Raw genomic sequence first — 72089 nt, forward strand, 5'->3', positions numbered from 1 at the left:
ACACGGCCACAAAGGGAGCACAAGGTTTGTTTTTTCTCCACATCTCATGAACACTTACTATCTTTTTCCTTTTTGATAATGGCCATCCTGACAGGTGCGAGGTAATGGCTCATGATAGTTTTAATGTGCTGATGACTGGTGATGTTGAGCACATATTCAAGTTTCCTGTTGCCCATTTGGACGTCTCAGATCCTTTGCCCACTTTTAAAATTGGGTTATTTGTTTTACTTATTGTGTTGAATGAGTTCTTTATATATTTTTTATATTAACCCCTTATCAAATATAAGGCTTGCAAATATTTTTTCCCATGTCATAGGTTGCCTTTTCAATTTATTAATGGCTTCATTTGTTATGCAAATGCTTTTTAGTTCAACATTGGCAAAGACCACAGGAGTCTTTAGTGTCCCAAACATTATTGGGGTCCTTGGTGGTAAAGCCTACTGGCATTCTCCTGCTCTCCGATTTGCCCATGGGGGAAAGCTGTAACTGAGTGGATCCCTCTTGGCACCAGGTCTGGTGGGCTGGCAGTCATGGTGGCCACAGTGTCAGGGTCCTGGGATCAAGTTCACTTGTTATGGTGATGGTGCTGAGGCCTGACATATGAACATGTGCAGCTCTCCCATAGAACTAGGGTTTGGGTTTCTGGGGCTCACAGTGACTCAGGCTCAGAGAGGGAAGGGAAATGTTGCAGTGGCTAGCCCAGGAATAACAAGGGGCAATGGTGGCTTGGGCCTGTGTGGCAACGTGCAGCAGCAGTTTAATCCTGGTGATGCTGGGTGAGAGCTCTAACTCAGGACCTGAGGCACAAGTGCACTAAGTCAAGGTCACAATTCTTTGCAGTGAAAATAAGCAGATATTTGGAGAGCAAGATGGTTATGCTGGAGGCAGCAGCTGGAAGTCAATCTCAGCGCTGTGGACTAAGCTATTGGGGTGGTGAGAGGCTGCTATTACAGAGAGTAGGATGCCTTAGGCTCATCCTGGAGCATAGTCCATAGCATATTAGAAGCAATATTGGTCACAAACAATGGCATAAACAAGTATATTGTTTGGGGGACAGGGGTTAATTGGACAGGGGTGGAAGAGTCAATCACATAGCATAATTGTTGATATCATATACCTTGGAATCAGACAAAGTTTGAACCCCAACTCCTCAAAACCCTTAAGTATACAGCCTTAGGCAAATTACTGAGTCATTCTGAACTTCAGTCATTTATCTCTAAAATGGGAGTAGTAAAGATACCCACTTCACAGAATTGTTGTAAGGGTTGATTGGGGTTTGGTACATATAAATCTTACAGTGTGGGGTCATGTACATGTTATCAATTATTGTCATGTTAATAACATTGGCAGTCTTCTACTAGGAACTCTACATGTGTTATTTCATTTAATCCACCCAATAACCTTTCAAGAGGATATTTCTCTCATTCCACAAATAAGGAAACTGGGGTTCAAAGGGTTTCATAGTTACTAATAGCTGGAAGAGCAGGTGTATCCATCTACAAGGTCCAGGAGGCTTCCCTGGAGAGTATGCTATCACATGGGCTTAGGTGAATTATTAATGAGGAAGACATAAGAGTCCAAGTGTTAGACTATACAACCTTTCTGATTTCCTCTCTCATCATCTCTATCAATAAATTCTTATTTTCTAAGGGCCTGGCCCAGATAATCATGTGGGGACAACTTCCCAGGGGTTCCCCTTGCCCCTCCCAGCCCAACACAGTGTTTCAAACAACTCTCTCAGGATCATTTTGGGACTCCTGAGACACGGTGCCTGTGGCCCTCACTAACAAGGCCCTAGTGGGGAAAGTATTTTATTCCTGGGGCTTCATTAAGAATTTCAAGTTGGGGGGGTGCCTGGGTTGCTCAGTGGGTTGGGCCTCTGCCTTCAGCTCGGGTTGTGATCTCAAGGTCTGAGGTCGAGCCCCGCATCTGGCTCTCTGCTCAGCAGGGAGCCTGCTCCCCCCCCCACCCCCGCCTGCCTCTCTGCCTACTTGTGATCTCTGTCAAATAAATAAATAAAATCTTTAAAAAAAAAAAGAATTTCAAGTTGGAAAGGGCATCTCTAGTTTTTGCCTCTTCTCTTGGGTTTCTTCCTCATCCCCAGATCCAAGGCAGGTTTCCTCCTCATCCCCAGTTTAGGAGTCAGCTTGTTTCTGCCCCCAAATCCAGTTTGGACCAGACATCTGGGAGATCAAGACCTAGGCTGGAGACTCAGATTCAGTGCTGACTCCATGGAATTCCCTGAATGACCTTGGGAAAGCAAAGATCCCCCTTATGTCCCCTTCTGATAAATGGAGTTATTAGGATAATTGCCCCCATTTATCCTTATAGATCAATATGGGGGATGGAGATAAAGATTTGGAGAAATTCTAAATCACCTCGGAGGTATGAGGCACCACTGTTTTACTACTGCTCTATTTATTAAGACTTATATTATTTAGTTAGCTCTCCCCACCTCCTCCTCCCTGCTCTTGGGCAATTTTAAGGACACAAGAGGATTGCCCTGTGGTGAAGTCCCATGACAGAGATGATCTCCACCTCTTTTTTTAAAATCTAATTTCCATATATATACCTCCTCTTGACCCCCTGGAATAGCTGACCAAGCTTGTGCAGATTCTCACCACCCCCTTACATCCTTTCCCACGCAGCCTCACTGGCTTACGTGTGGTTACAGGTGAGTGTTCTCATGGTCATTCCTCTGCTCTTGTGTAAAATGGAAGGGAATTTACTTGTTACTGAGCAAGTCAAACCTCCTGGTTTTACAGGTGCAGCAACCAAAGTCTCAAAAACAAAAATAAGAGACATGCTCAGGATGACATATCAGGTGAGTTGAAGAGGTGGGACTATCACCAGAGATTGAGGGTGGCTCAGTGGGTTAAGCCTCTGCCTTTGGCTCAGGTCATGGTCTCAGGGTCCTGGGATCAAGCCCCGCATTGGGCTTTTTGCTCGGCAGGGAGCCTGCTTCCGCCTCTCTCTGCCTGCCTCTCTGCCTGCTTGTGATCTGAGTTAAAATCCTGCCTCTACCACTTTGTGTGACTCATGTTCTTTCTATGAAAATTGGATTATAAAAGATATCCATCTCACAGTGAGGGTTGGGAGGAATAAAGGACTATAGAAATAGAAATACAACAGAAAGCACTTAGAACTGTGCATGGTGCCTCACCCAGGGAAGTTCCCCTAACAGCTGTTAGCTGCAATTGTTGTCAGGGACTGCCTTGAGGAAATTTTGTCAGTATCAAAGATATTGGGACAATCTGGACTGTACACATCACAGGGAAAGGGATTTCTGTTTGTCTTCTGTGCAGTTAGTTCATGGTGATGGGGACGTTGTAAGAATTTCACGAGCATTCCCAGGAGATGATATGTCATCAAATATTATAAAAATAATCTGTATTCATTGTAGACAAACCAGAAGGTAGAGACAAGTAGAAGAAAGATGATAAAAACCATTTTATTACTCGAATCACTAATAAAGTTTGGTATTTCTTTCCAGTCTTGTTTCTGTGTGTGAGAGTGCGAGAGTATGAGTGTGTGTATTTGTGTTGATATTGAAATAATACCATATTGTGCAGTTTTGCATCCTGTTTGAGTCACTTAACATATCATAAGAATTTCATTTTTTAATTAGTTTTTTTGCATTATGTTTCCCATCAATATATATTGATGATATATAAGGAATGCATAGATTTTTGTATATCTGATTTTTATTTTGCTACTTTTTTCTAATAATTCTTCATTTTTTTAATGGACAATCAAAAAACTTGCTTTGTCTTCCTTTTCAATATATGAACTTGATTTTTCTATTTCTTGATGTTAATTTCATAGGGCAATGATAAAAACAGACGTAACGGTGGGGATCCCTCTCTTACTCCTGTTTGTTTGGAAATGATCCTGCAATATCCCTCTATTCCTAGATGGCTACACATGGATGTTTTTTCTTTTCAATCAAGAATGGATTACAACCTGTAAAAAGTACTTTTTAGGCACTTGATATGATATATTATATACATGCATTTACTTATATTAAATCTTCTACAATTTTTTATGAGGTCTCTCAATCATGATAGATTTTTAAAAATATTCTGATATTTAAAATTCCCTACAGTTATATTTGGCATTTTGCATCTATAGTCACAACCAAAGTTACCCTCTAGTGATATTTCATATATTTCTTCCAAAAATGTGATATTTTTAGTATCAAATATATGCTAACTTCATAAAAAGTCTATAGGACCTAGAGAGTATGATGTTAAATAAAACAAGTTAGACAAATACCATATGATTTTACTTACATGTAGTATCTAAAAATCAAGACAAAACAAAGAGCCCATAAATACAGAGAACAAATTGGTGGTTGCCAGAGAAAACGGGGGTTGGGAGAATGGACAAAATGGTAAAGGGGAGTGGGATGTACAGGCTTCCAATTATGGAATGAGTAAGTCACAGGGATGAAAGGTACAGAAAATATAGTCAATGGTATTGTATAGCATTGTGTGGTGACAGATGGGAGCTACACTTCCGGTGAGCAGAGCATAATATATAGACTTATCCAATCACTATGCTGTACATCTGAAACTTATGCAACATTGTCAACTACAATTGTTTTACAAAGACACCGGGAAGCTTAAATTTCTTTCTGGTGCTGCAGGAAGTTTACATAGCATGAGAATATTCTATTTATTGAAGTTAAATTAAACTTCTTCAATAGTTTTATGAGGCTAGAGACTGCTACTAGGGTAATTATTTCTTTGACAATTTTCTTGACTTTGTTCTCTGTTTCTGGTTTACTTGGGTATTGAGACTGTTCTAGAATGTATTTTATATTTTCCTACAATTATATCTATTTTATTGAAAATTTCCATTTAAATAATACAAGGAGTATTCTCTTAAAATTTAATTTTTTCTTTGTGTGCCTCTGGCGACCATTCTTTCTAATTCTTTTTTTAAGATTTATTTATTTATTTATTTGAGAGAGTGAGAGCTTGCAAGGGGGAGAAGCAGAGGGAAAGGGAAAGAGAAACTTAAGCAGGTTGCACTGAGCACAAAGTCCAAAGCAGGGATCGATCTCATGACCCCAAGATTATGACCTGAGCAAAAACCAACAGTTGGATGCTTAAACAACTGCACTACCCAAGCACCCCAATATCCATTCCTAATTCTTAATTGTTTGTATTCATCCTTCCTCTTGCTTGTTCTTGCCCAGATGACCGTCTATCTGATTATTTAAATAGACTTACATTTTCTTACTATTTTTTAATTTGAGTATAGTTGATACACAATGTTAAATTAGTTTCAGGTGTACAACTTAGGGACTTAACAAGTTTATACATTATGCTATGTTTAGCAGAAGTGTAGCTACAGGGAGGCCTGGGTGGCTCAGTTGGTTAAGTGTCTGCCTTTGGCTTAGGTCATGATCCCAGGATTCTGGGATCAAGTTCCGCATTGCAATCCTTGCTCAGTGGGGAGCCTGCTTCTCCCTCTGCCTGCCACTCCACTTGGGCTGTCTCTCTCTCTCTCAAATAAATAAATAAAATCTTGGGTGCCTGGGTGACTCAGTTGGTTGAGTGACTACCTTCGGCTCAGGTCATGATCCCGGACTTCCAGGATCAAGTCCCGCATCGGGCTCCCAGCTCCTTGGGGAGTCTGCTTCTTCCTCTGACCTTCTCCTCTCTCATGCTCTCTCTCATTCATTCTCTCTCAAATAAATGAATAAAATCTTAAAAAAAAATTTTTTTCTTGGAAAAAAAAAAGTAAAAAAAAATAAATAAAATCTTTAAAAAAAAAATGTGAAGCTACCATCTGTCCCATTGCATTGCTACTACGGTATCCCTGACTATATTCCTTATACTGTGTCTTTTATTCTCATGACCTAGTCATTCCATAACTAGGAGATTTATATCATATGTGTGTGCAACTGTATGTGTGCTCTTTCCCTTCTTTTTAAAGCAAACCAAAGAATACTATATTCCTTCTACCAGTTGTGATTTATATTTAATAATATGGCTTTGATATCTTTTGAGTCAGCACAGACAGAACTGTTCCCTACAGTTGCATAGTATTCCTTTGTAAGGCTATACCAAATTAATTTACTCAGCCCTTTTGTGGTGAACACAGGTTATTAGCAATCATTTGCTCTTACAAACCACGCTTCAACAAATGACCTCATGCATATTTCACCTTTTATATGTGACCGTATATCTGTTGGATAAATTCTCAGAAGTGGATTTCCAAGTAAAAAGAAAACACATTTGTCCTTTTGAAATACAATGTCAAACTGCCTTTTTTTAACTTTTCATTTCTGTCTTACAACTATCCTACAAATTTCTCTTATAGCCAAACCTAACCTGCAGAGAATGAGATTTGGGGAAATGCAGGTCCAGCATAGCTAATTTGCCAGAATTTTTGAATTTTAACAGAATCATTGATTTTGGTTATTTTAAATTTTTTTTCTCTATTTCGAATCATCGTTGCACTATTAAAGTTCTTCCATTTCCTCCTAAAACTTCCCAGTTTAATTTTTACATTTAAATTTTTGATCTGTTTAGAATTTATTTTTGCAAAATATATAAGGTATTTGTACAACTTAAATTTTTCCCAGATAGCTATACTACTGCCCTTATAGCACTTATCTAATAGTATATTTTCCCATTCATGTCATTTATATCATATGCTAAGTACCTGTATTACATTAGTAATGGATTTCATTTCTCTTCTTTTAAAAGTTCATAACATTTTGGGATGCCTGCGTTGCTCAGTCAGCTAAGTGTCTACCTTCGGCTCAGGTTATGATCCTGGGATTGAGCCCCTCATCGGGCTCCTTGCTTGGCAGGGATCCTTCTTATCCCTCTGCCTCTGCCTGCCACTCTGCCTGCCTGTGCGCTCGCGCTCGCTCGCTCTCGCTCTCTCTCTCTCTGACAAATAAATAAATAAGTTATCTTAAAAAAAATTTATTTTATATTTTTTCAGACTTAGTGAGTTATAACTGACAAATAAGATTATATTTGAAGTACACAACATGATGGTTTTATATATGTTCACATTGTGAAAGGACTCCCACAATCAAGTGAACACATTCATCACCTCACATATTTACCTTTTCTTTTGTGTGTAAAACATGGAAGTTCTACTCTCTTAGAAAATTTCAGTTATCCAGTACAGTGTACAGTCAACTATAGTCACTGCATTATACCTTAGATCCTCACATTCTTACTGCTTTTATGGCTGAAATTTTGTACCTCATAACCAGCCTCTCCCCATTTCTTATAGTTCTTTTTCTAATGTCTTGGTCTGATTATTTAATCACTTTCTTTATTTTTTATTTTTATTATATTTTCTTAGGGCTATAATTTTGCTTATGAACACTGATTTAGAGATAGCCCACATGTTCTAGTGTGTGCTGGTTTCACTATCCCCTTTTCACCTCTCTCTGACATTTTTTAGTTTTAGTTTTGATTCCTTCTGACCCAACTGTTTCTTACAGATTATTTAAAACATTGGGATTTATTTTTAAAAAATCTTTTTTCCTTAAATTGGATTGTAATTAAGTATTATTACCTGTATTCTTTTGGAATTTTCTGAATTTCAGGTTTATACATGCTCTTTTTAAAAATTGTATTTATTTATTTGAGAGATAGAGAGCACAAAAAGGGGAAGGAGCAAAGGGAAAGGGAGAGAGAGTCTCCAGCAGACTCCTTGCTGAATGCAGAGCCCAACAAGGGATTCAATCTCACGACCGTGAAATCATGACCTGAGTTGAAATCAAGAATCAGATCCTTAACTCATTGAGCCACCCTGGTGTCCAAACATGCTCTTTGTTTGGGGGATGAATGTTTCATGGGCATTTGGGAAAGGCATATATACCAATTAGCTTTACCTCCTGAATAATTATATTGAGAGCTTTTACAGCCTTACTTTATTTGTGAAATTAATCCTATGGTGGACTGAAAGCCACTATAATGCTCCCTATCTACCATACATAGTGATACTGTATCAATGGTGATAGCTCCCTTATTGAAGCAAGTCCTCTATCTAAATTCTTTAAGTTATATGTGGGGAAGGCAAAGGTTCTTCCTGACACTTCTGTTTTTTAAAAGTAATCAACCTAAAATAATCTACATGCCATTTGGGATGGCAAATTTTGCTGCCCTACAGAGTCTTTTTTTTGTTGTTGTTTGTTTGTTTTTCATTTGTTTGTTTGTTTTGAATCAATATATTGAGAGGAATGATTCTTCTTCTCCTTGGATGTTTCCTTACAGGAACCGATGCAGTCAAAATTTAGGGTCAATAGAACAGCCATTACTGAGTTCATCCTGCTGGGTTTGGTGGAGACACAAGTGCTACAACCAGTTGTCTTTGTAGTCTTCTTCTTTGCCTACCTGGTCACAGTCGGAGGCAACATCAGCATCCTGGCTGCCATCTTCATAGAGCCTAAACTCCACACCCCCATGTACTTCTTCCTAGGCAACCTATCAGTGCTGGATGTTGGGTGCATCACCGTCACTGTTCCCTCAATGTTGGCTCGTCTCCTGTCCAACAAGCGTACAATTCCCTATGGAGCCTGCCTCACACAACTTTTCTTCTTTCATCTCTTGGTTGGGGTAGACTGCTTCCTGCTGACAGCCATGGCCTATGACCGATTCCTGGCCATCTGCCAGCCCCTTACCTATAGCACCCGAATGAGCCAGACAGTCCAGAGGATATTGGTAGCTGTGTCCTGGGCTTTAGCTTTCACCAATGCACTGACCCACACAGTAGCCATAGCCACACTCAACTTCTGTGGTCCCAATGTGATCAATCACTTCTATTGTGACCTCCCACAGCTCTTTGAGCTCTCCTGCTCCAGCACCCAACTCAACGAGCTGCTGCTCTTTGCTGTGGGTTTCATAATGGCAGGTACCCCATTGGCTCTCATCATCACCTCCTATGCCCATGTGGCAGCTGCAGTCCTACGCATCCGCTCTACTGAGGGCAGGAAGAAAGGCTTCTCCACATGTGGCTCTCATCTCACTGTGGTTGCCATATTCTACGGTTCAGGTATATTTAATTACATGCGACTGGGTTCAGCCAAGCTTTCAGGAAAGGATAAAGGAGTTGGGGTCTTCAACACTGTTATCAACCCTATGCTGAATCCAATCATCTACAGCCTCAGGAATCCTGATGTACAGGGTGCCCTCTGGCGGGTGCTCAAGGGGATGCCATCACTAGCTTGACAAGGTCTTGAGTTCTGGAATGTCACTCCCTTATTTTCTCTTTCTGAACTGAAAGAGAAATACTCTAAAGCCAGTAACTAAGACATATGGTCCTTAATTGCCTCTGCCTTCCAGCAAAACATGAGATTTTTTTTGTTAGGGATAATAGTTAACTGAGGCCATGCCCCAGTTATAGACAGTAGGTGTGTTAAGCTCTGATAAGGGCAGCCCCTCTGACAAATTACAACTTCAGTTGCCACATGCTACATTTTCTGTGTAGAAGTGGAAACTCAGAGCTTTGACTATTACAGGTTCATATCCCACAGGAAGGTTATAGTCTGGGCTCCCAAAAATATCCAATAAAAGTCTTCCCCACCCCTCCCACTAGTAGGTCATATGATTCCCTCAAGTTCAGGTAGGGGTGGTCTGGTTATAAATGGGCCTTGGGGCACCTGGGTGGCTCAGTGGGTTAAGCCTCTGCCTTCAGCTCAGGTCATGATCTCAGGGTTCTGGGATCGAGTCCTGCATCCGGCTCTCTGCTCAGTGGGGAGCCTGCTTCCTCCTCTCTCTCTCTCTCTCTGCTTGCGTCTCTGCCTGCTTGTGATCTCTCTCTGTCAAATAAATAAAATCTTTTAAAAAAATGGGCCTAGAGGTCAGAATCATTTTATTTTTCCCATCAGGTTCCTACAAAGCAAAACAACAACACCACCCATCTCTATCTTTTCCAATCACACAAAGGTAATATGGGATATAGAGGGAACAGAGGAGAAGTCATATTGGTTGTTATGTGTTGTCCAGTAACTCCGAAGAACATCACCCCTGTGTGCAGTTTTTTTAAAAACTCAGTTAACACATACGATAAATCTTATAAAATGAATGTTCCCCATCTAACTTTCCTGATGTACTTCAAATCTTTTGAAAAGATCATCTTTTATAATGTAAATATTATTTAAACATGAAAAACTGCCAAACTACTCAATATGAACTTCCTCTCTAACTCCTCACTTTCAGTCCTCAAACCTTCCAGCTGAGATAATCCATATCTGTAAATAAAGATATGGTGATATCTCCCCTAAAATTTCCTTTCTCAGTAGGGGAACAGTCTAGAATATTCTCTCATGTTGCATGGTGCTCCCCAGGCTTTTGTCCGTCTGTATTTGGCTGTATTTTCCTTCTAGCCTCTCTTTGAAAAGAATTGCCCATTCTGGGCATCTCTACTGCGCCACTGATGTTTCCTGATTTGTTTCTCTAAAACATCCCTTGAGCTGCCCCCGTGGCATGGCTTCTTCATGAGTTTTCATGCATTGAAAGGATTGAGAGGATCAGGTAAGATGAAAATGGAAAAGGACATGAGGGAGGGAAGCAGAACAAGAATGGAGGTGGAGAGTTTGTTAGGAAATGAAGAGGAAAGATGGGAACTGGGGAGAAATAGGAGAGAATTGCAAACAAACGGGCTGAGAAGAAAGGATCGAGGCACTGGAGAGGACCCAGTAGGGTACAGAGAGTGGATATGAGAAAGAGAGAAATAGGATAAATAAGATGTCTTGAGACAGTTAAAAAGTGAGAGGAAGGAAGAGGACAATAAAATCAGTGAGTCAGGGGGTGCCTGGGTGGCTCAGTGGGTTAAGCCACAGCCTTCGGCTAGGGTCATGGTCTCGGGGTCCTGGGATCAAGTCCCTCATTGGGCCTTCTGCTCAGCGGGGAGCCTGCTTCCCTCTCTCTCTCTCTCTGACTGCCTGTCTGCCTGCTTATGATCTCTCTCTGTCAAATGAATGGAATCTTTAAAAAAAAATCAGTGAGTCAGAGATGAAAGATGTGGGCTTCTGTACAGGGCAGCTTCTTGTTCTGTATGTCCAGCAATAACCCATTTATACAACCCTGACATCATCATTGTAGCCTATTCTCTCCACGGAGGATAAAAAAAAAAAAAATTGGGGGTGCCTGGGTGGCTCAGTGGGTTAAGCCTCTGCCTTCAGCTCAGGTCATGATTCCAGGGTCCTGGGATCAAGCTCCAAATAGGGCTCTCGGTTCAGCAGGGACCTTGCTTCCCCCCCTTTCTCTGCCTGCCTCTCTGCCTACTTGTGAGCTCTCTCTCTCTGTCAAATAAATAAATAAATCTTTAAAAAAAATGTAAGTTTCACTGAAAGTGCTAAAAATTAATCAGGGACTCACTTTCCATTTTTCTGAACAGAAAGTGCTCCTAGAATATTAAGGAGGCCTACCAGATGGCAAAAGAGTGAAAGGGATGCTCGGTATTTTATCTACTTGCATCTCTAAAATGTCTTCAGAATTTGTTTCTAACCATCCAACTTAACTTACTCTCGGCTTTTTGAGTCATGCTTGCCAAGACTATCAAAAGACATGGGGAAAGGATAGCTCTTTCCTGATTCTTTCTTAGCCACCAAATAAACTTCAGGGACACAAACAATGAGCTTCCTGGAAGGGTCAAGAAAACTGTTGAGGAAGATCTATAACATGGTCTTGACTTCATCACCTCCACTCCTGGGCAACTTTCTTGACCTTGGCTAAGTTCTTTACCTTGTCTGGGACTACTTGACAGAGGCACAAGGTAACCATCAACGTTCTTCCATTTGTAATACCTCTGCTTTTGCTAGCCAGAATGAATAGTCTGTCTCACCCTGTTTACCTGAAGAGTTACCACATCTTTCACCACCACTTTTTCTACCCACGGCATTTTGCACGCTGCAAAAAGGAGGTTATTTGCTTCCAAAAATCCCTGGACCTCTGGCCTTTCTTCAATATGAACACTCATCTCAAGCCTCAAGTGTTGATTTCAAGTCTAATCACTGAATAATAAATAAATAATCACTAATAAAATGGATCAACTGTTTCAACATCATAAATGATGACCCAAGACACTGATTTCTGGCCCTTTGTCTACTCTCCAGGATCATAGGGTTTCTTTAAAAATTTGGGAATTCACCTTCCTTTTGGAATTTGCCTAGTTTTTTTTTATTCCAATCTTTTGCTACCTTAAAAGTTTATCATACATGTAATACATCATGTTGTAAAAGTTCAGACAATACAGAATGTCATTGTCACTCTTCCATACCACTCCTTCAGTAATCCAATTTTTTAAAACAAGAACTAGTGGTAGTAGTTGGTGTTTAGCTTTCCACACAAATGAACACACACCCGTGCAAGTGGAAACGCTGTACTGCTTTACAACATGCTGTTCCCTTCTCTGCATTATATGTTATGATTTTTTATATATCAACCTACAAATCAATTTTATCCATTTAAAGGCTGCATAATATTCCACTTTGACTGTAATCTGTTTAATAAATCCCTATTGATTTTATTTCTTTCCTATCTTTTCACAATTGCTAATAATTCTAGGGTAAACATATATAAATTTATATATGTATTAAGAATAGTTTATTGTAAATAAATATAAATTTGTATATGTTTCCATATAATGAAATTATTTCACTGGTTAAATTCATAAAAGTTGTGTATGTATATGTGTGTATCCATTAACATGAAAGTGCAAAGTTAAAAAGTTAAAACTTGATAAATATTCTGCCTATTTGTCAAAAATCATTTTACATCTTGATTGGCAGTTTGTGAGACTGCTACTTACCTCACTTGCTGTAACTGGTTGTTATTGATAGAATTTTTAATCTTTGATAATTAGATCAAATATTGCATTATATTTAATCATATATTTAAAGATATATTAATTACTTAACTATATATTTAAATTTAAATTCAAATTATATTTGAATTTCTTTGTTTATGAGTATGATTCAATTGATTTTTTTAAGATTTGATGTATTTACTTGAAAGAGAGAGAGCACAAGCAGGGGGAGTGGCAGGCATAGGGAGAAGCAGGCTTCCCACTAAGCAGGGAGCCCAATGTGGGACTCAATCCCAGGACCCTGGATCATGACCCCAGCCAAAGGCAGACACTTAACCAACTGAGCCACCCAGGTGCCCTCAATTGATTTTTATGTATTTATTACTTATTTGTATTTATGCTTTCAAAATTGCCAGTTCATGTTTTTGCACCTTGGAGGTAGTTTATATTAACAATTGGTGGAAACACTTCAGTTTTAGGGTAGTATCTCCTTGCCGTGTATGTTGCAAATACATTCCAAATTTCCCACTTGTCTTCTATGTTGCTTAGGCTTCTCCTGCCCAAATGAAGTCTGTCATTTTTATGAAGTTTATCTTCTTTGCTTTGTCATGCTTAGAAAAAAATGACTTTTCTATCTAAATGTTGTATAAATATTTGTCAGTGATGTTTTTCTAGTATATTTACATTTATATTTAAGTCACATATTTAAAATACAAAGAATTTATTTTTGCATATATTCTAACTTCTCCCCCAGCTGATAAAAGTTACCCCAATCTTATAAAATGTAAACTTGTTTGTACAGTACATAGGATATATATATACATATATACATATATACACACACATGCATACACACAAATACACACACACACATACACACACAAAATAGCAGCAAGCGAAATGCAGAAGAGGAGGTCCCCCACTCACATTCTCTCTACAGTGACAATATTTTGGACAAGAAATGCTGTTGTGGGAGTTTTGGGTTCTAGGTAGGAGACGTGAGACCCTGGTGGAACCCAAGAATGAGGAGGGCTGTTTTGAGAAGGAGGACCTGACCCCAGGTGGCAGTGTGCCAACAGTAGTCTGGTAACAGACCTAGAAGCAACTTTGGCCTTAGTCCTGTCACCAGCAACACCTGCCAAGAGACCCAGAAGAAGTCATGCCCACTTGTGCCCCCAGTTAATAGCTCTGCCAACATTGACCCTGGCTGTGGATAATGAAGGAGCCCATGACCCAGCTCCAGTCCTCTTAACTGCCAGTCCTGCCCCACCAGGGACAAACACCTCATGCTCATCCATACCTCTCAGGCTTTTGACCTCAGTCCAACTGAAGACACTAAAAAGGCCCATAACTTGGCTCCTGAACCTCATAGTCATGGACCAGGAATACTCCTACTTGTTTGGGACCCCACCAGAAGACACATTCTTCTGTGCCCCCAGAGGTTGCCCCACTGACCTCCATCCAACTGTAGATTAAAGTGACCCTATAACCTCGAAGTGATGGGCAGGGAACACTTGTGCCCCCAAGGACCTGGAGGAAGATACACTCCCAAAGGTAGGCCTGCCAACCTATAGATCTTGAAGAAGCCCTATAATCAATATTCAGTTTCAAAAGGACATGTCTCCAGTTTATTAGGACCAGCTCCAGGCATCCTTGCCAGGATGTTAAATCATGAATCATGAAAAGTGTTTCCTTCTCAATTGACTCTCCCTATTCAGCCTTACATTCCACTCACTCCTTTGGTCCCCATGACCCACTCCCACAGTGCTCCTCTATAAACAAGAGGAACTTCCATTTCCTGCCAGGGTAATTTGGCACATGTGTTAGCTTCCTATTGCTGCTGTGACTAACTGCCACACACTTAGTGACTTAAAACAACAGAAATTTATTCTGTCATGGCTCTGGAGGCCAGAGGTCCAAAATGAGCCATACAAGGCTAACTTCAAGTGTCAGCAAGGAAAGTTTGTTCCAGAGGTTCCAGGGGAGAATGCATTCCTTGTCCCCCCCAGCCTCCAGTGGTGGCTGGTCTTCCTTGCCGTGTGGTCCCCTCACTCCTTCTCTGCTTCCATCTTCACATTGCCTTTTCTTCTGTAATCAAATATCCCTCAACTTCTCTCTCGTAAGTATTCTCGGGGTAATGGAGAGGGCCCATTGAGTGATACAGGATCATCTCTGCAGATGAAGACCTCCAGCAATCATATTTATAAGGTCCTAATTTTTCCATATAAAGTTGATTTCAGGGATTAGGATGTGGCTATGGGGTGGGGGGAGGGCATTATTCAATCTCTCACAGCCAAGGATGGGATTCTTTTCAGTGAGCAAATTATTTATTTCTCTTGCATCATGGGTGAGATTGCCTTTCTCAGAATAAGCTGAGACCTAATCCCAGTTATTCTGTAGGCACAGAGGAGACATGGGAAATGTTCTTGAGGAGGACAAGAGTCTTCTTGTAAGGCATCTGTTTCCTAGCAGGTCTTTGTGTGGCCACCACACCAAAGGAGGTTGATTTCCACCAGCAAAGAGAAAGGGATGCTTTTGCCAAGTGGCTACAGGAGAGACTGGGGTTTCACAATTCTCTTGCTCAACCTCTCAAATATCCCCATCCCAAGACTCAGGGTCTCACTCCTTCCATAGCAGGACCCTGGATTTAGCATATGAGGCACCCCTTCCTTTAAGCTGCATATTCGGCTGCTTTGTAGTTCTGAGACTCCTAAATTAGGTACAAGCGCTGATTTTCAGTGCTGCCTGCCTCGTAGGACATTGTCAGGGAAGTTTTCTGGCTTTGACAATAAATCCTAAATTGATCCTTGCCTGACCTGGGCCTATCATTGTTTCTTCAGGTATCTAGGAAAGTTAACAGAAACTACCCTTCTTTTTTTTTAAGGATTTTTAAAAATTTATTTGACAGAGAGAGACACAGCAAAAGAGGAAACAGAAGCAGGGGGAGCAGGAGAGGGAGAAGCAAGCTCCCGGCTGAGCAGGGAGCCCAATGCAGGCTGGATCCCAGGACCCTGGGATCATGATCGGAGCTGAAGGCAAATGCTTAATGACTGAGCCACCCAGGTGCCCCTACCCTTAATTCTTAAAACTTCCACAATTCTTATAATTAATTCTATAATATAATTCTTATAATTAATATGCTAGTGCCATATTAATATGCTAGTGCCAGCACATGACCCAGGGGTTCACCTTTCACCTGTACCTCATCCCAACATACCACAGCTGAGTCTCAGTGATGAAATTATGGTTTTCACCAACCCCACTTCCTTAAACAGTGGTGAATGGTCCAGTTCCAGAATCCCATCTAGAGGCCATGCTTCCTAGTAGCAGCTGTTTTAGTCGGGCTCCCCTGAAAGCAGAGTTTGAGACAAGATGCTTATGTGACCTAACTGGGAAGTCATTTCAGGGAGCAGGGGTCCCTGGGAGGAAGACTGAGGTTAAGAGGAGACAAAGAAGGAAGAAGCAGACATGACTGAGGGGTTCAGCACAAAAGTCTCTGCTATGGACATCCCGCAGAGACTTGACTGAGCATGAGCATATGGGATTCTTCCTGAAATTGTCTGAAGAAGGAGTGTTGGGGTGTTTATTCATTGGCTCCCCTTTCATATCGTCAAGGTGCTCCTTGCACTCTAAGTACACATGCTCACACCTAGTGAGCACCCCACCCCCACCACCATTATTCATGGCATCAGAGGATCCCAAGGAAGAGGCTACCGTCTGCCAGCTAGCCACAAGCAGAAGCCCGCAGGGAACTGTCTGACCCAACCACAGCTGAAATCAGAAGATAGACTGAGGGAGATGTGACTCAGACATCTGAAATGTCTACCACAACATGTTTCCTACAAGTATGAGGATTCGTAGAGACTCCAGGCTCGTAAAGTGCTTAGCACATTACCATGTACTTAACAAACACTTGTAAATGTTATCAGTGGGTATGGTGACGTGTTGCCAAGCATTTTCGTGAAACTTTATTTAATCTGAAAAAATGCTCTATGATAGAGGATACACTCATTTCACAGATGAGGAAACTGAGGCTCAAAGGGGTACAGCAGCTTGTCCAAAGTCAACCACTAGTAACAAGAAAACGCATCTGTCTACAGTACATTTTCTCCTGTAGAAGGGTTGGTTCTCTGGTGAGAGAAAAGAGCACCCCCTCTTGGGAGAAGGGTGTTGAGTAGGCAGTGGTGAGTATAGGAGTCAGAGGAACACACCCCTCAACCTTCCCACAACTTCTGTGTGGCCTTCACCAGGGCTCTCAATCTCTCAGAGCCTGGCCTAGACAGTCATATTGGCAGGCAGCTCCACAGGAGTTCTCCTAGCTCTTCTACCCCCACATCCAGAGTCATTAAACATAGCCAAGATACAGTCCCAGGGGCTCCCAACTAACAAGGTCCTGAGGGAGAAAGCACCACATTCCTGAGGACTCATTAGGAAACTGGGTTTGAAGAAAGCTTCTCCCTCTTGCCTTTCTTCTGGGGCCTCCTCCTCATCCCCAGGTCCAAGGCAAGTCTAGAAATTAGCTTGTCTCTGCTCAAAGGCTCTGCCTGGGGTTGACATCTGAGAAATGAACTCCTCCCTTAGCAATCCTATATCTAGTCCCACTTACTCTAGCTTCCTGGGTGGCTTTGAGGATTTGAACAAGCTTTGTCAACCTCAGTGAAACCACCATTTAGTGGAATCTTTATCACCTTCCCTAACTACCTCCTATAAAGCTAGGGCTAGAGAGAAAGCCTTTTTTTCCCCTTTTTTCTTAAAGAAATTCTAAATACCATAAGGTGTAAAACATGGTTGCTATATTCAGGAAGGGTTGTTTATAAAACAACTTGTCTCTCTCCCCATCTTTCTCCCCCGTTCTGGGAGGGATCACACTGTAAAGAAGATAGCCCTTCCTCAGAGAGATTGTCAGCTTGTTTCCTTCATTAACTTGCTTTCTGGTGGGTAAAGAGGTCTGCATAGCCCCTCATCTTCCTTCCTGAGGAGCCTCACTGGTTTCTATACCCATGCCCAGGTGAGTATGTTCAGGGGTCCTAACCTGCCCTTACAAAACAGAGGTGGAGCCTCCATTGTTGCCATTAGCTCAAACCTGACTTCTCATGTGTTGCAACTGAAGCCCCTGGGGAAAGAAAATGTTCTAAGGGAAGCTCAGAAGACACAACCCAAAGGTCCTGGCTCCTTTTCTGTGCCCTTTTGCCCAAGGTCCCATTTCTTAGAAGCCTGTTCTTCCTTACTCCTAGGAGAGAGTAGGAAGCAATTCACTGAGTCTGGTTCACTGCCCAGAACCCACTGTATCAGGCAGCCTAGAACCTTCACTTCAATCCCAGGTCTTGTTGAGCCTCTTCATCACGCGGGACATGGAGGGATTATTTGGAGTTCCAGGATGGGGAGCTGTAATTGCTCAGTAGAGAGAACCTGGAACTCATAACAAACATTTGAGAATCATGATGCAGGAAGTCTCCTCATGATGGGCAACGTGATGACCCTTAGGCACACTGGATGTCTCTGGATGATCAGAAGTCTTCCAGAATCCCACTGATTTCAAGGAAGTTGCATCTCTCATCATTTGCAAGTTGGTGGCAGCTGCCTTGTTGCTCTTCTGTCCCTTGTTGCTCTTCTGTCCCTGGCTACCACTTATTTCTCTGTAGGGTATGCCCCTTCTAAGGGCCTTATTCTTTTCAGTGGTTTCCCTGAAAAGAAACATGTTAGTGTGTGTTAAGCTACATTACCTGCTTGTCCCATAAAACAAAGGAAAGCAGTAGTCTCTGCAGCAACCTTGCACCCTGCATTTGCCTCTACACACCCCCTCCAACCCCCAGCCAAATAAATCATGGTAATTTACAAAAGTCTAGCCCAAGTTCCAATTTGTCCAGGACATCTTCCATGACAACTCTAGGTCATGCTGATGCTCTTTTTCTCTGAAATCTTATGAACACTGCAACCATTAGTTTATTTATGTAGTAAGTATTGAGTACCTACTATGTGCCAAGCATTATGATAAGTATTGTTATTGTAAACTGAATGAAACATGTTTTGGGTCCTCACATCACTTACAGAGCAGTAGGGGAGATTTGATCTAAGGAAAAAGACTTAGCAAGAAGATAAACAGTAATAAGTTACATGAAATAATGTTTAGTAAAAACTTCAGAGACAGAGACAGACAGACAAAGATGCTTTTGATACAGGGAACTTTCAGGAAACCAGCTTAAGTCAAGTCCTGAAATACATGGTGGGTGGAATTGGAAGGAAGCCATTGCAGGTAGAGAAAACAGTATGAGCAGGGAGGCAGAAAATCACAGGGTCACAATATAATACTTATATTTAAAAAGGCCCAAAAAGGGAAATGGAGAGTAATTAATTGTTATTTAATATAGTATATATAAAGAGAGCGCTATCCACCCATTGATTTGTCCATTTGCAAAGCACTTAACAAATTTCATCGATGATAAGTATGCCTGAGAATGGTCCTCCATCTCACCAGTCATATGGTCCTAGAATTTTAAGGGTATTTTAGAGATCACCGCATCCAAGTTTTCATCCATGTGAGCCCATCAACCTTTCCCTTCTGTTAGAGTCACCAGACTCCAACTGCTTCCCTCTGATTCCAGTGTATTCTCTGCAAGGGAATAACAATACTCTGAGGAAGCTCTAGCTCTGCTTATTCCATGGGCCATAAAGAAACATTGATATTTTTTAATCAGGATCTTATTATAAGATCCTGTAAGACTTGGCTCAGTCTGGCTCTCTATATATGTGCCTGCTTCATTTGAAGATCTCTCCTTAGAGCTGTTGGTCAAAACATTATGCCCGAGTCAAGGACAAGTGAAACAGTGGTGGCTGTGAAATACACAAACCCAGCTGTACCCAGCTGCAGCCCACCCACAGGTCATGCTTTCAGTTTTGTTTTCAGAGGCAAGCAACAGATACCATAAAAAGAATAAATAACTTTAGGGGTGCCTGGGTGGCTCAGTTGTTAAGCATCTGCCTTCAGCTCAGGTCATGATCCCAGGGTTCGGGAATTGAGTCCCGCATCGGACTCCTTGCTCAGCAGGAAGACTTCTCCTCGATCTGCCTGCCTCTCCCCCTAATTGTGCACGATCTCTCTTGCTCTCTCTCTGACAAATAAATAAATAAATAAAATCTTTTTTAAAAAGAATAAATAATTTTAAATTAAATTATTCGAAGTCTAATGTAAAGGCTTAGTTGGCACCAAGAACATTAGCAATTTATTGACATAGGGATTTTGAACTTATACTTCAGAGTATGTCCCTCACCTTGGAGAAATGTGCTTGGCTGAACTACCTGGTATCTGCAATCATGGGTCTGAGTCTTGCTATATATTTGTTTGATCTTTAATATCTCTAAAAGCTTTGAAACCTGGGTTTTCAAATGCTTTCTGGTTTCTCTGGAAATATTAATTTTTCTATCTTGAAATCTGCTTGTTGTTTGGGTTGATCCCTCAAAGTGAAATGGTGAAATCTATCTTAACCTCATTACATTTAAAGAGGAAGTCTGCTTTTTTTTTTTTAAGATTTTATTTATTTATTTATTTATTTATTTATTTATTTATTTGATAGAGAGAGACACAGTGAGAGAGGGAGCGCAAGCAGGGGGAGTGGGAGAGGAAGAAGCAGGCTCCCCACTGAGCAGGGAGCCCGATGCAGGACTCCATTCCAAGACCCTGGGATCATGACCTGAGCCGAAAGCAGCCACTTAACAGGCTGAGCCACCCAGGAGCCTCAGGAAGTCTGCTTTTATCTTAATTCATTTTCCCAAGTATTCTGAGCCTTCTAAGTAGGACAGGATGGGAGGGACAAGGTGGTGATGGTTTTGGGTAGCTCAGCTGAGAGCAGAGTAAAGGTATTGAGGTGAAGGAGAAGGTCAATGAGTAAGAGATGACCTGGGGAGTGAAAATATTATCCCTTAGACAGCTGAGAATTGGCTCTGAACATAGGTGGGTTAAAACATTTATGTTTTAATAAATAAATACATTGGAATGGACTCATTATCTCCCCTCTTGGGACATTGCCTTACAGAAACTCATGGATCCAGAATTTGGAGTCAACAGGACGTCTGTTACTGAGTTCATTCTACTGGGCCTAGTAGAAACAGAACAGCTGCAGTCTGTGGTCTTTGTAGTCTTCCTCTTTACCTACCTGGTCACAGTCGGAGGCAACCTCAGCATCCTGGCTGCCATCTTGGTGGAGCCTAAACTCCACACCCCCATGTACTTCTTCCTGGGGAACCTATCAGTGCTGGATGTTGGGTGCATCACTGTCACTGTTCCCTCGATGCTGGCTCGTCTCCTGTCCAACAAGCGTACAATTCCCTATGGAGCCTGCCTCACACAGCTTTTCTTCTTTCACCTTCTGGCTGGGATGGACTGCTTTCTGTTGACCGTCATGGCCTATGACCGATTCCTGGCCATCTGTCAGCCCCTTACTTACAGCACCAGAATGAGCCAGACAGTCCAGAGAATATTGGTGGCTGTGTCCTGGGCTTTAGGTTTCACTAATGCACTAAATCACACTATTGCCCTAAATACCCTCAACTTCTGTGGTCCCAATGCAGTCAATCACTTCTACTGTGACCTCCCACAGCTCTTCCGGCTCTCCTGCTCCAGCACCCAACTCAATGAGCTGCTGCTCTTTGTAGCAGCAGCCTTCATGGCTGTAACCCCTTTGGTCCTCATCACTGTGTCTTATGCACACGTGGCAGCTGCAGTCTTACAAATCCGCTCAGTGGAAGGCAGGAAGAAGGCCTTTTCCACATGTGGCTCCCACCTCACTGTGGTTTGCCTCTTCTATGGTACTGGTATCTTCAACTACATGCGTCTTGGTTCTGAGGAGTCTTCAGACAAGGATAAAGGGGTTGGGGTCTTTAACACTGTTATCAATCCTATGCTGAACCCACTTATCTACAGCCTTAGAAACCCTGATGTCCAGGGTGCCCTGTGGCGAGTACTTGTGAGGAGGCAGTCACTGACCTAAAGGTTGATAGCATCCCTTCCTTCTTGCCTTTTCTGGTTTAAGGGAAAATTCTCATGAAGCCAATAACCTGGGAAATGGTTCCAAACCATATCTCTCACTGTCTGAAGATCTGTGTGATGTATTTGTCCAGCAAAGAAGTCCTACATAACTGATTCATACAGCAAATATTTATTAAATTGCTTCTATGATCCAGACACTCTCCTAGGGGACTAGTGAACAAAATAAAAGTCTCTGGACTTATGCAAGTCACACTCTAATTAAGAGAGACAAAATACATAAATAAGCATCATATGTGGAATATCACATATCAATAAGGCTATAAAGAAAAATAAAGATAGGAGGATATGAGCAAGTGCCTAGGGTAAGTTGCTGCCTTGTGTATGGCTGTGCTCATTTTCTAGGTAAGGTTGAAGCCTTAGGGGCTGGTTAGCTCTGGACACCAATGTCCTACAGGGAAGGGCTATTTGGCTAATATGTAACCCATTAACCTAAGTAACCAGGAATATCATGGTGAAGTTTTTTTTTCTGGTGGGGACATAAGAGTCAACCTAGATCAGAGTGCAGAAAACAGTTTTAAACCATTGGTCCAGTGACAAGTTTATTCTATTCTACACTTTACCTTTCACCTCCAAAAAAAAAAAAAAAATCAATTCCTTCTCTTTGCTACCACACAAGAACCCAATAGGATGTTTAGTGGACATGCAAGGTCTGTAGAGAGAAACAGATCACTAAATTAAAACTGCATTAATGCATACATGATATATCTTCATGTCAAAAAAGGAAAGTTCCATCTTCACCCCTGCCATGGCTTTGTTATTGGATGAATCCTCTTCTTCACATATATGATAAAGCTTTTGGAAGAATAAACATTTATACTCCAACCAGGTCTTTTGATTTTTTCAGTGAGGAATGTAAAATATAACCTTTTCCTTCAAAGTCTTATTTTTTCCTCCCAAATCTCCTAGCTCCGAAAATCCCCATACATGAGGTTTCTGGTAGTAATGCCTCTTTCTAACTTTATAAATACATCAGTACAGCTCCAATCCAGAGAATTTTCTCATCCTGATGTTTATTCAGCCTTCAGCTCATCCATTTCTAATTTGCATCTTTTCCTCAGCCTCTCTTGGAAGGCTAACTTACCCTCACCTGGCAATTCCACTACCTCTCCACTGTATCATTCCTAAATCTGTCCTATGGCTACACCTGGACCTTGGCTTTCCTGTTGTCTCTTCTTGAAACCACAGAACTGAGGCCAGGTTGAGATGAGAATGGAAAGAAAACACAGAAGAGTGGGCGGTAGGACAGGAGTGGGAGTGGAGGGACAAAGATATAATATGAGGATATAGGGAGGGACGGGAGACGATGGTGAGCAGAAGGGTAAGAAGGAAGGATAGAAATTAGGGAAAGGAAACAAGGAGAAATTAGGAAAATGAGATAAGAGAGGATGGGATAATTGATAATTGAGGTTATCAATTTGATAATTGAGAATTATCAAACAAGATGCCTCAGGAATGTTGAGCTTGAAGATGAGTATGAAGAAAATGAAAAATGAATGATGATAAGAGATGAGAATAAAATTCATACTATGGAATCAGTTCCCATCAGCGTGTGGCCATGTGATAACAGCACCTTTGATGTTATTGTCAGGCTCCCCCCAACCGCGCTTCCTTCTAACTAGGAAAAAAAAATAAAGTGTAAGTTTTGCTGAAGGTATAATAATGAAAAGTGGTCTAGGTGCTCTCTTCTGTTTCCTCTGGCTAGAAACCATATCTGGGAGAAGAGAAAGTTGAGCTGATAAGGGAAAAGGAGGGTGGATGTGTGTGCTCAGAGTTCATTCCCCACAACCCCACTGGCCCACTCAAGTTGTCAGCCCCCCTGCCTTTGGGGACAGTGCCTGGCAATACAGTCTGAGGTATAGAAATTATGTATGTCTTTTTCCTGACATCTTTCAGTCTCCAGACACCTCAGTGTTAAAGAAAATTAGCTTCTCCCAAAGGGCAAAGTTCTTAAGAGTAAAAATCAGGAATGTGGGCTATAACCACTGCTCTGAGACCTTAGAAATTTCCTTTCTGTGACTGGGCTTGTTCCTACCTACACCATAAAGAACTGGACAAGGTCATCTCCACAGCTCTTCACATCAAATGACCCTCTGTTACAATAGGCTGGATGAACTTTTTCCTGGGGCTGAACCCAGAAAACCTTTTGAGAACATTATCACCACTATTTCCACAACTCCATCTACCCTATGAGCCTTTGACTCTGCCCCAACTAATCTTATCTATTACCCATCAAAGATCCCCAGACCTTGGTGAGACAGAGCAGGGACTGGACTCGGTCCTCTCAGCCCTAACTGCAAAATCCAGCATTCCTTGATAACTGAAACTCTATGCCCCTTGAATAGCATATCTTGTAGGAATGCAGAAGTAGGATGTCTACCAAAGGAGGAACTCAACAACAAAGACTGGCATGGATGGGACCAAACCAGTCTGTGCCAAGACCAACGCCAGAGCTGACCTTTCCCCAACTTTCTCTCATTAAAATACTGAAAACCATGCCCGGGGTGGATATTTAACATGCTAATTACACATATGACACATGAAGAAGCATGACCTTCAAGTGTGTCAGTGCCAATAAATCCCCACCTCTCCATGTTTAAAAGACACCCTTTTCTCTCCCCATAGAAAACATTTCTTCTTCGACTCATGTAATTGCCTCTTTCTTTTCCTCATAAAAAGCCCCTTGGTTTCATCCTGTAAGCAGGGCACTTCTTGGGTGTCTACCAGACTCCATGCTCTCAGAAGTGCAATTCTTTGATCCTAAATCAATGTTCATTTGCCTCTCGCTGTAGCTCTTTATTTTCAGACTGACAATCTTTCCTTATAATTTTATGATTTTATGTCTCACATTGAGTGGAAAAGATTTTTTCCATCTCCATCAGATCAGATAGGCTAGGTTACACTGTGCTAACAAACATCCTCTAAAATCTTCATGGTTTTCTACAGCAAATGTTAAATTCTCTTTTATGTGACCTCAATTATTTGATAGCTCTAGAAAGGTTGTTGTTGTTTTGATTGTTCATCTTCTTTCTTATTTTGAGTATGAGAGTAATGATGTCAGAGAGGAAGCCAGAAAAAACTACAATGTATTTTATCTGATAATTGCTTGTAGTGAACACTTAGAGTCTTTCCAACTTCCATTCCCCCTTTTCTAACAGCTATTAGTTTCTATTTGGCATCTGGATTGTTCCTGGGAATGATGGTTCTCTGTGGGCACAGGGCCTAATCTAGTTTAATACAATTCTTCATAGTGAGTGAGGAAAGGGTTAAGGTGTAGGCAGGGAGAGGTAGGGCACCCCTGGCTGGGCTCTGAAACTATTCGTGGCAGGCAGAATCAGATAAGCCAGAGTGAACAAGAGATAAAGAAACAGATCACCAGGCCTCCGATGTCAGGGAATATTTTTCTTTGGTGGCTACAGTGTAATCATAGAAAATGGCCAAACCTCAAAGAATTAAGTCATTAAAGGTGTTATCAATGGTTCTTGCTCAAACCAAGATGGCACAAGAATCTCAAGGCCAAAGCTTCCCAGTCAGTTCTCAATAACCACTAGAAGCCTCAGTGGCAGCTCTTTTGGGACCCCTCTCACTCGAGAGAGCTTCTTCTTTGCTTTCTGCTTTCACTTTCACTTAATAAACTTTCACTTCACTTCACCCACTTGTGTCCGTGAGATTCATTCTTCGACTCTATGAGACAAGAACCCTGCAATCCAGGGACAATGCTAGCCTTTCACAACTGGGTTTCCATGACAGAATTAAGCCCTATACAAAATTATCTGAATGACGATGTTCTCAATTCTCCCAAGGCTCCACAGCACATTCTAGATGTAAAGGACAGAAGTTAACTCACTGCATAGAATTACCTTAGTTATTAGAACTCAATTCCCTTTGGAACTGGCTGAGAAGAGCCACTCTAAACCTGTTCCTCATAAAGGAAACTTTCAACTGTTAATGTTTGTGGGCCCTGCTCCTGGGCTCTCAAGAGAAGATACACTTTTACCAAGGTCATAATGACTTCACCACACTTCAAATGGCAAAAGCTCTTTCTGCCCTGAGCACACACTGTACATCTCCTTCATTAGCAAATAACCTAAAAGAAACATTTCAGACTTAAGAGTAAAAATCCTCCCTGGCGTTCTATTCCCACACCTCTGAAATCTGCAATCTTGCTCGTACTAAAAGCATATGATAAAGCCTGTAATTTTCTAAAATGCTCTTCCTCATGATGATTTGTAACTCTTGATGTAACAAAAACATATAAGATCCTGTATTAAACATTCCTTCTCCAGAGCACTCCTTTCTTTGTAAAGATTGTATATCCCAGGCAGCTGTCCTTGCTTGGACTCGAATAAAATTTAAAACTCTCTTCCTATTTTAGAAATTTTAAAAAGTTTGTTCATTTTGTGTCAACACTCCTGGTCAAGCAAAGAAACATCCTTGCCCTCAGAAGTCTGGGAGGCCTCAAAGAGCTACCAGATGAACTGGGGCGGGGGGGCAAAATGCAGGAAAACAAGGAACCCCAGAATGACACTGCTGACAGCTGCTCTGCTTTCCCCACAAGCCATTTGTTGATTCCAAGACTGGGGCTGAAAGGCTGGGAGCAGAAGGTGCAGCTGAGAGTCTGAGTTATGAGGCAAGAGTTAGCAGGCTTATGGAGACAAAAAGTGGAGGTAGAATCCTGTCAGAGGGAAGGAGTTGAAAACTCCAGGTTTTCAACTGGTACTTCCAACATGTTACATTCTAGAAGTAACATATAATAGGAAATAGGCCAACCCTCATCAAAAATGTGCCTGAAACCATAGGGTAGTACTGAATCCTGTATGTATACTATGTTTTTTTCAACATACATAGCTAGATAGTAGGTACAGTAAGAGATTAACAACGATAATAAAATAAAACAATGATAACGATGAACTGTAATGTGAATGTGTTCTTTATCTCTCTTAAAATATCTTAGCTTCTCTTGTGATGGTGTGAGGATGACAAAATGGCTGCCTGAGGGAGGAGATGGAAGGAGATGGATGACATAGGCTCTGTGATGTAGCCTTAGGACACTTTTGACATTCTGAGGATGTGTCAGGAGATCCGTCTGCTCCCTGACTGTGGTTGACTGCAGATAACCAAAACTACAGTAAACCAAACCACACTTAAGGGGGGACTACTGTATAATCAGAGCTTACGTCCCAGAACTATTAACTAGGTATGGAGAAAATGCCTAAATGTCCCATAGTAACAACAGTTTCCCACAATCTGCCACAGCTCAAAAGGCCAAATTAAGCCCCCTTAACACTCAGGATTTTAAATAAAAGAAATTTATTGGGATAAAGAAGACAAAAAAGAGAACAGAGGCACCAGCTGCCATTCCCCCTCCTTCCGCCTCCTGTATCCAAATGTGTCCAAGGAAGATACTCCCATGTTCTAGATGTCATCCTTCTGGATGGTTGAGAAAGAAGTGATTGTTGTGGAGCAGAACTTGGCTCCTGAGGGATACCACCCTACCCCGAAGGGAGTGATAAACTCCAGGGCCCGCCTTCTAGTGCCTTCTTGTGGACTGAAAAGGGGGAGGCTTTTTTTCTCAGGGGCACAGTGTTGGGGAGAATGACAGGTCAGAACCTGAGCTCACCAGAAACCCTGCTTCATCTTTGTAGAACTATGTTGCTAACGAAGTATAAAATTGCTTTTGCTTTTGCCTGTTGTACTTAAAAGTTCTAGAGCTTCCTCTCCTTCCCACATCCCTCAAGGCTAATAAACACAAACAATACAGAAACAGGATCTTGTGACCCCTCTTATTAAAGTATAGGTCATCATGAGCTTTGTGGAGCATGATTCAGGAAATGCATCAAAGGCTCTGAACAATGGAAACATTTGGCTCCAAAATTCCATTTCACCAATTTCCCCTAAGGAAACAATATCAAAGATGTACATATGGAGACACTATTGCCATGTTGCAAACAGTAGGAAAACTGAAAGCAACTAAAATATGGAACAAGTGTGTTAAATAAGTTCTGCTGTATTCATTAAATGGCACACTGAAATACTGTGTAGGCATTAAGTTGTAATGTGGCTGAATATTTGCTAACATAGAAAGGCATTATTAATCGAAAAGGCAAGTTTAAAAACAATTTGAATTCATTCTGAAATAGAGAGGGAGAGCAGAGATCAAAGTTTAGAATTTATACCGGAGTTTTAGAATTTATACCAGAGTTGTCTTTGGGTAGCAGACATACAGGTGAATATTTGGAGGTTATTTTTATTTTAATATTTCTTCAAGAAATGCACATTGTTGGTTTACTAAAAACAATAGAAGTTAAAACTCATAAACATCCCGAGGTACCTCATTGTCCACAGACTCTATTTGGAGCTCCTCTACAAGGTATTGGAGGCCTTTTGAGATCCCTCCCACCTCCCACTTCAGCTTCATCACTGGCTGCTGCTTGTCTCAGCAGGCACACTCAGGCGGGACATCCCCCTCACCTATCAGGCTGTTTCCTGTTCTTTGTCCACCTGTCCCTGCTCAGTAAAAACCACACTGACAATGGGCCAATGACTAGCTCACGTAATCACCTAATAGCAATTCATGATGCTATTGTACTCAACGTTCAGATGAGAACACAAGGCCTAGCCAGGGATGACCATGACCACACAAGAGATAGGTAGGCCTGGGACGAGAACGCTGGCTGGCTACTGCAGATAGGAAGACTCTCCTCCACACCGTGTCCCTCCTTTCTTGCAGTGACCTTACTTTGCCCTGCCCCTTTTCCTAGGTAACTCTTCATGTGGCAGGGTGTTGTGTAAGACTCAGCTCAGCTGTCACCACCCTAAGGAAGCCTTTCCTGAATCCTCCCTCACTAACAAGCCAAGCTAGGCTTTCCTCCTTTGTGCCCTCCAATCCTCCTGCCCAGAGCATAACCATTGCTTTCAGACATTGCATTAAAGTACTCTTCTTCATTGTCTATTGTGAGCTTCTGATTCAGGTCTGTAACCCAGTTTGAGGCCCTTAAAAGGCACTCAGTCCTTATCAATTACTTAAATTGAACCTCAGATCAATTCAATTCTTCATCTGTCAAACTCTTGTCTGGCTCCATGGATTGATCTGCAAAGGACTGCTCCCTGTTTGGAAATGCCACCGCCCAGGGACTAACCTTCTCATCAGTTGCTATTCAGTTTCTCTTCATCGCATTGTACATGGCTGGTTGAACCTAAGCAGAGACTGAGTCTCACAGTGACCTCCTGCCTTCTACTACCTCCACCGCCACTCCTATTCACAAGCATGTGTTGATAGGCTGGGGAGTTGTGTTTTGAGTGAAGGATGGAGTGGTAGCAAACAGAAGAGACAGGGCAAGGGAGTGAGGAGCCACAGTAATAAAGGACAGAATGGGCTGCCCAGGGTAAGGTCTTCCCACAGGGAAAAGGAAAGCAGGAGAAAAGCACAGTTAGTATTGCCCTGAAGCCCAATAGATGAAAACCAGCCCAGAGCAAAGGAGAAGAGCTTGTCTACAAGTCTTTCCTGAATATCAAGGACTGTGTTCAGAGGGAATGTGGGTTAGCATGAAAGCAGTGGGGGCCGTGCCCAACAGAGCTGGAAATGGGAAACTCATCCAGTGCCCCTGCCATGGGAGTAGGGCAAGTTGTCTTCTCCAGGTGGCTTGTAGGCAGCAGGCCCCTTAGAGAGGGCCAGAACTCAGGACCATGAATTGCTGTGTGTAGAGAACACCACCTCCTCCACAGGCCATTACTTGGCATATTTTGAAAAGCTGGAATGGTGGTCCTGTGATCAGGAAAGTTGAAAGAATGATCCTGTAAAATTCTAGTATGAGTGTTGGCATTGCCAGGGCTAGCACGGTCTGGGGGACACTGGTTTACATGGAAGTGTCTTTTCTTCATCACAGATATGTAAGCTCATTCTGAGCTGGAGACATGTCCTAATCACTCTTCTGTCTCCCATAGGATAATGCCTTGCACATGGTAGAGGAAATTCCCAGTCTCCACATCGATACCCAAAATATCTCAAGTCAACCTCTGGAAAGCTTTTCCTAGGAGGAGTCTTCCCAGAGCCCCATGCATGTCCTTGTTCCTCAGGCTGTAGATGAAAGGGTTCATCATGGGGGTCACCACAGCATACATCACTGTGGCTACTGAGTCCTTCATGGAGTAGGTTTGGAGGGGCTGCAGATATACCATGCCAAGTGTCCCATAGAAAAGGGAGACCACAGCCAAATGGGAAGCACAGGTGGAGAAGGCTTTGTACTTCCCAGTGGCTGAGGGTATTTGGAGGATGGCTCTGACAATTCGGATATAGGACATGATCATAAACCCTAAAGGGGTGAGGAAAATAAAGCAGCCTGTGGCAATCAACACTATGTGATTGACTTCAATATTGGAACATGCCAGCCTCAGCAGCACATACATCTCACAGAAGATGTAGTGGATCTTCAGGGAACTGCAGAATGTCACCCTGGTCATGAGGAGGGTGTGGGTGAGGCCATAGAAAACAGAAAGTGCCCAACACAAAGTGAGGAGCAAAATACAGAGCCCAGGGCTCATGACCGTGGTGTAGTGGAGGGGGCAGCAGATGGCCACATAGCGGTCATATGCCATTGTGGCCAGGATGAGGTTGTCCAGGGCCACCAAGGAGACCAGGAAGTAGAGCTGTGTCAGACACCCTGCATAGGAGATGGCTTTGTTCTGAGACTGGAGGCTCACAAGCATCTTGGGGATTGTATTGGTGACAAAGAAGAGGTCAGTGAAGGAGAGGTTGGCCAGGAAGAAGTACATGGGAGTGTGCAGGCGGGGATCAAAGCTGATGGCCAGGATGATGAGCATATTTCCCACCACTGTGACAAGGTACATGGACAGGAACATCCAAAACAGGACCCGCTGCTTCTCAGGACTGTCTGAGATCCCCAGGAGCAGAAACTCAGAGACTCCACTATTGTTGACTCCATCCATTTCCCCAACTGTCTGCAACATAGGCACCAATAAATGTTTGTTTATTAAGTGTCCTCAACTGAACATAGACATTAATGTAAGCAAAATTAAATGTAAGCAAAATTAATTGTTTTCCTAGCATTAAAATACCTGACTAAATTTTATAATTTAAAAATGTTATTATCAAGGTATAACTGATATACAATGTTGTATTAGTTTCAGGTGTACAGTAGTGATTGGGCAATTCCGTGCATTCTGCAATGCTTACCACAGTATATGTAGTCACCATCTGTCACTATACGATATTATTACAATATTATTGGCTATATTCCCTATGCTGTACTTTTCATATCTGTGGCTTATTATGTAAATGGAAGTTGATATTTCTTAATCTAGGTCCCACCCACATCCCCTCTGGCAACCACCAGGTTGTTCTCTGCATTTAAGGGTCTGTTTGGTTTTTGTTTGTTTCTCAATGTGGAGTTGGCTTCAGATTCTTTCTCTGCCTCCTTCTGCCCCTCCTGCTTATATTCTCTCTCTCTCTGTAAAATATATAAATAAATCTTTTTTTTTTTTAATACAAGAAACAAGAAGTGTTTACAAGAATGTGGAGAAAAGGGAACCCTTCTGAGAATTTAAACTGGTGTGGCCACTGTGGAAAACAGCATAGAGGCTCCTCCAAAAATTAAAAATATAATATTTTAAGTTAACAACAAACTAATAATAGGCACAAACATATAACATGGAAAATCCTTATGCAACTCTGTCATTCCAGCAATTTCTAATCTGGCATACTGAATATTACAGAAATAATGTCTATGTCTTATTTAAAATTCTATCATCTTATAATACCTGAGAAATGTTTAAAGATCTCTATGTGATGATATCAAATAGATTCCTAAAGGATATCTAAAACCAGTGTATGTATTGTAAGAAATGGCTATTATACAGTTGGATAAAGGGAGAGAATAAAAACATTGGAAAGGAGAAGGTAAAATTATTATTTGCTGATAGGATGTTCTATCTGGGAAACCTATGACAATCGACTGAAATGCCATTAGAAATACAAAGCAGCCTTTGTAAAGTGGTCAGTCACACAAGAAGACCCCAAACCAAGAATGCTCCCAGTAAACCATACAGCACCATGATTCAGACTGGGCTATTAGATGGTGGTATCTGTGTTTGAGCTCCACCTCTTGCTGTGAAACTTCAGGCCAGTGACCTGAGCTCCTGAAGACTCGCTCTCTTCATGTGAAAAGTGAGTGACGGCAAAGATAAACTTAAGCAATAAAGTGCTTAACACAAAGAGCTGACATTTAGTGGGCACTCAATGCATATGGCCCATTACTACTATAAATAAATATATGTAAACAATCATGGGGTAAAAATACAATGTAAAACAACTCTGTTCACATTATCAATACAATATTCTAAGCATTAAGATGTTAAGAATCGGCCAGGACCTTCCAATTATGCTTTTTTCCATTTAATAATAAGCGGACAGACTTACTCATTTCTAAATAGCAATGGAATATTGCAAAGGTGCATATTCTCCTAAATTAATCTGACGTTCAGTTAGCCTAGTTGAAGTCAAAATTATAACAAGATTTTTGGGAAACAAAGACTATTCTAAATTTCATATGAAAATAAACCAGGAAAATTCTCGAAAAAGTGTAAGAATGGGACACTTTGTCTACCAACTATAAAGGATTCTGAACCAGTGTGGTAATGGTGCTCGAGTGCGGGGTAGAGCTTTAGAAGCAGAGCCAAATCAGGCAGGACTGAATGGATTATTAGGGTAGTACTTTAAAATGACGGGTTGCATATAAAATGTTGCATTATTCAATAAATGGTATTGAGATAACTATTTAGGGGAAAACATTAGACCAACAACATTTTTAAAGTATTTAAGATTAAAACAGTTTATTGTGTCTTTCTTTTCCTTTGGAAAATCTACCATACGTGGAATGAAAACTTTGAAAATTAAAAATGAGAGAATATAACTAGACTGGATATAATTCGCCATTTTCTACATTTCAATGTCTTTTTAGTTGAGACATGAAGGACAAAAAGCAGTCAGTCTTATGAAGCCCTAAGCAAAGAGCTTTGCAGGTAGAGATGTGTATGCAAAGGTCCTGAGGAAGGGTTTGCCATGTTTGTGTAATGAATAAGGACCAGTGTGGTTGAATGAGAAGGGTACAGGTGAGATGTGAGGTCATGCAGGTCAGCAGGGTCCTGAGCAGTCAATATTGTTAAGGTTTTAAAACTTTATTCTATAAGTGCAATTAGGAAGCCTTAAAGGATTTTAAGTTAAAAAGGATGTGTGTGTGTGTGTGTGTGTGTGTGTGTGTGTGTGTGTGTGTATAAAAACATATATACATATTTAGCAATTCTCTTTTTTTTGTATTTTATGATAGTATTTTAATAATTGGATATGGGTGTGACATTTTTGATCTGAAGCTTTTTTAGTGCCTATTCACTGACACTAAACCACACTTTTCTTATTTATAAGAAAGATTGGTCCCTATCTTATTGTATGAACCAATCTTTTTCCTTTTTATCATAACATCTGTGTTAACTTCCGTCTTAAACTTGTATTCACTTATTGTTAACTTCTATTTGAAATTTGTTGAAATGTCTTCCCTACACTTAAATATAAATTTTTAAAGATATTCCATGGATTTTTTTCCAAATAAAATGACCTTTTTACTATATTGCAATCTAATATCAACAAAAAAATCATTATGAAAAATTCAAGCAATACAAGAAAAATGTAAACAAAAGTGAAAACTACCCCACATTCTGTTAACATTTGGTGAATTCTTTTGGTTTTGTTTTTTCACTAAATCATTTTTATTCACTGAACAACATCCTGGAGAATATTCTCTAAATCAATATTTTCATCCTTTTAAATGGTTGCATACTATTGCATTTTATGATTATATTATACATATTTTATAAATATTCTACAGATGGATATTTAGATTTTTTTCCCTGTTTTCCCCATTAAAAAATATACCAGTGAATACTTTTGTACATATAGTTTGGACATATTTTTAGTGATAGTAAAAAAGACACATACTTTTCATTTTCATACATATTGCCAGAGTGTCCTGGGCTCATTCATCATTTGCCAATCTCATTTGTGAAACATGTTTTAATTTTCACAGCTTTCATTACAGGTAAATCAAGAGAAAGAAATTTTTAAATTAACTCAATACCTCAAGGAAATAGCAAAATGGACTTTTTGGAGCTAAATCACAAAGAAAATTATCTCTTGAAGAAGGAAAGACAAGGGTCATAAATTAAACTGGCAGTTATTGAAAATACTTGAGATCCGGGAACTTCCTGCTTTTATGTGAGAAATCACTGTGATCATGCTGGGTACTGACGCAAATACCAGACTGTTTATACTCAGTTTTCCCATTTTTTTGTAAATTTAATTTTATATTTCCTGAAAGTCATAGAAGTATGCTCTAAAGTACATTTTCATACACACAAACACATACACAATTACTCTTCAAAAATATTTTCTCCACATTACTGGGTATTTTCCACACAGACCAAAAAGGAGAAAAATGTACACTCAACAATGTCATTTTGTGACTTTGGAAACAAACAAACAAAAAAAGACACGCTTTTGATCAAGCAATTTTTAGTTCTAGAAATTTATCTTAAGAAAGATGTTATCAGGCAAAATGTAAAAAATGTATAAATGTTTATCAGAGCCTTGTTAATAATAAAAAGAAACTTTGCTTAAAAAATTACAGAATAGGCAAATCCATAAAGACATTAAATTGACTGGTGGTTGCCAGGAGCTGTGGGAAGGGCAAAATGGAAGTGACTGTTAATGGGCCAAGACTTCTATTGGGAGTCACAAAAATGTCCTAAAATTTGATTGTGGTGACAGTTGTCAATTCTGTGAGTATATTCAAACCACTGAGTTGTATACTTTAAATGGGTTAATTTTAATGGTATTGACTTACATCTCAATAAAGTGGTTCTAGGGTGCCTGGGTGGCTCTGTGGGTTAAGCCTCTGCCTTCAGCTCAGGTCATGATCTCAGGATCCTGGGATGGAGTCCCACTTCAGGCTCTCTGTTTGGCAGGGAGCCTGCTTCCTCCTCTCTCTCTGCCTGCCTCTCTGCCTACTTGTGATGTCTCTCTGTCAAATAAATAAATAAAATCTTTTTAAAAATTAAATTAAAAATAAAGCTGTTCTAAAAAATTGCATAATCCATCTAATCAGAGATTAGGAAAACCCTAAGTGATGTTAAAATTTTTTTTATTTATATGTGGAAAGATGTTTATAATAACTGCTTAATTAAAATTCCAGTTTACTCTTACACAATAAACTAGAAAATGTGCGGTTTACCCTGACTTGAGCTAGTGATGCTGGGCCCTGTGTTGTGACTATGAGGAGGAGGAACCGAGAAGGTGTGGCAAGGGCTCGTTGTGTCTCAGATCCCTCCCCAGACATCCGGGTGCCTGGTGCCTGGACTCAGGGCCCTCTGGGACTCCTCCCCACTGGAACGAGGATCGGAGGCAGGTAACAAGGCTGGGGAAAGCCAGACGACATTCAGGAATATTGGCCCATCCGATTTCTTGTCCTCAAGGCCAGTGTTCCCCTCATCTTAGTGTGCATCAGAATCACCTGTGACGCAGTTTTTAAAAAAGACGTTCAGATCTTTTTAAGATGATTCGGTGTCTCTGCACTGAGGACCAAGTCTTTTTTAGAAGTCACCTGGTGATTCTCACTGTGCAGAAATGCTATTCTGAGTCTGTAAGACTCAATGGGTTCCGAACACTTGTGTGGTCAGATGCCCTTAGAGACACAAACCCTTCTGCAGTGAAGGTAGAGAGTATAAGGGTGGTATGGAAAAGTGTTCCAAACTTGATGTTGGAAAAGTGTCCTTTGGTACCTCCTGTGTTGCTCCCTGTTTGCCCGACTGTGAGGAGGCTCATCCCACCAGGGAGGCCTTTCTTGCTGGTTTGAGAATCATGTGCAACAGAGCACATGAAATCACTTTGAAAACTGGAGACTGCCAGAAAGATTGGAGGGATTGTTATTTACCTTTAAATACTAAAGGGTTAGAGGCACCTGGGTGGCTCAGTTAAGCATCTGCCTTCAGCCCAGGTCATGATCCCAGGGTCCTGGGATCAAGCCCCGCATGGGGCTCCCTGCTCAGCGGGGAGTTTGCTTCTCCCTCTCCCACTCCCCCTGCTTGTGTTCCCTCTTTTGTCTCTCTCTGCCAAATAAATAAATAAAATCTTTAAAAAAAAAAACACTAGAGGGTTAGATTATATGAAGAATTTTCAAACAATGAGTATGTTTGTGTGACTGAGAAAATGGAGGAGAGAAGAGATCAGAAAAGGAAGGAAGAAAGAGAGAGGCTATGATGTCCAAACCCTACTCACTGCTCTGTGCTGGTCTTAGAGCTCACTCTGTTCTGTTGCCTTCACTTCTCTCCTCCATTCAATGAAAATTCAGAGTCAGGACATAAAGGATCTTAAGTAAGACTGTGGGACTCGGGGCTGGAACAGGGTAAAGGTGAAAAGCAGGCAAGCTGGTACCTGGATCTTTGATCCCCTAGCAGAGGAGACAAACTGTAAGTCTGTGGGCACCCCCGTGAGGCTGGGGGGCCCAAGAGCTGCTGCCTGAGCCCCGGGTTCAGAAAGGAAGTGGCTGAGTCAGAACTGATTTCAGGCCTATTTGTTAATTTTGGGGAGGCCTCAGGGAAGCAATCCCAAGGCAGCTGCTTCTGACAAACATGGGTAATCACTCCAGTGAACAAGGATCTTGGGAAATGAGTCTTGTTTACAAGGAGTAAGCCAGATTCTCCTTCGCTCTTCTCTCACTTTATCATTTCCCCTGTCGTCTCCCTCCCTCCCTATTTTAGGTGGATAAGATGAATTTGGATGTCCCAAGCCACAGATCCCTTCAGCCTATCCTCTCTCTGACCAAATTCCTAGCACCACTGACTCAGAGATGAAAGGATCCAGATTCAAACAAGCCTATCTACCCCCTCCACACCCTAAATAGAGGAACTGGAATTTTAACATCCCTGTCCAGAGAATACTTTGTCTTGTCTTTGTATCTCCTCTTTGATGACAAGCTCACTACCTTAAAACAAATTTCAAGAAAAGTGCTTCCAGTCTCATAGTAGGTAGTTATAAAACAAATGTCTCCATTTGCAGTCCTGAGACACAGACCCACTGCTGGAGGAGACGATGAATGATCCAGATTGTTTCTGGTTCTACTACTCAATGGGCCACAGGTAATTTATTGAATTGTTCTAGGCCTCAGTTTCCCCACTTTTCAAATCTAAGAATAACAAAGCCTACACTGGTCAAACTATGAGGTGGTCACAGGTGTCTCCGTGCCTCCACCCAGCCACCCCAGGGAGTCAGTTTGTATAATTGGCCTTTCTCCAGCTGCCGAAGTCCCTGCACTCAGTCTTTACAAGCTGGACCCCCTTCTGGGAATAGCACGGACACCCTCCCCACCTCTCATCAAAAAACAACCTCAGTTACACTCATGCCTGGGGTTCTACCTTTCTTCCTTCTTGCTTTATTCCTGTATTATTTATTGATGGCAGGCATTCGGTTAGGTACTGGTGAAATCACTGTGAACAGGACAGACACATGTACCTCCCCTCATGGAGCTTTCAGACCAATACAGGAGAGATCTTCTAAAAGCAGACACCCAGGGAAGAAAGCAATCACAACGATGAGTGTCCCAAGGAAGCAGTCAACTGAAATAGGGAATAACTGGGGGAGGAATGGGCACCTTCTCAGATTGGCTGGTCAGGGAACATCTCCCTGAGAGACATTCAAGCCAAGACCAGATGGCTGAGAGGGTCCCAGCTCCTCAGGGAGTTAGGGAAAGAGCTTTCCAGAGAGAGGGAACAGTATCTGCAAAGGCACAAAAATGTGTGTTCAAGGACTAAGAGAAAGCCAGTGCTCTGTCAGCAAATCCATGAGTGGCACAGGTTGGGTGGTGGGGAGGTACACAGGAGCAAATGAAGCCAGGGAGTCATTCTTGCTTTTAGTCTAACTGCAACAGGAAGCATTTTCAGCAAAGCATTTTCAGCTGGTGGAGTGGGCTGGTAGGATTTAGGTTGAATGGATAACTCTGGCTGTCATGAGGATAAAAGGTTAGAGAAAGACAGGAACAGCAGTGGCCCAGGTGAATAGGGGGAGCTGGACTGCACTGGTATGGGAGTGGGAGAGAGAGGAAAAGAGATGATCTAGCTACCTTTGGAGATGAAATCATGAAGCTCAATAGTGGACTGGGCCCTAGAGATATAAGAAAGGGTAAACTCTGGGCACCTGGGTGGCTCAGTTGGTTGGGCATCCCACTCTTTCTTTCTGTTCAGGTCATGATCCTAAGCTCCTGGGATCAAGCCCCACATCAGGCTCCCAGCTCAGCAGAGAACTTCTCTCTCTGCTTCTGCCTGTCCTTCCCCGCGCCCTGCCCCCCAATTTGCTTGCTCACTCGCTCTCTCCTTCTCTCTCTCTCTCGTCTCTCTGTCTCTCTCAAAAAATAAATAGACCACTGAAAAGAAAAAAGAATAAGAAAGGGTAAAATCAAGGATGTTCTCTTATTTCTGACTTGGAGGACCTGAGGAAGGAGCAAAATGAATTAACATAGGGAAGAGTTTGAAATTCTGAGAGCTGAGCAGAGAAGATGGCAAGAAGATGTTTAGGTATAAGACCTCTTAGATGGTGGCATGGATTTGATATGGCATAAATATACAAGATACCAAGAGCCATAGAGACATATAATTTGACCTTATAATTCTACTGCTATGGATACATGTCCTAATAAATCATCCAAAATGAAATCAGCTTTATAAAAAAAAGATATCCATCACAATATTATTTATACTTTTTAAAATAAAAACAGCTTAAATGCCCATCAGTTAGGAAATGCATAAGCCTATGATGCTACCTATGACAGGTGAAATATTATGCAGCATGTTTATGGGCATGGGAAATTTCTTATGCAATAAGATGACAAAAGGAAAACTCTTTCTACATGCAGACAAAAAATATTAGAAGTAAATATACCAATATGTTACAAGCAGTCATTTCTGGGTGATGGGATTAGAGGTGATGTTTATTTATGTTTGTTTCCCACTGGACCAAGATCTAGGCCTTCTCTGGGTAAGAATCATTCATTCCGGAGAGACAAGATGGCAGGGAAGTAGGAGGAGGCGCCGTTTCAACCTGTACCCTAAAGTGAGCTGATTACCTACCAAAGAACTCTGATCACCCATGAAATCAGCTTAAGATCAGAATTATACACATCTGGATCTCTATGGGGGCAGAAGATGCCAGTGGGCAGTCTTTTTGTTTGTCTGTTTTTGTTTGTGTACATCATAAATCTTACCTTGGGGCCCATTTGGGCTGAGCATTCTCTTTTATCTTTCTTTTTTCCCTGTTTCTCTATCTCTCTTTTTTTCTCTTCTTTTTCTTTTTCTTTTCTTTTTTCTTTCATTTGGGTGGGGACTCCTGATTGCTCAGAAGTGGTCCAGGGTGCCCCTTGACTGCACCATTGTTGATACATCCAGCTACATTCGTTCAGCCACCTCTCACCAAAGTTACTAGGAGGGGGAATGCCCAACAGAAGAAAAATTCAGAGGATGGGCCTTCTGCAACAGAGCTAATGGCTATCAATATAGACAGTATGTCGGAAAGGGAATTCAGGCTAACAATTATCCAGACAATAGCTAGGTTGGAGAAAGCCATGGATGACCAAAGGAATTGATTAAGGCAGAACTAAAGCCACCAGGGATGATGTTCACAATGTTAGGGAAGAACTGAAAGCCACCAGGGATGATGTTCAAAATGTTCTCAATGAGTTCCAATCTAATCTAAATTCTCTAAAAGCTAGGGTAACTGAGACAGAAGATAGAATTAGTGATCTGGAGGACAGATAGAGAGAAAGGCTCAGGAAAAGCCTGGAACAAACAGTTTAGAAGACAGGAAAATAGAATCAGGGAAATAAATGATGCCATGAAACGTTCCAACATCAGAATTATTGGAATCCCTGAAGGGGAGGAGAAAGAAAGAAGTCTAGAAGATATAGTGGAACAAGTTCTCCGTGAAAATTTTCCCAATCTCGTTAATGGAACCAGCATTCATGTACTAGAGGCAGAACGGTCTCCCCCCAAGATTATAGATTCTTGAAAGTCCTCGAGACACCTAATAGCAAGAATGAAGAATTATAATCGTAGGCAGGACCTCTTGAAGGCAGCTAGGACAAAGAAGCTCCTTACATACAGAGGAAAGCCCATCAGAATAACGTCAGACCTGTCCACAGAAACCTGGCAAGCCAGAAAGGGCTGGCAAGATATATTCAGGGCACTAAATGAGAAGAACATGCAGCCAAGAATACTTTATCCAGCAAGACTGACATTCAAAATGGATGGAGAGATAAAGAGTTTCCAAGAATGGCAAGGCTTAAAAGACTATGCGACCACCAAGCTGACACTACAGGAAATATTAAGGGGGGTTCTATAAAAGAGAAAAAAATCCTAAAAATATAGAGACAATCTACAGAAAGAAAGACCTCAAAGGTAACACGATGTCAATAAAAACATATCTATCAATAATCACTCTCAATGTGAATGGCCTAAATGTGCCCATAAAACAACACAGGTTTTCAGATTGGATAAAACAACAGGACCCATCCATATGTTGTCTACAAGAGACCCATTTCAAAACTAAGGATACACCCAGACTGAAAGTGAAGGGATGGAGAAGCATCTTTCATGCCAATGGGCCTCAAAAGAAGGCTGGGGTAGCGATTCTCATATCGGATAAATTAGATTTTAAACTAAAGACTGTAGTCAGAGATACAGAAGGACACTACATATTTCTTTAAGGGACTATCCACCAAGACGATCTAACAATTATAAATATCTACGCCCCCAATATGGGAGCAGCTAATTACATAAGAAAACTATTAATCAAGATAAAGAGTCATATTGACATGAATACATTAATAGTAGGAGATCTAAATTAACATGCCTCTCTCAGTAATAGACAGATCATCCAAGCAGAAAATCAATAAAGAAACAAGAGCATTGAATGACACATTGGATCAGATGGACTTCATAGATATGTACAAAACATTCCACCCTAAAACAACAGAATACTCATTCTTCTCAAGTGCACATGGAACCTTCTCCAGAATAGACTGCATACTGGGTCACAAATCAGGACTCAAACGATACCAAAAGACTGAGATTTTTCCCTGCATATTCTCAGATCACAATGCTTTGAAACTGGAGCTCAATCACAAGGAAAAGTTCGGAAGGAACTCAAACACCTGGAAGCTAAAGACCACCTTGCTTAAGAATGCTTGGATCAACCAGGAAATCAAAGAAGAACTTAAACAAATCATGGAAACCAACGAGAATGAAGACACTTCCGTCCAAAGTATATGGGATATAGCAAAGGCGGTCCTCAGGGGGAAATACATAGCCATCCAAGGCTCCCTCAAAAAAATTGAAAAATCCAGAATACACCAGCTGTCTCTACACCTTAAAGAGCTGGAGAACCAACAACAAATCAAACCAACTCCACACATAAGAAGGGAAATAATCAAGATTAGAGCAGAGATCAATGAGGTAGAAACCAGAGATACAGAAGAACGTATCAATGAAACTAGAAGCTGGTTTTTTGAAAGAATCAATAAGATCAATAAACCATTGGCCACACTAATCCAAAAGAAAAGAGAGAAAGCTCAAATTAATAAAATTATGAATGAAAAGGGAGAGATCACAACTAACACCAAGGAAGTAGAAACAATCATTAGAAATTATTATCAACAGTTATATGCCAATAAGCTAAGCAACCTAGATGAAATGGATGCATTCCTGGAAAACTCTAAACTCCCAAAATTGAACCAGGAAGAAATTGACAACCTGAATAGACCGATATCTCGTAATGAGATTGAAGCAGTGATCAAAAACCTCCCAAAAAACAAGAGCCCAGGACCTGACGGATTCCCTGGGGAATTCTACCAAACTTTCAAAGAAGAAACAACACCTATTCTCCTGAAGCTGTTTCAAAAATTGAAGCAGAAGGAAAACTTCCAGACTCTTTTTATGAAGCCAGCATTACCCTGATCCCCAAACCAGGCAAAGACCCCCACCAAAAAGGAGAATTTCATAACAATATCACTGATGAATATGGATGCTAAGATTCTCAACAAGATCCTAGCAAACAGGATCCAGCAGTACATTAAAAAGATTATCCACTATGACCAGGTGGGATTCATCCCTGGGTTACAAGGATGGTTCAACATTCGCAAATCAATCAATGTGATAGAACAAATCAGTAAGAAAAGAGAGAAGAACCACATGGTCCTCTCAATTGATGCAGAAAAAGCATTTGACAAAATCCATCATCCATTCCTGATTAAAACGCTTCAAAGTATAGGGATAGAGGGAACATTCCTGAACTTCATAAAATCTATCTATGAAAGACCCACAGCAAATATCATCCTTTCCGTTGAGATCAGGAACACGACAAGGATGCCCACTCTCATCACTCTTGTTCAGCATAGTATTAGCAGTCCTAGCAACAGCAATCAGACAACAAAGAGAAATAAAAGGTATCCAAATTGGCAATGAAGAAGCCAAACTCTCCCTCTTCACAGATGACATGATTCTTTATATGGAAAACCCAAAAGACTCCACCCCCAAACTTCTAGAACTCATACAGCAATTCAGTAACGTGGCCGGATACAAAGTCAATGTACAGAAATCAGTGGCTTTCTTATACACTAACAACGAATATACAGAAAGGGAAATTAGAGAATCTATTCCATTTACTATAATATTAAGAACCATAAGATATCTGGGAATAAACCTAACCAAAGAGGTAAAGGATCTGTATTCAAGGAACTACAGAATACTCATGAAAGAAATTGAAGAAGACACAAAAAATGGAAGACCATTCTATGCTCTTGGATCGGAAGAATAAACATTGTTAAAATGTCTATCCTGCCTAGAGCAATCTATACTTTTAATGCCATCCTGATCAAAATTCCACCGGTATTTTTCAAAGAGCTGGAGCAAATAATCCTAAAATTTGCATGGAATCAGAAGAGACACCAAATTGCTAAGGAAATGTTGAAAAACAAAAATAAAACTGGGGGCATCACGTTACCTGATTTCAAGCTTTACTACAAAGCTGTGATCACCAAGACAGCATGGTACTGGCATAAAAACAGACACATAGACCAGTGGAACAGAGTAGAGAGCCCAAATATGGACCCTCAACTCTACGGTCAAATAATCTTCAACAAAGCAGGAAAAAATATACAGTGGAGGGCGGAGGAGTCAAGATGGCGGAGAAGTAGCAGCTGAGACTACTTCAGGTTGCGGGAGATCAGCTAGATAGCTTATCTAAAGATTGCAAACACCTACAAATCCAACGGGAGATCGAAGAGAAGAAGAACAGCAATTCTAGAAACAGAAAATCAACCACTTTCTGAAAGGTAGGACTGGCGGAGAAGTGAATCCAAAGGGACGGGAAGATAGACCCCGGGGGGAGGGGCCGGCTCCTGGCAAGCGGCGGAGCAACGGAGCACAAAATCAGGACTTTTAAAAGTCTGTTCTGCTGAGGGACAACGCTCCAGAGGCTTAACTGGGGTGAAGCCCACGCGGGGCCAGTGTGGCCTCAGGTCCCGCAGGGTCACAGAAGGATCGGGGTGTCTGAGTATCGCAGAGCTTGCAGGTATTAGAACGGGGAAGCCGGCTACAGAGATGGAGCCGAGGAGTGAGCTCACAGCTCGGGCTTACCTTGAACTGGTCGCAGGCTCGGTGAGCTCGGAGCGCGGCTGGAGGCCAGGCAGACAGGAGTAATTGGGCGCTGTTCCCTGAGGGCGCACTGAGGAGTGGGACCCCGAGCTCTCGGCTCCTCCGGGCTGGAAACTGGGAGGCCACCATCTTCATTCCTGTCCTCCGGAACTCTACGGAAAGCGCTCAGGGAACAAAAGCTCCCGAAAGCAAACCCAAGCGGATTACTCAGCCCGGCCCCTGGTAAGGGCGGTGCAACTCCGCCTGGGGCAAAGACACTTGAGAATCACTACAACAGGCCCCTCCCCCAGAAGATCAACAAGAAACCCAGCCAGGACCAAGTTCACTTACGAGGAGTGCAGTTTCAATACCAAGGAGAACAGCGGAATTCCAGAGGAGGAGAAAGCAAAGCACGGAACTCATGGCTTTCTCCCCATGATTCTTTAGCCTTGCAGTTAATTTAATTTTTTTTTCTTTTTCAATTTTTTTTCTCTTCTTCTGCTAAATTTTTTTAAACTTTTACCCTTTTCTTTTTTAACGTTTTTTAACTAGTTTATCTAATATACATATATTTTTTTCCTTTTTATATTTTTTTCATTATTGGTTTTCTTTTTTTATTTGTTTCTTTTTTCTTTTTTCTTTTTTTTTTTCTTTCTGAACCTCTTTTTATCCCCCCCCCCCTCACGATTTGGGATCTCTTCTGATTTGGCTAAAGCATATTTTCCTGGGGTTGTTGCCACCCTTTTAGTATTTTACTTACTCCTTCATATACTCTTATCTGGACAAAATGACAAGGCGGAAAAATTCACCACAAAAAAAAGAACAAGAGGCAGTACCAAAGGCTAAGGACCTAATCAATACAGACATTGGTATATGTCAGATCTAGAGTTCAGAATGACGATTCTCAAGGTTCTAGCTGGGCTTGAAAAAGGCATGGAAGATATTAGAGAAACCCTCTCGGGAGATATAAAAGCCCTTTCTGGAGAAATAAAAGAACTAAAATCTAATCAAGTTGAAATAAAAAAAGCTATTAATGAGGTGCAATCAAAAATGGAGGCTCTCACTGCTAGGATAAATGAGGCAGAAGAAAGAATTAGCAATATAGAAGACCAAATGACAGAGAATAAAGAAGCTGAACAAAAGAGGGACAAACAGCTACTGGACCACGAGGGCAGAATTCGAGAGATAAGTGACACCATAAGAAGAAACAACATTAGAATAATTGGGATTCCAGAAGAAGAAGAAAGAGAGAGGGGAGCAGAAGGTATATTGGAGAGAATTATTGGAGAGAATTTCCCCAATATGGCAAAGGGAACAAGCATCAAAATCCAGGAGGTTCAGAGAACCCCCCTCAAAATCAGTAAGAATAGGTCCACACCCCATCACCTAATAGTAAAATTTACAAGTCTTAGTGACAAATAGAAAATCCTGAAAGCAGCCCGGGAGAAGTCTGTAACATACAATGGTAAAAATATTAGATTGGCAGCAGACTTATCCACAGAGACCTGGCAGGCCAGAAAGAGCTGGCATGATATATTCAGAGTACTAAACGAGAAAAACATGCAGCCAAGAATATTATATCCAGCTAGGCTATCATTGAAAATAGAAGGAGAGATTAAAAGCTTCCAGGACAAACAAAAACTGAAAGAATTTGCAAACACCAAGCCAGCTCTACAAGAAATATTGAAAGGGGTCCTCTAAGCAAAGAGAGAGCCTAAAAGTAGTAGATCAGAAAGGCACAGAAACAATATACAATAACAGTCACCTTACAGGCAATACAATGGCACTAAATTCATATCTCTCAATAGTTACCCTGAATGTTAATGGGCTAAATGCCCCAATCAAAAGACACAGGGTATCAGAATGGATAAAAAAACAAAACCCATCTATATGTTGCCTACAAGAAACTCATTTTAAACCCGAAGACACCTTCAGATTTAAAGTGAGGGGGTGGAAAAGAATTTACCATGCTAATGGACATCAGAAGAAAGCAGGAGTGGCAATCCTTAGATCACTTAGATTTTAAACCAAAGACTATAATAAGAGATGAAGATGGACACTATATCATACTCAAAGGATCTGTCCAACAAGAAGATCTAACAATTGTAAATATCTATGCCCCAAACGTGGGAGCAGCCAACTATATAAACCAATTAAGAACAAAATCAAAGAAACACATCGACAATCATACAATAATAGTAGGGGACTTTAATACTCCCCTCACTGAAATGGACAGATCATCCAAGCAAAAGATCAACAAGGAAATAAAGGCCTTAAATGACACACTGGACCAGATGGACATCACAGATATATTCAGAACATTTCATCCCAAAGCAACAGAATACACATTCTTCTCTAGTGCACATGGAACATTCTCCAGAATAGATCACATCCTTGGTTCTAAATCAGGTCTCAACTGTTATCAAAAGATTGGGATCATTCACTGCATATTTTCAGACCACAATGCTCTGAAGCTAGAACTCAATTGCAAGAGGAAATTTGGAAAGAACCCAAATACATGGCGACTAAACAGCATCCTTCTAAAGAATGAATGGGTCAACCAGGAAATTAAAGAAGAATTGAAAAAAAATCATGGAAACAAATGATAATGAAAATACAACAGTTCAAAATCTGTGGGACACAACAAAGGCAGTCCTGAGAGGAAAATATATAGCGGTACAAGCCTTTCTCAAGAAACAAGAAAGGTCTCAGGTACACAACCTAACCCTACACCTAAAGGAGCTGGAGAAAGAACAAGAAAGAAACCCTAAACCCAGCAGGAGAAGAGAAATCATAAAGATCAGAGCAGAAATCAATGAAATAGAAACAAAAAAAAAAACAATAGAACAAATCAACGAAACTAGGAGCTGGTTCTTTGAAAGAATTAATAAGATTGATAACCCCCTGGCCAGACTTATCAAAAAGAAAAGAGAAAGGACACAAATAAATAAAATCATGAATGAAAGAGGAGAGATCACAACTAACACCAAAGAAATACAGACAATTATAAGAACATATTATGAGCAACTCTATGCCAATAAATTTGACAATCTGGAAGAAATAGATGCATTCCTAGAGACATATAAACTACCACAACTGAACCAGGAGGAAATAGAAAGCCTGAACAGACCCATAAGCAGTAGGAGATTGAAACAGTCATCAAAAATCTCCAAACAAACAAAAGCCCAGGGCCAGATGGCTTCCCGGGGGAATTCTACCAAACATTTAAAGAAGAACTAATTCCTATTCTCCTGAGACTGTTCCAAAAAATAGAAATGGAAGGAAAACTTCCAAACTCATTTTATGAGGCCAGCCTCACCTTGATCCCCAAACCAAGGATCCTATCAAAAAAGAGAACTACAGACCAATGTCCTTGATGAACACAGATGCAAAAATTCTCACCAAAATACTAGCCAATAGGATTCAACAGTACATTAAAAGGATTATTCACCACGACCAAGTGGGATTTATTCCAGGGCTGCAAGTTTGGTTCAACATCCGCAAATCAATCAATGTGATACAACACATTAATAAAAGAAAAAACAGGAACCATATGATACTCTCAATAGATGCTGAAAAAGCATTTGACAAAGTACAGCATCCCTTCCTGATCAAAACTCTTCAAAGTGTAGGGATAGAGGGCACATACCTCAATATTATCAAAGCCATCTATGAAAAACCCATCGCAAATATCATTCTCAATGGAGAAAAACTGAAAGCTTTTCCGCTAAGGTCAGGAACACGGCAGGGATGTCCATTATCACCACTGCTATTCAACATAGTACTAGAAGTCCTAGCCTCAGCAATCAGACAACAAAAAGAAATTAAAGGCATCCAAATCGGCAAAGAAGAAGTCAAACTATCACTCTTCGCAGATGATATGATACTATATGTGGAAAACCCAAAAGACTCCACTCCAAAACTGCTAGAACTTGTACAGGAATTCAGTAAAGTGTCAGGATATAAAATCAATGCACAGAAATCAGTCGCATTTCTCTACACCAACAACAAGACAGAAGAAAGAGAAATTAAGGAGTCCATCCCATTTACAATTGCACCCAAAACTATAAGATACCTAGGAATAAACCTAACCAAAGAGACTAAGAATCTATACACAGAAAACTATAAAGTACTCATGAAAGAAATTGAGGAAGACACAAAGAAATGGAAAAATGTTCCATGCTCCTGGATTGGAAGAATAAATATTGTGAAAATGTCTATGCTACCTAAAGCAATCTACACATTTAATGCAATTCCTATCAAAGTACCATCCATTTTTTTCAAAGAAATGGAACAAATAATCCTAAAATTTATATGGAACCAGAAAAGAACGCGAATAGCCAAAGGAATATTGAAAAAGAAAGCCAGAGTTGGTGGCATCACAATTCCGGACTTCAAGCTCTATTACAAAGCTGTCATCATCAAGACAGCATGGTACTGGCACAAAAACAGACACATAGATCAATGGAACAGAATAGATTGCCCAGAAATAGACCCTCAACTCTGTGGTCAACTAATCTTCGACAAAGCAGGAAAGAACGTCCAATGGAAAAAAGACAGCCTCTTCAATAAATGGTGTTTGGAAAATTGGACAGCCACATGCAGAAAAATGAAATTTGATCATTTCCTTACACCACACACGAAAATAGACTCAAAATGGATGAAGGACCTCAATGTGAGAAAGGAATCCATCAACATCCTTGAGGAGAACACAGGCAGCAACCTCTTTGACCTCAGCCACAGCAACATCTTCCTAGGAACATCGCCAAAGGCAAGGGAAGCAAGGGCAAAAATGAACTATTGGGATTTTATCAAGATCAAAAGCTTTTGCACAGCAAAGGAAACAGTTCACAAAACCAAAAGACAACTGACAGAATGGGAGAAGATATTTGCAAACGACATATCAGATAAAGGGCTAGTGTCCAGAATCTATAAAGAACTTAGCAAACTCAACACCCAAAGAACAAATAATCCAATCAAGAAATGGGCAGAAGACATGAACAGACATTTCCGCAAAGAAGACATCCAGATGGCCAACAGACACATGAAAAAGTGCTCCATATCACTCGGCATCAGGGAAATACAAATCAAAACCACAATGAGATACCACCTCACACCAGTCAGATTGGCTAAAATTAACAAGTCAGGAAATGACAGATGCTGGCGAGGATGCAGAGAAAGGGGAACCCTCCTACACTGTTGGTGGGAATGCAAGCTGGTGCAACCGCTCTGGAAAACAGCATGGAGGTTCCTCAAAATGTTGAAAATAGAACTACCCTATGACCCAGCAATTGCACTGCTGGGTATTTACCCTAAAGATACAAACGTAGTGATCCGAAGGGGCACGTGCACCCGAATGTTTATAGCAGCAATGTCTACAATAGCCAAACTATGGAAAGAAGCTAGATGTCCATCAACAGACGAATGGATAAAGAAGATGTGGTATATATATACAATGGAATACTATGCAGCCATCAAAAGAAATGAAATCTTGCCATTTGTGACAACGTGGATGGAACTAGAGGGTATCATGCTTAGCGAAATAAGTCAATCAGAGAAAGACAACTATCATATGATCTCCCTGATATGAGGGAGAGGAGATGCAACATGGGGGGTTAATGGGGTAGGAGAAGAGTAAATGAAACAAGTTGGGATTGGGAGGGAGACAAACCATAAGTGACTCTTAATCTCACAAAACAAACTGAGGGTTGCTGGGCGGAGGGGGGTTGGGAGGGGGGGTTATGGACATTGGGGAGGGTATGTGCTATGGTGAGTGCTGTGAAGTGTGTAAACCTGGTGATTCACAGACCTGTACCCCTTGGGGGGATAATATATATATGTTTATAAAAAATAAAATTATAAAATATATATATATATATACAGTGGAAAAAAGACAGTCTCTTCAATAAATGGTGCTGGGAAAATTGGACAGGTATATGTAGAAGAATGAAACTCGACCATTCTCTTACACCGTACATAAAGATAAACTCAAAATGGATAAAAGACCTCAACACGAGACAGGAATCCATCAGAATCCTAGAGGAGAACATAGGCAGTAACCTCTTCGATATCAGCCACAGCAACTTCTTTCAAGATATGTCTCCAAAGGCAAAGGAAACAAAAGCGAAAATAAACTTTTGGGACTTCGTCAAAATCAAAAGCTTCTGCACAGCAAAGGAAACAGTCAAGAAAACAAAGAGGCAACCCACGGAATGGGAGAAGATATTTGCAAATGACAGTACGGACAAAAGGTTGATATCCAGGATCTATAAAGAACTCCTCAAACTCAACACACACAAAACAGATAATCATATCAAAAAATGGGCAGAAGATATGAACAGACACTTCTCCAATGAAGACATACAAAAGGCTATCAGACACATGAAAAAATGTTCACCATCACTAGCCATCAGGGAGTTTCAAACTAAAACCACATTGAGATACCACCTTACACCAGTTAGAATGGCCAAAATTAGCAAGACAGGAAACAACATGTGTTGGAGGGGATGTGGAGAAAGGGGAATCCTCTTACACTGTTGGTGGGAATGCAAGTTGGTGCAGCCACTTTGGAGAACAGTGTGGAGATTCCTCAAGAAATTAAAAATAGAGCTTCCCTATGACCCTGCAATTGCACTACTGGGTATTTACCCCAAAGATACAGATGTAGTAAAAAGAAGGGCCATCTGTACCCCAATGTTTATAGCAGCAATGTCCACAGTCGCCAAACTGTGGAAAGAACCAAGATGCCCTTCAACAGACGAATGGATAAGGAAGATGTGGTCCATATACACTATGGAGTATGATGCCTCCATCAGAAAGGATGAATACCCAAATTTTGTAGCAACATGGATGGGACTGGAAGAGATTATGCTGAGTGAAATAAGTCAAGCAGAGAGGGCCAATTATCATATGGTTTCACTTATTTGTGGAGCATAACAAATAACATGGAGGACATGGGGCGATGGAGAGGAGAAGGGAGTTGACAGAAATTGGAAGGGGAGGTGAGCCATGAGAGACTATGGACTCTGAAAAACAACCTGAGGGTTTTGAAGGGGTGGGGGGTGGGAGGTTGGGAGAGCCAGGTGGTGGGTATTAAGGAGGGCACGTATTGCATGGAGCACTGGGTGTGGTGCAATAAACAATGAATACTATTACACTGAAAAGAAATTTTTAAAAAAATCATTCATTCCTCTCAATATCCCCAGGGCCCAGCCCAAGACATGGGGCTAGAGGATGTTATTGGTCTTTGCCTATTGGGAGATTACTTGGTTAAGGCTCCATCCAGCAATATTTGGCTCCCTCCATACCCCTCAGCTCAGATGTTAATTACTAAGAAACTACTAGGGTCCACAGAAGCTTGTTCCACAAATTTAGGTTTGGAAGTTTCTTGAACAGCGTCTGAGAAGGTGTCTCTGAAGCCCCTCAGAGCAGCTTGACGTTGGGTAAAATGGACATACACTCCTCCTGAAACACACTTTCTGGTTCCAGGACTTTAAGTCTCCCAAAGCTACACAGAGAAACAAAGGAGCCACTGTAACAAATTCTTTGAACACGAATGGACAAATACATCCGCAGAGTAAGCGGTATGCTTCCATGAGCACTTAAAGGAAATCATCAAGGCCCTCACCCTCAGTCGAGCATTCAGGCAATTGCTTTTAATCCACAGACATTTGCTGATACCCAGTAGGCGTTCCTCTCTGCCCTGGGCACTGAGGCACAGAGCTATAGCACACTTAGTGGAAGTTAGGTTTTCAGTCTCCTGGGACCAGGATATAAACTTGTGCAAAGAGGAAATAACAAGACATCCCAGCCTGGATTCTGTTGGAGCCCTGAGACAGGACCCGCTCCATGGACACCCCCAGGGGAATGAGGAACCTGCAAGGTTGCATCAGGAGCGTCCCTCCAAAATCCTCAGGGTTCCATCTGTTTCCTCACTAATGCGGTTCCAGGGAATTTCTGCTTCCTCTGGCCTTCAGGTTCTGACTCCGATGCTGAAGTCAATCATGAGGTAAGGTCTCTGCAACCCAGTGAAGTCCACATAGTAAATAAAAGGTTGGATTATTTGAATGTCTCTCTGAAAACCTGGTCCTGGAGACCCTCAGAACAGCAAGTTATTACAACTCTCTGAAGCAAAGAGGAGCACCATCTTTGCTCTTTCACATCCCAAACAGGACTCTTCAGAAGGAAACTGAAAAGAGTGGTGGGGAAGTGTGTGGTTGCTGTTGTCTTGATTTTTGTTTCCTTTGAGTCCAGAGTTGAGTAAATTTTAGACCCTCAGTTCATAGCCCATTATCACCGCTATTCCTTTCCAGGTGTGTCTCTGGCTTTATTGACTTTTATAGGCTCCAATCTCCACTCACTCCCTCTTCCCCCACATAGACAACCACTTCAGTATACCCATGTAAACCGGAAGAATATGTGTCTTTGCATGTCAGTGTATTTTATATACGTAAATAGTATTGTGCTTTAGATCCCATCATGTCTCTTATTTGCACTATTTTTTATGATTCATTTTCCTTGTTCAGCCCACACCAACTCCCTGCTACTCCTACCTCTTTCCAATCCATTTTCTGTACACACCAGAGTAATTTGCTTAAAGCTTAACTTGGCTCCAATTACTTTCTTGCTTAACTCATTTCAAGAACTTCCTATTACAATTAGAAAAAAAATGTGGGGTGCCTGGGTGGCTCAGTTGGTTAAGAGTCTGACTTCCGCTCAGGATATGATCCCAGAGTCCTGGGATTGAGCCCAACATCGAGCCTTGCATCAAGCCCCACATTGGGCTCCATGTTCAGCGGGGATTCTGCTTGAGAATTTCTTTCCCTCTGCCCTCCCCACCATTCTCTCTCTGTCTCTCAAATAAATAAAATCTTTTAGAAAAAAGAAAAAAGTAAGTGATATAATATATATTATATATATGTATATATATAGATATAGATATAAAAATATAAGTCCCTACCTAGTCTCACTCCTACATATATCTGCAACCCCAGCCACTATCATTCTCTTCCTATTGTTCCCAGAACTTCAGCCATGTTGGTTTTCTCTCAGTTCTTTGAATTCACAGAGCCATTTCATCTCAGGGTTTTTGCCTTTGTTTTCCTTCTGCCTAGACACTCTTCCCTCAACTCTTTGAATGGCTTTCTCTTTCTCAGACTTTGAGCTTTAGCTGTATAAGTCAATACAACCATTTTGGAGAGTCTTTAGCAATACATTATTGTTATCTTGGGTCAGGTTCCCTGGAGGCAGAATGGCTCATGGGAAGTGTGAGAGCAGTTTATTGAAACCATACCCTCAGAAGAAGATGGAGGTAAGTAGGGACTCAGCATATTAACTTCAACCCGGTCTCGAAAGGAGCTCAAGAACATGAATTTCATCCATCGAATCAATTCTATCCAAAGGTAAGGAGCCAGCTTTGTCTACCAAGGGTTAGCCCTTGGCCACTGGCTGCCCCTCCACTTCCCAGGGTAGTAAAGAGAGAGTGCCTAACTTCTCAGCTAGAGAAAGAGCAGTCATAAGCCATTAGCAGCCAACATTCACAGCAGCTGGGGGATAGTAAAGACCTAACCAGTGAAAAGCACCAACAGCATACACTAGTAAGATTTAAAGTGCACCTGGCCTACCTTCCAGCAATTCATTATCAGTATATTCTAGAGAACTTTCATTCATGTACCCAAAGAGAAATGTACAAGAAAGTCTATTTCAACTTTGTTTACAATGGTGAAGAACTAGAAATTACCTAAATGTTCTTCAATAGGAGAATAGACAAATAGTAGCATATACCTATTACAGTGGTAAAAATAATGACGTTGAGTATGCGTATCAACATGGTCAAATCTCAAGAACATAATCTGAGTGAAAAAAGTAAGTTTAAGAATACACACTGGGGGCGCCTGGGTGGCTCAGTGGGTTAAGCCGCTGCCTTCGGCTCAGGTCATGATCCCAGGGTCCTGGGATCAAGTCCCACACCAGGCTCTCTGCTCATCAGGGAGTCTGCTTCCCTTCCTCTTTCTGCCTGCTCTCTGCCTACTTGTGATCTCTCTCTGTCAAATAAATAAATAAAATCTTTAAAAAAAAAGAATACACACTGGATGATACCATTGAAATAAAATTTTGAAATATGAAAAACATGCTAGGGGCACCTGGGTGACTCAGTGGTTTGGGCCTCTGCCTTGGGCTCAGGTCATGATCCCAGGGTCCTGGGATGTAGCCTCACATCAGGCTCTCTGCTCAGTGGGGAGCCTGCTTCCCCCTCTCTCTCTGCCTGCCTCTCTGCCTACTTGTGATCTCTCTCTGTCTAATAAATAAAATCTTAAAAAAAACCATGCTAAATCCTTTTGTGGTTATACAACTTTCAAGTAAAAATTATAAAAACTTGCATAAGAATGACAAACCCAAAGTTAATGATAGTGGTTACCTCTGGGGAAGGAGAAACTGGAATGGAATTAGGAATTCAATAGTTCTCTCAGCTGTAACTGTAATGTTTTATTTAAATACACACACATATACAAGGATAACATTTTAAGATTTAATAAAACGGAGTAGTAGATACAAAATTATTTTTATTCTATGTGCCAGTCCTTATATTTGTAATCACACTTGTAAAAATGACAGAGAACATCTATTCATGTGGCTCTATGTATAGCTAGAGTGATACTTCTTTTACATAGTAGTTCACTGTAGGTATCTGCCAGATTTTATTTATCCATTTGCCCAAGTGATGAACACTTAACTCCATACTGCTACAAACAACACTGTAATGAATAGCCTTGTATATGTTTCTCTATAGAACTTAAGATATATTCTCTGAGAAACAAACTGAGGGTTTTGGAGGGGAGGGGTGTGGGGGTTTGGGTGAGCCTGGTGGTGGGTATTATGGAGGACATGTATTGCCTGGAGCACTGGATGTGGTGCATAAACAATGAATCTTGGAACAGTGAAAAAATAAAATTAAATTTTTTTAAAAAAGATATATTCTTTAGGGGCTGGGTGGCTCAGTCAGTTAAGTGTCTGCCTTTAGCTCAGGTCATGATTCCAGGATCCTGGGATCAAGCCCCAGGTCAGACCACCTACTCAACAGGGAGTCTGCTTCTCCCTCTGGCCCTCCCCGCCCACTTCTCCTCTCAAATAAATAAATAAAATCATTTAAAAAAAAAGAAAAGACATTCTCTAATATGCCCAGGAATGAGATTGCTAGGTAATAGGAGAGATGATTTATCTAAGATCTGCACAGATAGATGATAGGTGATAGATGATAGATAGATGCATAGATGAATGGATAGATGGATGGGCAGATGGACAGATGGATATCTGTGTATATATATACATATATGTATATAAATACAACCAGGGAATCAAGAGAGCAATCTATTGGTACTTAGCAGAATTTTACACATACATATACATATACCTAAATACACAAATATATTTAATTTTAATTTTGCTATATATAGTTCATTTTAATTGTTTAAAAGTGTATCTATATCCAAATATAAAAAATATATCTCTATATATTTAATTTTAATTTTTCTATATAGAGTTAATTTTAATATTTGTCATGCCCTGATAGACTGTTCTTCTGATTGTCTCTTCAAGTTTATATTCTCATCATAGTACATGATGCTTCTCCCTTTCTCATATTCTCACCAAAACTTGGCATCATCAGGTATAATTTGGCAATCTGATTGATGTAAAAATCATCTCATCACTTCTCTGATTTACCAGTAAGGTTTAACATTTCTTTGTATCTTGTTAACAATTTGGGCTTCTCCTTATGAAATTTCTGTCTCATAGACTTCACCCATCTTTGTTCTAGACTTTCTTTCTACTTTTCTTTGGAAGAAGCTTCTTACTGTCTAGATATTAATCTTTTATTGGTTCTAAAATAACGTTTCTATGAACATTTGTGTCCAGGTTTTTGAGTAAACATAAGTTCTCGTCTGTCTAGGATAAATGCCCAGGAGTGCAATTGTTGGGTTGTAGAGTACTTGTGTGTTTAGTTTTATAAGAAACTGCCAAACTACTTTTCAGACTGACTGTAACATTTTATATTCTCACCAGCAAAGTGTGAGTCATCCAGTTTCTCAACATCCTCACCAGAGTTTGGTGTTGTCACTTTATTTTAGCTATTCTGACAAATGTGGTTCAGTGGGCCTTTCCCTAATGGTGTCTTGTGTTGAACATCTTTTCAGGTGCTTATTTGCCAACTGTGTATCCTCTTCAGTCAAAACCTGTTTATATCTTTTGCTCATTTCCTAATTGTAATTTTTTAACTGTTGAGTTTTTGAGAAATCTTTATACATTCTAGATACTAGTCTTTTGTCCTCTTTACCAGTTTGAACAAAGTATAAAAACCTTACTCCCTTGAAGGATCCACTAAATAAAATCTGTAATTGCCTTCTGACATTTTGTGCAGCAGGCCCACAGGGAAAGACGGGTGTCACTTTTCTAACTAGGATGATTGACAAGGATTAGCATGAAGACTTATGCTTGCTATTCCACGTGGGGGCAGGAGATAATATGTCTTAAACCTAGAGTTTCACTTGGGTATTTCTTAGTGCTTCTATGAACAGTAATGAATGCTAAAGAGCAATTTCAGTCACCCACCACAAAAAGAGGAGAGTAAGGGAGAGCTCAAACCCTTCAGGCATGAAGGCCTCATATATTCTACCAGGCATCAACACAGACCTGCCAAACTGGTAGCGAAGGTGAAAGGAATCTAGAAAGAGTATCAGAGCATAGAGATGACAAACTTTATTTATAACTTTAAGACAATCTACAGTAATGGGGACTGTATCTTGTTTCACTACTCTTTTGCTTAAAACTTTCCAGCTAATACTGGCCAACACCTTGAAGGATATTGAGTTGTATACCTACCCTACTTGGGAATAAGTGAGGCTCAGTGCATTTTAACAACAACTGTAGTCCCCATATTATAGAATGGGAGATGAATGAAATGGGAAGCTTACAGATCTGAGTGAAAACGCATGGATTATCTTACATACAAACCTGGTGCACTTCTTCAGTGATAATACAGGGAACTAAATTCATGAATTTTATATTACATTTTTTAAAGATTTTATTTTTTATTTATTTTTCAGGGGGGCATCAGCAGGGGGAGTGGCAGAGGAAGAAGGAGGCTCCCTGCTGAACGAGGAGCCAGAAGTGGGACTCGATCCTAGGACCCTGAGATCATGAACTGAGCCGAAGGCAGACGCCTAACCAACTGAGCCACCCACACACCCCTGAAATTCTTGAATTTTAAATGTCGAATGTGCCTCACATTCTCAGAATAAGCACTACTTGGTCATGATGTATTATTCTTTTTATACAAACTTTCAATTTGCTAAGTTCTATTTGATAATACTTTGCTGAGGATGTCTGCTGCTTTGCAATTCTTTATTTTACTGTTTTCTGCCATTATCTTTCTTCCCTTTCTTTGTTCAAGATTACTCTTGTTGCTCTGTCTCCCACTTTATTAATTTGAATACTCAGATCCTTTGTTCCAACTGCAGTTCTTTCCTGGTAAGTTTATTTAAAACTAAAGCTATCTTTTATTACTGCTTATGATTTATAGTTTGTTTCTCTTTATTGTTTCCAATTGTTCCATAATTTCTCTCATAATTTTCTTTTGAACCCAAAGTTTATTTAGTATACTTCACCTCATATTTAGTAACACCTTCTTAAATTTCTAGATATTTGATAATTTTGAAGCTTTTCTTTAATTATTAATTTCTAACCTTAGAGCATTACAATTGAGAACATATTTACATGCATCATAGTTCATATGTGGAAAACACACACATATTTCTTTTTTAGAACTTACTGAGAATTGGAGTACCTGGGGGCTCAGTCAATTAAGCATCTGCTTTCAGCTCAGATTGTGATCCCAAAGTCCTGGGATCAAGCCCTGCATCAGGCTCCCTACTGGGCGGGAAGCCTGCTTGTCCCTCTCCCACTCCCACTGCTTGTGTTCCCTTTCTCACTGTGTCTCTCTGTCAAATAAATAAACAAAATCTTAATTTTTTAAAAAGATTTTGTTTATTTATTTGACACAGAGAGAGAGAGATCACAAGTAGGCAGAGAGTCAGGCAGAGAGTCAGGCAGAGAGAGAGGCAGAAGCAGGCTCCCTACTGAGCAGAGAGCCCAATGCAGGCCTTGATCCCAGGACCCTGAGATCATGACCTGGGCAGAAGGCAGAGGCTTAACCCACTGAGCCACCCAGGTGCCCCAATAAAATCTTAATTAAAAAAAAAAAAGAACTTACTGAGACTTCCTTCATAGCATCATATATACTGATGCTTTATTTTTTATTAAAAGGATGGGAATTCCCTGTTAGGTGCTGATATAATATGAATAAGAAACTCAAACTTAAATCATTTCCATTTGCTGTATTTTCTTCCGATTTTTTCTTTTCTGCTCTTTCCCATTTAAGAGGCCTTTTTTTCCCCTGAGATTGGTTTGAAAGTTACACATCTATTTTGAAAGCTAAGATGCTTTCCCTTAACTTAAAACACATGATCTTAATTTATATCCATGGATCTCTTAAATACTTCTCTATTTTGCCCAAGAGAGACAAGTTATTTATCATGCTCTCCTGTCCTTATATTCCCCTACTAACATCTACTACAGAGAGTTGACACTGTTTAGCATTTTAGAATTTTATTTCAGATGTTTTTTAAACATGTAATCAAATATTTGGATGGATATTAATTTTTATATTTAAAGTTATTTTCTTTAATACTTTTCAAATTTTATTCATCTTCCTATATCCAGTATGTGATTGACACACCTGAATTTAATCTTCTTATTGTTCCTTTGTAATCCTCTCTCTCTCTTTAGAAACTTAAGATGTTTTCCTTGGGGGTGCCTGGATGACTCAGTGGTTAAGCATCTGCCTTAGGCTCGGCCACGATCTCAGGGTCCTGGGATTGAGCCCTGCATCCGGCTCTCTGCTCAGCAGGGAACCTACTTCCCTCTCTCTCTTTGCCTGCCTCTGCCTACTTGTGATCTCTCTCTGTGTCAAATAAGTAAACAAAATCTTAAAAAAAATGTTCTCTTTGTGGAGTTCTTTAATTCCTCTATGATGAATTTAGAGATACTTTTAATTACCTTTGATTGGAACTTCATGGGCTTTTTCATTAGAAGAATGAAACGAAGTCCTTGAAATATTTCCTTCCATCCACTTTTTCTGTCTTTTTATAGGACTCCTATTTTCTAGATGTTGGCACTTTTATTTATATTCTCTATCTCTCTAACTCCCCACCCCCCTTATTCTTCCATATTTCTATTCTTCACTGCTTGCTGCCTTTAAGAGTTACACAACCTGATATTCTGATTCTGATTCACTAATCCATTCTTTACGTGTATCCATTCTGCTATTTATCTCATCTGTTGAATTATTAACTTCAGCTATTATGTTTCTTAACTAATACTTCCAATTTGTTCTTTTTATGTTTCATATTCTTAATATCCTCCCTAATATCCTTGAGTATATTCATAAGGTTTTTTCCAGTAATTTAGATTCATGTGGTATTCATGTTGTTCATTTGTATTTATTCTATTTGTACTTGCAGATGTCAGGTTAGTTTCACATGTGAACTTATGTTCACCAGGAATATCATTACCCTGTTTGGTAATAGGTTTTCAGAAGATCCAAAGGTCAGGCCCTAGCTTGTCCCTCTAGGTACTCACCTAGAGGAGGAGAGGGGGACAGGGTAATCCTAAAGAAGAATGTCTCAAATTCCACATAATTATTATTAGCCACTCCTGCTGTTGCCTCTTCACTGACAATATCTGTGGTCACTAGGAAGAAGACACCTCCTTAACTTGTATTCCAATAGCCTTGAAGATTTAGAGAGTGACTGAGTGCCCACATACTCTCCTGTTTCGATGAGCTCTTCATGCTTGCAGGGCTTTTAATTGCCATCATGACACCTGAGTATAGCAGAGATGGCTGGTTTTCCCCTAATATAAGGTTTGTACTTCATCCATGCTAATATACTATTAGATTATGGCCACCAAGTATAAAGAATACATTTCTCAGGCCCAGTTGAAGCTGGGTGAGGGCAAGCAACCAAGTTCTGGCCAATAGGATATAAATGGAAGAGGTGAGTGCCACTTCTCCAGGTTTTTTCCTTAGTGGGAATCACTGGATCCTCCAGTTGACCCTTTCTCCCTTCCTATTGGTTGAAATGAAGACCAAGGCAGAAGTTTAATGGCTATGGAATCATTCTTTGAGGGTCGCAGAAAACCAAGAGAGAATTAGCCTGAATCCTTGATGATTTTGAGGCCAGCATCTTACATGTATATGAGAAAGGAAGAAATTTCCAGCTTTTAAAATCTATAATCATTTGGAGTTTCTATATTATAATAGCCAAGTCATAGGCATTTTCCCCACAAAGTTCCAGTTAGGTAGGCAGGAAAAATATCAGTAATTTTATCTCACAAAAGAGAAGACTAGAGTCAGACAAAATAAGTAGAAGCCCTGAGTTTAAGATCTGGGACTCCTGGGCACCAATCTAGAGCCCTTTCCTCACAAAGCTCTTCAGTGAATTTGTTCCATAGCTTCAACTTTAGGCAATGATTTTGTATTCACTCTGTCTTGGTATGGAACTATGACTTTTTCATAGCAAAAATAAAAATCATAAGCTTTGGTTATCTTTGATTTGGTCTTCGTTGAGTCTAGAGGCCACAAGTTTCAACATAAAGAACCTTGAGAACGCACAAGATTCCTTTACTGCCAATGTGAAAAACAGCATTCACAGTCAGCCAAGGCTTAAGCAAATAAGGAAGAATTTCAGAGAACAGCTACATAAGAGTTGCCATAATATTTAATTTAAATTTATTTATTTTGTCTTCTCATTATAAACTGTTCAAAATTCTGCTCACTGACAATGTTGAGAGCTTTAACAGGTACAAATATTTTTGACTCACAACCTTGAAGGAATAAGTGTTTATATATATAAACATATATATACACACATACATGTATATATAATTTCTTATTTTTGTAAGAAAAAATAAAGTGTATATAATATATACACATATATACTCGAAGTTGTAAGCTCTTTGCTGTCCAATATTGACTTTACTTGCTAATATTTTGATCATTAACATACTTTCCATGACCTCACTAATTGAATTTTGGTGAACTAGCATAAAAGCCTACACAGATTTCTAGAATTTAAAACATTGCAAAAGGCATTTTTCCTTGTGGAAAGTCATAGGTAAAATAAATAAGTAAATAAGCAACTCTTAACATCTTAACTTTAAAACATGATGTAAAATCTTGATGTTCCTCAACAATATCAAAGTCATGAGGAGATTCAGCGAAGGAAGTGGTGATAAGGCATATGTGGGAGTCAGAAGTGAAAAACCTGGGTAGAAATTTCTGTGAAGCTCTTCTGTGGAGGGGATGGTGGACACCTGCAGTATCACTACAGAAGTCACTGACCCCATGAAAAGAAGACTTTGCCCCTGAGAAATCTCACCAGGGCACACTTCATGTCCTTGTTCCGCAGGCTGTAAATGAAGGGGTTCAGCAGGGGAGTTACCACTGTGTACATGACAGCAGCTGCTGTGTCCTCTTCTATGGAGTTGGAGGAAGATGATGAGGGGCACAGATAAGCCCTGATCACTGTCCCAAAGAACAGGGCAACAACCACAAGGTGTGACCCACAGGTAGAGAAGGTCTTGCGCCTTCCCTGGGCAGAGGGGACTCTGAGGATGGCTGAAACAATGTAGATATAAGAGACCAGGATGAGCACAAAGGGGATTAAAATGACTGCTCCTCCCAAGAAGAGGAGTACAAGCTCATTGACCTGAGTGTCAGAGCAAGACACCTTCATCAGGGGTCCCAGATCACAGAAGAAATCAGGAATGATCTTCTTAGAGCAAAAAGAAAGTCGGAAGATGAGGAAAGTGTGGGTCATGGCAACAAGACTCGTCAGGATCCAGCAGGCAGTAACCAAGAAGGTGCAACGCCGGCGGCTCATGACCATCTTGTAGTGGAGAGGGTGGCAGATGGCCACATAGCGGTCATAGGCCATTGTGGCCAGGAGAAAGATGTCCATGTCCCCAAAAGTCAAAAAGAAGTAGAGCTGAACCAGGCATCCTGTGTAGGAGATGGACCTACTCTGAGTCTGGATGTTCACCATAGGCCTTGGGCACAGTGGTGGAAGTGAAGAGGATGTCTGCACAGGACAGGCTAGCAAGGAAGAAGTACATAGGTGTGTGGAGACGTGCATCAGTACCAATGGCCAGGACAATGAGCAGGTTCCCAACCACAGTGACCACATACATCCACAGGAACAGCAGGAAGAGGAAACGCTGCTGCTCTGGCCAATCTGAGAGTCCCCAGAGGAGGAACTCAAAGAGGCTGGTCTGGTTGCCTCCTGCCATGATCCCGGAAGTCTGAAAAAGACAGCTCCAGTGAGACCCATTAAAACTCTCCAAACATACTTTACTCTGGATGGTTGATGAATGTACCATTCTCTGAATTCTAGAGAAAAAACAACCTTAATGTATTTGTACTGATCACATACTATGTGCACTATATATTTTTATTAAAACTTACTAATGGGCTAGGAAGTGTGAGAGATATAATTTTTTTTAAGATTTTATTTATTTATTTGACAGACAGAGATCACAAGTAGGCTGAGAGGCAGGCAGAGAGAGAGAGGAGGAAGCAGGCTCCCTGCTGAGCAGAGAGCCCAATGTGGGGCTCCATCCCAGGATCCTGGGATCATGACCTGAGCCGAAGGCAGAGGCTTTAACCCATTGAGCCACCCAGGTGCCCCGAGAGATACAATTTAAGAGAATTAAAGATTTCTTTCCTGGTTTATTTCTCTACACTCTTTTCCATCACAGATTTCTTTAGTTGTAATTGCTATTTCTTCAGCTGTATTCTCAAGGGTGTCAAGAAGTTTTCATTCATTCATTCACTCATTCATTCCTTCACTCATTCAACAGAGACTAAACATGAGCTCTGGACCTGGTAGAGTACCACATAGATAGGACACTGATAATCCTTACCTCCTGAGAATTTTCAATCTAATGGGACAGACACAACTACCTATGTTAAAATCCCATAGTATTTTGATTCAGGGTTCTCTACCCATTCAACTGACAGCAAAACTCTCTCAGACCCCAGACTACCTGTTCCACCCCATCATGCCCAAAAGTCAGTATTTTGAAGATCATTTCATATTATCCATTCCTCAAGAAATCAATTGAATAATCAGTTATTGAATAAAGATACACTCAGATAACTCTTATTCAGTTATCTGTAATGACAAAGAAGGAATCATCATCTCTAATCTCCAAAATTTCCAAAATTGGTTGGATGTACACACGCGCACACATACACACTCACACACACACACACACACACATTTCTGAGACAAAGTAGACTGTGGCAACAAAGGAATATAGTTCAGGATTTTGCCAGATGGATGTGCACAGCATATGGAGGCAAACTCTTGAATAAAAGCCAGGCAGTAGGAAGCCCTAGACAAGCTCAGAGATGGGGAACAGGAGTTTTGAGTGTGAGATGGAGGAGGGATTGTAGGCTGAGTTAATGCCAGAAAGAGAACTAAAAGTTAAATTTGGGAGTGTTTGGCATGGAAAGTAAAGAAACTGAAACTTTATTCTGTATGTTATAAGGACCACAAAAGCTATTTGAGCAGGAAGAGGTATCAGAGCTTGAGTAGGCGCAATAGTACAAGAAAATTCTGCTCCTTTCCCATGTGTGGAGCCAACTGAGGGTTAGTCACAGAGTCAGTCAGTCAGATGGAGAAAAAGAATCACCTTTGTTACTGAAAAAGACAAGGTTGGAGAATTTATATTAGCTGTATTCACTAAATGAGCTTTGTGATACTCCTCCAAAATTAAATCTGTTTTCCCTTTCATAGGCTCAGTGGGACAACATAGCCCTCTCCAGAGGGGAACAGCCTGCCTTCATAAAACATATAATGTGGAAGAACGGAACAAAGCTTTTTCTGAAACTGATCAGATTCCTGATGAGCACAGAGAAGCTGAGGGCCAAAATTGAGCAATCAGAAAAGTCCCTCCAGGTATAAGGAGAACAGAGGGTCAGGGCTATTAGTCTGGTAAGAAAGACAATTAGCTTAAATAAACTTCTGTCATCCAAGGAAGATCAAGTGATTAAAAGTGAACAATAGGGGTGCCTGGGTGGCTCAGTCAGTAGAGCATGTGAGTATCTCAGGGTCATGAGTTCAAGCCACATGTTGGAGGTAGTTAGTTTACTTAAAAAAAATCCTTAAAAACACTTTAAAAAATAAGAATAGATAATATGAAACAAAAATAAGATATGTGTGTAAATATATGTGTATAAATATATGTATGAATATATAATATGAATATATAAATATGAATATTTATATATCCATATAAATATGAATATATAAAATGAATATATAATGTGTACATACATATGTATATATAATATATATTACTGTGTTCCAGTAATAGTAATAAATACTTACTTTCAAGTTCCTGTAGAGCACATTACAAAAAAAATACATAAGGCCACAGATACAATTTTTAAAAATCCCAAAAAGCAGTAATAATTCAACTAATGATCTCTGACCAAATTACAGTAGAAGTAGACATTAATAACAAAGCCAAAAAACAAAAATAGACTTTCAATCTGGAAAGAAATGTTTCAAATATCTCTATTAAGTAACTCTCAGGTCCAAAGGAGAAATAAAAATCTAAATTTCAGAATATTCAGAAAATAATAATAGTAATGTTATGTACCAGAGTCTACGGAATATTGCTAACATAGTAATTAAAGGAAAATTCATTGCCTTATATACTTACATGAATAATAGTAAATAATACATGAGTTAAGCATCTGACACAAAATGAGTAACAAAAATAAACTGAACTGGAAGAAATTAAAGCAAAAGTAGAGTTCAAAATCAGAAAACAAATAAAGTAAAAACAAAACAATTATTTGGTCTTTTTTGGCAAATGGTGCTGGGACAATGGGGTCTCCATATACAAAAGAATGAATGGGACTCTTACCTTAGATCATACAAAATTAACTCAAAATGGATCAAAGACCTAACTGTAAGAGTTAAAACTATAACAATCTTAGAAGAAAATATAGGCATAAATCTTCATGACTTTAGATTAGGCAATAGTTTCTGAGATATGACTGACACCAAAGCACATTCAAATATCATTCCTCATCCCCATTGAGGATGGGGAGAAATTGGAACCCTTACATGCTGCTAGTAAGGATTTAAAATGTTTCTGTGTCTTTGGAAAACATTCTGACAGTTTCTCAAAAGGCTAAACATAGAATTACCCATATGAATAATCCAGCAATTCTACTCCTAGGTATACCTAAGAAAAATGAAAACATATATCCACACAAAAACTTGTATACAAATGTTCATAGCAGCATTATTCATATAGATAAAAACTAAAAATAATCCACATGTCCATCAACCTGTGAATGGATAAATAAAATACAGCATATCCATAAAATGAAATAATATTTGGCAATAAAAATAAACAAAGTACATATACATGCTTATACATATGAGCAGACCTTGAAAACATTATGTTAAGTGAAAGAAGCCAGACATAGAGAACAACATATTATATAATTCAGTTTATATGAAATTTCCTAAATAGGTAAATCTATATAGAGAGAAAGTAGATTAGTGGCTGCCTAAGGCTTGGAGGGATAGATGAGTGAGGGTGATAGCTAATGATTATAAGGTTCCTTTTGGGGTGATAAAAATGTTGTAAACTGGGGCACCTGGGTGGTTCAGATGGTTGGGTGTCTGTCTTCGGCTCAGGTCATGATTCCAGGGTCCTGGGATTGAGCTCTGCATGGGGCTCCCTGCTCAGCAGGAAGCCTACTTCTCCCCCTCCCACTCCCCCTACTTGTGTTCCCTCTCTCGCTGTGTCTCTCTCTGTCATATAAATAAATAAAATTAAATTAAAATGTTGCAAACTTATTGTGGTGGTTGTAACAAAATTCAGTGAATATAGAAAATAATAAAAGCCATTGAATTGTACACTTTGGATGTATTGTATGGTATATGAATTATATATACTGAAAAAAAATCAATGTAATGGATAAATCATTTGCTAATCTAATCAAGCAAAAATAAGGGGGGGGATCAGAGAGAGAAACACAAATAAACAGAATAAGAAATGACAGAGAGGGACATAAATTGAAAAAGAAGTTATCTAAAATCATAAGACTACTTAGCTAGAGTAGATGCAAAGAAATGTGTAGTTCTAGGTGAAATGAATAATCTTTAGACAATACAAGGTACCAAGAATAACACTGGTAGAGATGGATAAAGGATAAGCCACATCCACAAAGAAAAATAAATGTTGTTTTAATCATTTTTCTCTTGGTAGTACTGTGGTAGAAACTATCCTCAAATCACAATGGCTTACAAAAAACAAAGGCTTATTTTCTCACTTACATTATATGTCAACAGCAAGGGGTATGTAGTTCTGCTTAGCATGGACTCATGCATCTTCTTTATTCTGGTATCCAGTCTGAAGAAACAGCCCTTATTTGTGACATGCCATTCTTAAGGGAAAAGAGAAAAGAGCAAGACTTGTAAAAATGCACGATTGTAAATTTATAGCTTTTACTTGAAATGGGTACACATCATGTCCACTCAACTTCACTGTTAAAACAAGTATCATGGCCAACCAGACATCAGAGGGACACATAACTATAACCTTCCACAAGGAGGTAGTTGCAAGTGATATGGCAAATAGTGGGGGAGGGGGGTATACAGACCTTTGAACAACCCAGGTTTGAATTGCACAAATCCAATAACACACAGATTTTTTTTTATAGCACAGTACTGTGAATGTGTTTTCCTTATGATTTTCTTTTCTTTTTTTGTTTAAGATTTATTTATTTATTTTGAAAGAGAGAGAGAAAGAGCAGGGGGAGGAGAAGAGGGAGAGAATCTTAAGCAGACTCTCCGTTGCCGGCAGAGCCCCATGCAGGACTCCATATCACCACCCTGAGACCATGACCTGAGTCTAAATCAAGAGTCAGACACATAACCAAATGAGCCACCCAGGTGCCCCCCCTTATGATTTTCTTAATAACATTTTCTTTTCTCTAGCTTATTTTATTTTAAGAATACAGCATATAATACATATAACATACAAAATATGTGTTAATTGAGTGTTTACGTTATGAGTCAGGCTTCTGGTCAACACTTTTGGGAGGGTCAAAAGTTATATATGGATTTTTCTCATTTGTGTTGGGGGGATCTGCTCCTCTAGCCCATTGTTCAAGGGTCAACTGTAATCCTCCTGCAGGGATGGTGGAAAACAACCAACAACAAAAACACAATTTAGCATATCTGTCAAAGATCTGCTCCCTAAAGAAGTGCCAAGATCATCTAGTTTAATAAGAGATCCCATCAAAACTTTAAATGGTAGACAATCTCTTTTTCTAGTCAGAATATAGAAAGAGAAGGCAAACTTCCAAAATCTTTTTCTAAAGAAGGTATAATGCTGATTTTAAAACCTGATAAGTAGGGCGCCTGGGTGGCTCAGTGGGTTAAGCCTCTGCCTTCGGCTCAGGTCGTGGTCTCAGGGTCCTGGGATCGAGTCCCGCATCGGGCTCTCTGCTCAGCGGGGAGCCTGCTTCCTCCTCTGTCTCTCTCTCTGCCTGCCTCTCTGCCTACTTGTGATCTCTCTCTGTCAAATAAAATAAATAAAATCTTTAAAAAAAAAAAACCTGATAAGTATTGTACAAAAAGAGATTTCTGGAGAACGCAAGAAAATCAACAGAGCAACCACAAGACTATTGAGAATAGCAACATGTTGTAGAATCAACATACACAAATCAGTCATATTCGTGTATAAAAACAACACTCAGTTAGATGTCACAAAAGAGAAGAACCCATTTACAATAGCAACCCAAAAAAGACAAAATACCTGGGGGAAAAACACTTAAAAAGAAGTGTTTAGATTTATCTGAGGAGTGCTTGAAAACCCTGAGTAAAGCATTGATTCAGGTAAGGATAAAGAGGATAAGCCATTCAGCAAATGGTTCATGGAGGGCTGAATATTTGTATTGTGCCAAATTAACACCACATAGACTCCTTCCTGGTTACAAGTGGGACACAGAGACTTTACAATGGAGGAACCAGGTTATTATTTCAGGAAATCCTGGGGTGAATTTTACCATTGGTCAAATATGGCATAAGCTATAACGTGAAGTGTTTTAGCCAAAAATGTTTAACTTAAATGTTATCAAACTGCTGGCAATTACTGTCAGTTATGGGAATACCGGATCTCAAGGATCAAGCTAGTCCTAGAGGAAGCAATCACATTAAGTCCTAAAGGTGGAACACCACAGCAATGCTTCCTAAGTTTTTATGTGCATATGAGTCACCAGGGACACGCAAGTCAATGCAGATTTGCATTTCAGTGGGTTTGGGATAGGGCCTGCATTTCTTACAAGCTCCAAGTGATGTTGCTGCCCCTGTCAGTGAACTTGACTTTGAGAAAGAGGAGACTGGGGCAATCTCTTCAGTCAATCACCCTGTGAAAAAAATGAATTGTTAAAGACAAAAAATCTATAACAAGATTCATAACAACCAGATACAATGCATGGTCCACAATCAAATTCTTATTTTGACAAACAACTAAAAGGACACTTTTGGGGATAAGTGGAGAAATTTATATATAAACTAGGAATGGATAATAATAAGGAATGACTGTTAATTAGGCTGAAAATGTTATTTAAGTCATGTGGGAAAAGGTTTTTAGAGATATATGGTGAATATTTAGGAATATAATATGATATCTATAAGTTAAAATATTTCAACAGAAAAATGTGAATTTTTATATGTGAATTTATAATCTACGTGGCTTGCAAATAATACTAATGAGGAAACTGCAGAAAAGATCATCTGTTTTGAAAATACAAATGAGATTTTCTTAATAAATTAAAATGAAAGGGACAGAGATAAAAATAATGAGAAAGGAAATAGAGGAAACAGAGAACCAAGAGCCAATCCAAGAATGTGAGAAAGCCCCCAAAAATAAAACATGTGAGTCTGATGCAAATTGTATTAAATTGAAAAGAGTCCTGAATTTGAAAATCTAAATGGCTCTCTAAATTCTCCACATAATTACTGAAGGATAAATGACCCATAAATTGTCATATACCGGACTGTTTAAACTTCAAAGATAAACATTTATCAAACAATTTTGAATAGTAATCAACACATATTGAGAGCTTACCCTGTAGAGCACGTTCCAAAGTTTCCTATTATCTTATTTAACCTTCACATCACATTACAAAGTAGAAACTGTTAACACCATTTACAGATAAGGAGATCTGTGTTCAGAAAAATTAAGTAACAGTAAGTTGTCTAGTTCACATAGTTTTTAAGTGGCAGCATCAAGACTCAAGCCCAAATCCCTCAAAATCTAAAATGTCAGTTCTTACCTTTGACCACATCCAGTTGCTCCCTCTCATCTCTTGGGTAAGCTCAAAGCTTCTTCCTCCCCCTTCAAAGAGGAGCTCTGCCATAGGCACTCATTCAGTCCACAAATAATACTGAGTGTGAAGTAAGTGCCAGGGTGATGTAAGCACCAGAAGATTCAGAAAGATGATATGAAGAAGGCAGGATAGAAGAAGATATATACAATAGATTTTCTCCATTCCGGCAAAGACAGAACAGAAGTAGAAATAAGAAAAAATTCACAGGCACAGCAACAAAATCCATGAGATACTTAGGCCTAACTGCCACAAATAAGGAAGAATATTATAAACTTGGATCAAAGAAAATCAATCAAGATACAAAAAATGGAAAGACATACCATGTTCTTAGCTGGGAAGAATTTAATAACATTCAAAATTCTAATCCTTCCCAAATTGAAATACAAATATAATATAATTCCAATTTAATTACTGAGTCTTTTTAACTTTTACCTCTCCACGTAAATTTCTTTTCCCCAGAGAGTCCTTTCTTGACATCTTTATTTTAAAAAGCCACTCTCACACTCCATCATGTACTCTCCATCATGTTGTACCACTCATTAATTTCCCGGTACACTCTACATGCCAAGATTATATTGTTCATATGCTCACTGTTTCATGGTCTTTTTTCCCCCTCCATGAAAATTCCTTGTCTGGCTTATTCATAACTGTATCTTCATTGCCTCAAAAAGGGGTGGATGCAGGCTAGAAATTCAATATGCACTTGCAACCTGTTGTAACAGAGGGTCATGTAGGATGCCACACAGCATGACAAAGGGGTATTTAATTCACCATTGTTGGTAAGGGAGGGCTTCCTGGAGGAAGACATCTGAGTTGAGGCAAGAGAAAGTATGGTATTCTCAGTGCATGGGAAGTGGCAGAGACTAGCTGGCAAGAGATGGGGAACACTTGCTGGATGTTCCAGTATTAACCTCCACTCTCCACATTTTAACACCACTTTATCTTCAACACTTAGCCTCATTAAATCCAGCCTCCCCACCAAAATGAAACATCAAGAAGTCAGGGCCATTGTGTACTCTCTTTCTCTGATTCCCTAGCACCTAAGATAATGCCTGGCACTAAAGAGATGTTCATAAACACACAATGCCTGGGTGAATGCACTCACTGGAAGATGTGTAATTCTGTTCCTCCACTTTACCTCCAGATGACTGAGGCCCACATTGTGAGGAGAAACAAAAAGGTAGTTTCCCTGAATTCGTGTGTAGGTGGAGGGAGGGGTTCTATCCACTGACCTATATTTAAAAAGTCCAGAACCTTGTATTGTCTGCAACTGGGAGCAATGACCAGCTATAGGCTTGTTTTGATATAGAAGAAGAAAGGAGTAGAAATTCTTTATTCCTACCCCAACCTGGGACCACTTACTGCCAAGGATCAGTCCCATAGGAAGGCATTCTCAGTCAGAACACGGACTCTCTCTTTGATGATACCCAACTTTCTGAGTCTCCCCATGGGGGCTAGAGTTTGAAATCCACAGCCATCCTAAAGGATTCACCCTGGGGTTTTCTTGTGCATGAAAAGAAACACTTCTCCCTCCAGTCCCTCTTCCCTGCCCAGGGGTGCTGGCCCTAAACTCTCCTGCTGTCCTTGTTTGTGAATGCACTAGCCTGCAGCCATCCTCTGTTGTCTGCTTTCCCCCATCACCTATTTTCTGTCACCTCATTTGGTGACTTTCATAAACTTCCTTGGGAATCTCTTGTCTTCTGGTGGAAAAGACTTAATGTCATCCTTCCTCTCAAATAATGCAAATGTCAAGATTTTCTTATACTTTCATTATCAAACATTTAGGTCTATTCTTCCCTACCTGACTCTGACCCTTTAGAGATGGTGAGCCTGCCTTGTTTATCCTCATACTTCTCACTGCACCTAGGACATACTTGGTCTGTTTGTCATTGTTCAAACATATATTGGGGCTTGTTCCATTCTAGCTGTGAAGCTTACCTTCCTGCCTGTGTCCATCTCAGCCTCCATCAACAATGACCCACTGTCTCTTCTTCCATCCTCTACATCATTGGAAATTAACATGAAAACTCAGAGGCTGTCACTGTGTGGAGCAGAGAACATAAAAACAGGCTCATGTCCAGGCTGCCTGCCTGTGCTGCAGCCAGCCTTTCCTACACCCCAGCTGTAGCAGGGCTGCACACAGGAGTGTGTTTGGTCATAATATCAGGACCACTGGTGTAATTCTAAGGTTCTCAGCTCTTGGTCATAAGGGGACTTGTGCTATTTATTTCTTTCTTAGATAACCTCAGTATGAGTGCTTCAGGGGTCTTGAGGGAGTTTGAAACTCAGTAATTGTCCCACACCCTTTTTATTCCCTCAGGAGCAGTTTCTGGGAAAGGGAAGGATGTGGACCAGCAGTGTTGGGATTTCCTCCAAGAAAAGTTATTAACTGCCTATCTCTTGGGCTGAACTAGAGAGCCACCACATCTATCCAAAAAAAAAAAAAAAAGTGCACTTTAATCAATTCACAAAAAGCCTCTGCTAAAATTAGGATATATTATATGGAGGAAATCATCCCTTGAGACAGAAGAAAATGTATGAAGTCATGGTCATTATCAGATTTTTTTCCTCAATTTTTATGAGAAGGTCACTATAGGCTTGGAGGAGGAATGAAAGAGGAAAAAATATTGGAACACAGTAGAAGACTCTGAGGACTAAGTGGTATCAGGAGCAGTGGGTTCCAGAAAATTCAGCTCTGGACCTTCTCACTGCTCCACCACAGATCCCTGATGACCACCACCTCCTGGATCACTAGCAGTTGCCCTCCCCCAGAGAGGGTCCAGCGCTGGTCCTCTGAGTATGCATGTGATCAGAGCCTAGAGCCAGCACAGCCCCACCCCACCAGCATCCCTGTAGCCAGTACTTTCCTTGCCCTCCCCCTGGGAAACACTAAATAGAAAAGCTCAATCTTAGAACATGCTTGAAATTGCCTTAGAACTGCTAACCCATGATAATAAGGAAACTAAATAAATAACTAGA

General features: G+C 40.4%; 4 protein-coding genes across 4 annotated transcripts; 2 read left to right on the plus strand and 2 right to left on the minus strand.

Annotated features, from left to right (window-relative positions):
* The first annotated feature begins 8183 nt into the window (after window positions 1–8183).
* LOC116860623 (olfactory receptor 3A1) lies at window positions 8184–9209 on the plus strand. Its single transcript, XM_032846721.1, has one exon. It carries the CDS (start codon window positions 8262–8264, stop codon window positions 9207–9209), a length of 948 nt encoding a protein of 315 aa, XP_032702612.1. The 5' UTR covers window positions 8184–8261.
* Window positions 9210–20813: 11604 nt separating this feature from the next.
* Window positions 20814–21773, plus strand: LOC116860624 (olfactory receptor 3A2). Its single transcript, XM_032846722.1, has one exon. It carries the CDS (start codon window positions 20826–20828, stop codon window positions 21771–21773), a length of 948 nt encoding a protein of 315 aa, XP_032702613.1. The 5' UTR covers window positions 20814–20825.
* An 8060-nt stretch (window positions 21774–29833) lies between these two features.
* On the minus strand, window positions 29834–30814 carry LOC116860629 (olfactory receptor 1D2). Its single transcript, XM_032846726.1, has one exon. The coding sequence runs from the start codon at window positions 30794–30796 to the stop codon at window positions 29834–29836; it is 963 nt and encodes a 320-aa protein (XP_032702617.1). The 5' UTR covers window positions 30797–30814.
* A 30203-nt stretch (window positions 30815–61017) lies between these two features.
* Window positions 61018–62062, minus strand: LOC116860651 (olfactory receptor 1P1-like). The gene is given in 2 exon segments (XM_032846777.1): window positions 61018–61728; window positions 61730–62062. Coding segments are annotated over 2 exon segments (1044 nt in total).
* Between the last annotated feature and the right edge of the window lie 10027 nt (window positions 62063–72089).

The sequence above is a fragment of the Lontra canadensis genome, unplaced genomic scaffold (genome assembly GCF_010015895.1).
Source record: "Lontra canadensis isolate GAN:19392208 unplaced genomic scaffold, GSC_riverotter_1.0 scaffold180, whole genome shotgun sequence".
Classification (NCBI taxonomy): Eukaryota; Metazoa; Chordata; class Mammalia; order Carnivora; family Mustelidae; genus Lontra; species Lontra canadensis.

What these genes read in the sequence shown, in the direction of transcription:
- LOC116860623 (XM_032846721.1), top strand. Translation starts at nt 8,262, where the DNA reads ATGCAGTCAAAATTTAGGGTCAATAGAACAGCCATTACTGAGTTCATC.
- LOC116860624 (XM_032846722.1), top strand. Translation starts at nt 20,826, where the DNA reads ATGGATCCAGAATTTGGAGTCAACAGGACGTCTGTTACTGAGTTCATT.
- LOC116860629 (XM_032846726.1), bottom strand. Translation starts at nt 30,796, where the DNA reads ATGTTGCAGACAGTTGGGGAAATGGATGGAGTCAACAATAGTGGAGTC.